We start from the raw sequence: 62,447 nt of genomic DNA, 5'->3' as shown, positions 1-62,447 counted from the left end.
CTTCTTGGCTTTTCTGTCTTCCTTGAAGGTCAAGCTAAAATCCCACCTTCTAGCGGAAATCTTTATCTTTAATTTTATTGTCTTCCCTCTTTTGATTATTAACAGTTTATCCTGTACATAGCTTTAGTGTACATCACTGCTTGCATGTTGTCTCCCCTATATAGACTGTAAGTTTCTTGGGAGTAAGAACTGTCCTTTGACTTTTTTTTTTTTTTTGGTATTCCTTTTATTTAGTATAGGAGACATGTTGGACCCTAACTCTGAGCCCTAGGTTAGCCTATGAAAATTACTAACACAAGCATTTTGTAAAATCATTGATTTAAGAACTTTTAGACTTGTTAAGAACATAGAAGGAATGCTTCCCAAGCAACTGTCCCTTAAACCCAGACAACCAGATAGATGTTTTGACTATTTCTATTTTCAGTAGATTGTGTGGATAGGCTATCTAAAAAGATATTGTTTCTAATAACCTCTTTTTTTCTAGAGCAATTTTAGTATTCCTAACAGCCAGATTTATGATATATAAGCATTCTTCCCCCTGACTCTAGTTGCCAATTAGTTACCATGCTACTTGGTGTGCCTGCTTTGTCGAAATAAAGCTTTAACTGAAAGAGAATCCTGTGTAAATGTTCTCATTCTGACTGAACCAAAAGCTCTCCTGAAGCACTAGGACTTAATAAATATGTATTGACTGATGTCTCAATATCTCTAATCTCTAAGTAGTTCTCTAAGACTCCAAGTTTCAAATAGATACATTATGCAATAGTAGAGAAGTTTCTCTAACTCAAGAGTTCTCTAAACCTGATAAAAATTACTTGTTCAGATACTAGAGTAGTTATCTATTTCCATTTTATGCATGAGGAAACTGAGGGCAAATAGGATTAACTGAATGAACTCAGGAAGTCTTCCTGACTCTATTCACTGCCCCACCCACCTTAAGAAAAAGAAATTGTGTTGAGAATGTATAAGCTTTGAATGAAAGGCCTGGGGACATCTTGAAGGATTCCAACTCCTTTGACTAACTCCAACCAAGTAATTTAGGAATCTAGTATTTTACTTTTCTCAGGATATAACTATTATTAGCCCATGGTTCATAAAAGTTAGAGAAGAAAACATTATTTATTTATTTTAGGGGATTTTTGGATAGGAATCTGTAGAAAGAATCATTCCTGCCAGAGAACAAATCTCAGCTCACATTTCCGACTGAGGTTTTCTTGGTCATTCCTTCTTATACCTTACTCCCCACCAAGGCCTTGTACAAGGATTGCCTGCATGAGATACTCCATCTCTCACCTCAAAAATTTTCACCAGCCTGCTTTACTGGCAAATTTTCTCTATGCTTAGAATTCTCTCCTTCCTCCTTCCTTTATGTGCCAACTAAAATCCCTTCTTCTACAAACTTTTTCTCTTGATTATCTCCAATTTACCTTGTACATATCTAATTTGGGCATACTCTATGGGAATGCCTTGGGAGTAGGAATTAATATTGCTGGATTTTTTTTTTAATTATTTTGGTTTGGTTTGCCTTTATAAACTCCTCAATATACTTAATAGTTTATATACTTTAGAATGGTGCCTTGAACTTAGTAGGCACTTAAATTCCTATTGATTCTTCATCATCATCTCTTCCATGATTGCTATTTCCCCAGTGTAATTCATCCTCTCCTTAGAATTTTCCATAGATATTCTGATATTCTAAAATATAAGCTCTTTTATCCTTATCAAATATTCTGATGATTAAGAGGGAAGTTTTGCAGGACTAAGTAGAGCAATTATAAACTGAGGCAGAACAAGACAAGGACATGCACATATGGTAATCATAGCTCAACTCACTGAATTCCACCCAAAACTTCTTTATTCTCTTTCCTGGTTCTCTGAAGAATTCCCCATTGTTGTTTTCTTTTTTCCCTCAGTCAAGCCAATTTTGTTGATCCTTAAATAAAGTCTTCTCTCAAAGAAAGGAAATATTTCCAAAGATCACTTGTTTTGATTATGGATTTTTGTACTCTCTGCATCCAGTTCTAGCAAATGCCAAACAAAAATCCCTATTCTTCTTTCTCTTCTGAGTGACAATTTTGACACTCTCTGGACTCATGAAAGTTTGTAATACTAATAATAATGATAATAATTGCTAATATTTATATGGCACTTTTAAGGTTTGCAAAAAGATTTACAAATATTATTTTATCTATGTCATCAGGAACACCACACTTTCCCCCCTCCCCTCAGTTGTCTCCCAACACATTTTTGGCCACATTTCATTCTTTTTTCTTCCAATCCCAAAATATTTCTTGCAATATCTGAAGTAGGAAGAAAAGTAGAAGGAAGCCAAGTACTCCCCAAGCCCAACTCTGGTGATATCATAAGCAAAGGGAGAAATTTTACAATTTTTTCACCTATCAAAGATTAGACAGAGACAAAGAAAGTAAGGGGAGGGAAAATTTTTTAAATACTTTAAAACGTTTAAAATACTGATTTCTACTAAAAACACTTGAGAGTTTAGATATAAATGGATTTTTCCTTAAACTGATAAAAAGCATTTATCTAAAACCATGATCCCCAAACATAGAAATGCCTATCAATTGGGCAATGGCTGACCAAATTGTGTTTTGTGATTGTGATGGAATAATACTTAACTGTAGCTATAAGAAATCATGAACTCAATCTTAGAAAACTGTGGATAGACTTGCATGAAATAACAAATAAAAAATGAACAGAACCATAAGAGCATTGAACAGTCATAATAGTATTGTTTTATGAATAAATTTAAATATCATTTTAACTGTTATAAATAAGTTATGCCACAGTTCTCTTTTATCGTCCTGATTCAATTTCCCTAATTATCCTGACTCAGTTTCCCTAATTATTCTGCCTCAGTTTATAATTGCTCTGCTTAGTCCTGCAAAACCACCCCTCCCTCTTAATCATCAGAATATTTGATAAGGATAAAAGAGCTTATATTTTAGAATATCAGAATGCCTCTCTCTCCCCATCTCAAGCTATCAGAATATCAGATACCATCTTATCAAGATGGCTCTCCCCATCTCTGGGGTTCCTCCCCCATTATATCATCCCATCTCCCGTGGATCACCCCACCCTGTCAGAGTCCCGTTCCACCTCTCAGCAACTTGACTCCACCCCTGCCTCAGTCTATCCCGAGTCTAAGCCACATGTATATAGGTCATTGAGAACTTACATTGTTTCCTGGATTCTTGGAAACGATAGTGTCATTCAGCCCTGGGACCAAACCATGGATCCATTTGGTCCCAATAAATCTCTCCCTTTTGAATAAATTATTAAATACTCTCTAATCTCTATCTTACCTCAGTTTCTCCGGCATTACATACCCAATTAACTACAAAGGACATTTGAAAGATGCTATCTGCAACCAGAGAAAAAACTGATAAATAGAAATATATATGGAATGTTTTTACATACACATATACATACATTAGTGTCTAATAGTAGCTATCCATGGGGAGAGGGGGAAGGAAATCCCTGAAAGGGGGAAAAAAAAAAGAAAAAAATTTACCTGATAATTTTATTACATTTAAAAGGAATAACAAGATGTACATAATAGATTTGCGGTTTCATATGCAATCATCATTTTTTATTATACTGTTATGGAAATGTTTGTCTTATTCCCTAAATTAAAAACAAAATATAATTTTAAATAATATTTTAATATGGGAAATATGCCAATTAATGCTAAGGACGGCAACAATAAAAAAAAAGTTTACATTCTAAATAGAGAAGATAACACATTAATGAAATCTGGCAAGGGGTTGAAGAGATTAAAAATTAAAGATACTTGGCCCTAGGCACTGTGACATCCTGGAAGAGAGGCCGAGTGCATTCTTGCAAGGAATGCAGGTATAGACAAGTCTGGCCAGAATTTGGAGATAAATTTGTTACATATAGAAGGTAAAGGTCAGTATCTTAAAATCATATGAGCAAAATGGCAAAACAATCCTAGTCTAAATAGTCCTAAGAGTCTTGCAGTTCATAGCCAAGCTCTTCTCTCTGGAAATTGCACTTTTATGTTGTTGGTAGAAAATGAAGGGAAATGTTAATCAGACAAAATTTTCACTCTTCTTTTAAGTACTTGAAGGGCTATTAGTCAAATATAGAAATAATATTTTTCCTTTGCATGGTAGCTGTTGTTGAGGTGTTGTAAATTACATATTTTCAAAGATGTCTTATGATACATTGAATTCTTTGATATGTCCATTCCTGGTGTAGGGATTCCTCTTCCAGTGAAATACTTAAGTATATCTTGGGTTAGCCAATTTTTGATTTTAAATCGAAGTTTTTTTTTATGTTGGAAAGTATCATGTGGCAAGCAATCTTACTGGAGTTCATATGGAAACAAGGCAATCAATCAATCAATCAACAAACATGTATTAAGAGCCAACTGATTGAGCTCCCCATCAGTAGAAAGAAGCCAGTCATTGAAGAATGCCAGAACAAAAAGGAATTAGCAGTTTTGTTGTGTTGTTTTTCACATTTTTTTTCTAAACAGTGTAAATCAATGTGCCACTGCTATTCTGCTTTTAACAAGTTTTGACATATCCACTTTTCCTTCAGTGTTTGGCGGAGTAAAATTGTTTACTTCCCCATGCTCAAAAATAAAATCCATGCTAGATTTGTCTCTCCTGTATATCATTTCTTTTCATTTCATAGCTTGAGAATGTTATTATAGGTACTTCCACTTTCCTTCCTCTTTCAAGTCTGGTCTGTTATCTCCCAAATTATTTCTTAATTGCAAAATGTAAGGGCCTTTTCTCAATGCATACTTCTGACCTCTGTAAGTCTTTTGAGTCAGTTATCCTCTGATGAAACTGGCTTCTCTCTAGATTTTTATGACACCATAGTTTCTTCTTCCCAACTTTGTAATTGAATCTTCATAGATCATACCCATCGAGCATGCCTCAAAGTTCTGTCCTGGATACTCTTTTCAACACTATTTTGTTTGGTGATCTAGATTTCTTAAGCACAGTTCTAGCCATATTTGCTCTCCTTCACTACCATTTTATAAATTCCAGTAGTTCCTTACTGCCTTTAGGATCAAATAAGATCCTGTCTGCCTTTAAATCTCTTCATGACTTGGTCTTTTTTCTATTTTTCCTGTCTTAAACTTCATGATAGTGATCTTAACTTTTCCTCAAGACACTCCCATGTCTTAATTCTGTTGTCCCTTTTTATTGGCTGTCTCCTGTGCTTGGAATGTTCCTTCTTCCTAAAGTCTCAGAAAAGTCCCCTTTGTTTTTTCCATTTTATTTAATGTTAATGGGCAAGATTACTTCAAATTTATCTTATATAAAGACACAGAAAAATTTAATAAATGCTTGACTAGAAAAATGTTTAGGCCTGGCTGGAACACAGAAATATAATATGTAAGATGTCTAGAAAAGAATACTGGGGCCAAGTGGCAAAATGCGTTAAATGTCAAAAGTGGATCCTACTGGGAATAAGGAGGTTAATGAATGGAGAATGGGGGAGGGGAAAGGGGGAAATCTTATCAGGTAAATGTGTACTATATAAGACTGCATGATTGGAGAGGACAGGTCTGCAAAAAATATTGGAGAGTCAGAAATGAAAAAATTTGTGGTGATTGGACATGAGTGAAGAGTTGAGGATATTGTACTTTTTCCTATGAAATTTTAGAACACAAAACAGAAGTCTGTAGCATCTCTGGAGTATTTATGGGTTGGGACAACCACAAACATGCACAAGCTGAGAATGTAGAAATTTCAAATCTATATCATGACAAACACTACCCTATTGCTAACAGATTTTACATGAAATAATTTTTGACTTTGCTGTCATTTTAAAAGGCATAAAATTTAATTAGAAATCCGTTCTTGAAAATATTACTGTCTGTGAAATTACATATCAAATCAATTTCTCCTTTCATTATGAAAAAAAAAAAAAAAAAAAAAGATGTGCTCTTGGGGGAAAAAGTCTGGCTTGTAAGAGGCACTGGAAAGTATACTGGATTTGAAGCCACAGGGCAGGAGCTCAAATCTTGGTCTTCCCTCTTATTATATATGATATTTAAGTCACTTGACTTCTGTTTTCTCATCTATAAAATGATGAAATTGGAGATGACTTAAGTTTCCTTTTTGTTCAAACCGAATTGTACTAAAAGACAAGTCACATTATATAGAAAACCTTTGAAAAATTAGGTATTTTGTTATACATATAACACCTTTTATGTTCTTGAGTAGATGCTACAATTCTTTGTGATTTGGCCTATGCTCCTTGGCATTCTGTGGGTACTGCTGGCCTTTAAAAATAAATTTATCAATATTTTGTTAAAAGTGGAAAAAAAAAAATCACTCAAGTATTCTTCAATAATTAAGACTTGCATTGCCCTTTGCTGCCTCTCAACTAGAGATTTAAGCACTGTATCATAGCTTACTACTGTTTTGTTGAACAAGTTTCACCTCATCAAGATTATTGATTCTTAAAGTGACTATATGTCATATAACTCTATTATAATGAAACACTTTTTTTTTTTTTGGGGGGGGTCCCCATTCTTTCACCCAGCATAACATACATATCAGGATCTTAAAAACTTAAGTTTCCTCTCCTAGTACATTTAAACTTTTAAAAATAGCCAAGAATATGAAAATTTTGTAAAGTCTTTGTGTAATGGATATTCACCAAGTCTTACATTTAAATAGTAGGAGAAATCTCTTTTTGACAAGTCATAATTGATATTAAAAATATGCTATTATGCTTATAATTTCTTTCAATAAAGTACCCATCATTTAATCATTCAAGTGTTAGGATCAAAATTACATTCAGAATTTATTTTGAAATATGAAAATGTCATGTAAACTTTTGTTTATTGCACATTATAAGAATAATCATAAGAATAAAAGTCTAACTATTAAATGGTGTAAAACATCTTTTAAACACAATGATAAAAGAAAATGGGCTCAATACAGAGAGCTTTAGAAAAATAAATTTTTATTAAAAGCTGTAGAGTCTGAGCAGGAAGACAGTACAAAGAATGTAAACAATGTAAACACTACGTTCAGCTCAGGCTGATTGTACACTGGAAGAAGACAACACAACTCTAAATGCTAGCGATGCTCTAGGTGCTTTAACTAGCAAGACACAGTAGAAGGTTATATTGTACACAGAAATTTTCTACTTTTAATTAAGAAAAAGTAATTTATCGAAGTCTATCCCAGCGCCAAATGCTAGCATCATCACAAACAGCTATAAGAATACTGCTATCCCTGCTAAAACTGGTTTGTCTAATGGCAGCAACACATTTTGGATGAGTAAGTGTTGTACATCTGTAGAGAAAAAAAAAAAAACAAAAATCATGATTATATGTGAAAACAGCACAGAAAATACTGGTAGTAGCAAATATCATTGATTTTCTCTATGACAAAACTGTGAAATGAACAAAGGTGTAAAATCAAATAAAAAGTACTTTTAAGTTAGACAATTTTACTCTAAAGTAATATAATTACTTTCACGGGTGAAAATTAACATTCCATGAAACTTAAAGCAAATTATTTTTTTCTTGAAATTACCAGTTAAAAAATAAGTTTTTAAAGAATCCATGTTATAAAAATTTATTTACTTAATATGTCAATATTGTTTTAATTTAATAATGTCTGTCTAAAGATCAACAAAAAGGTTTGTTAAAGATAATGTACCATTTACTGTTTTCTAAATAACTGGGGAGATGGGAACAGGAAACATGAAGGAAATTTATGAGTACTCACTTGGCTTTATGAGGATCTTCTACTTCTAAATCCCAAACATAAAGTTTTCCAACTTGATTGCCCAAAGCAAGCATCTAAAGGTATAATTAGAAATATATAAATAAAAGTTTCTAGATATAAAGCATGACTAAAAATCATCCAGAAAACCAACCAACTTATTATTTTTCTAGCAAAAAAGAAAAATATATCAGCACCATTCTATGACTATTCTAAATAATCTGAAATTCATTGCTTGGCATGTGATATAGCTTATATAAGAGAAGAATAGCAGCAAAAACTATACAAAGTGATTCTTTCACACTCTTAATGAAAAACATTTCAGGTAATTTGTTGCCAACAATTCTTAGCAAATTTCTGTTTAAATAACTAATGTTTTTCACCACCTCCTCCATTATTATTTCTCCTCAACTATAAGACTTTGAGGCATACAGCAGAAAACTGTTGAAGAATAACTCTTTAATTTTTAGATATAATAGCTTATTAATAGGGATTATTTGGGACAAAACTTAATATCCAACTGCCACTTTTATTCATAATAAGCACTGCAGATGGTACGTAAACCCATTGTCAACACCAAATATCTTCTGTAGGTAAAGAAAGGAAATCAATCCATATACTCACAAGGACATTATAGATAAATAGATCAGAGGCACAATAAAAGATAAGCTGTACTACAATTTTCTAAATATAAACCATTTAAAAAGTACAAAAATAAAGTGTTACCTTCTGCCAGAAATCCATTGAAAATCTCATGTACCAAATATCACACTGACTATAATCAAATCGCCCAAGTATAGTCACATTTGATTCACTAGGTTTAATTTTATCTATCTCATCTTCCATTTTGCCAGGTTTCCAGCACACAATGGCATTTTCACAAGACTGAAAATACAGAAATATAAAAGGAAAAAAATGAAAAGCAGGTTTTTCTCAATTATTGCCTTAAAGTTATAGAGCAGTAAAATTTTATTAAGTGGAAGGAAACTTACAGCTAGTTTAACCTCCCATTCAGGGCAAGAATTCCCTCTATAGTGAAAAGAGACTAAAGTAGGAGATACAGAAATTCACTGATTTTGAAGTTCCTTATTATCTTAAATATACTTCTTTATAAGCCTTTAAAAATGTCAAGTGGGATGTTTTTTAAAATGGGACAAACCAAACATAGTTTTGATATAAACTGAATGGATTCAGAAAGACTTTCACAGTTGCCAGGGAAAGCACTAAGACTTTCTGATTCTATTTTAATATTAATTAACAAATACAATTATACAACATACCTTTTCCATGATCCTTTGCAAAAACCCAACATGTTTTTAAGACTTTATCACTTAAAAGTTGAGATTTTAAAATGGAAAGATCATCATAAAAACAAGGTTCCCACAAAGGGACTGAAAACAGCTAAAATTCAATACTCTAATTTTTCTAAAATAATTTTGCAAACTTATAAAAACTCAAGGCACCTGCAACAAATAGGTAAAAAGAAAAAAAGAAGCTCAGGAAAACACTTTCTATTACCACTGACAATTATCGAGATTAGTTAAAATATAAAATTATTCTTTGCAAAACAATCATTTGTCCCGGTTGAATAAATCTCCCCCCCTCCCCTTTTTTAAGCAAAGAAAAGAATAAAGAGCATAGATAATTTGGAAACTGCTGTATAATTTGTCAAGATTTATAATGGAACTAATTATATTCAAGTGGTGTACTCCCTAAACAGGAGCTCCAACACACACAAAGAAATACAGCTTAACAACAGCTACTATACCTTGGAAAGTATCAGATCTCCTAACCATCGCACACAATCGACATAATTCCTATGTATGTCTCTGGTTGAAAAGTCAGGGAAATGAACTTTCTGAGAAATAAATGGCCTGCAGGAAGAATGGATATGTCAAAACTCAAAAAAAGGAGAACAGCAGTGGCACATTCATTTTCACTGTTCAGAAATGTAAAAGTGTGAAAAATAAAACAGAAGAGGGCTATTAATTTCTCTTTGTTCTGACATTCTCCAATGGCTGAGTTCTTCCTTTCTACTGATGAAGATCTAAGCCTCATTAGTTACTTTCATGATCAGTTTTTATATTTTCTTCTTTCAACTTAATATGCTAGAAACAAAGTTTGAAAGAAGTTACCTTAAAAGATGGCAAATTCTTTTTTTCTATTTAAGCCTAAATAGTTTTAAAATACACTACGGAACAGCCAATAGAATTATAAATGTTATAGCTAGAAATTTAGTTTCATAAATTTAATAAACTGAGTACAATTAGTTACATTTAGTTTATAGCAGCAAAAAATGCTATAAATGAATCTCAATCAGAGATTAAAAATCCAAAGGTGTAATTATTCCAAATAACTATTTCATTTTAGGAAACCATAAATAAAGCACCAATTCTCTAAAGTTATTTTTTTGTTATTCTCATTTTAAATGATATTAACACAAGCAAGTCAAAGGTAAACTTTAACCCTAGCATGAAGAGTAACTTTATAAGCATGCCTTATATTTTTAAACTAAAAAAGTCAAAGTCTTTGCAGGGTTTTTTGTTTTTTTGGGGGGTTATTTAAACAATAGAAATGACTTTTTACTGCCAACTAGTGTGTTAACTTGTAGAAATAATTTACACTCGAAGAGTTTTATTTTTTTATCTATAAAATGAGAGTATTTCTAATGTCATATCTTCCTCTGATATTCTGACTCAAACTTTAATACTATGTCAAGATTTAAAGGCCTCATTCTTTGGTTATTAATTACGTAAAGTTACAATAATTCTTTAGACTTCTCTGAATTGAGACCAGCACTAGCTGATTCAATAATCAAAGAGAATTTAAATTCATGTTCTTTAGCATCTCTAGTTCTTAATTAAGACATTAATGTAAAAATTTAATGTATTTATAAAAGATAATCTCTACAATGGAAGAGTCAAATATAGTCTTTTTTTTAAAGGTTCCTAAAATAACTTTATAAATTAGATTAAGAAAAAGTCAACCCCTTATCTGCCTATAGAATCTCTTCTGTTTGGCATTTGACCCAATTTCTAATAAAATGGGAGATTATTCAACATAAGGCAGTAATATATTAGAAATTGAGACCTAAATATTGAAAAAAAACTGTTTTTTTTTAAAAAAGTGTTTTATACAGCACATATACTAAACTAAGCATGCAGACATAATGAAAATATTTTTTTTTAAGTAGTACTGAAAAAACTTATTTAGAACAACTATGTCCAACATGATATCCAAAGTCTTTAGGTACTAAAATTAAGTTTAAATAATACTTTTCCCTCAGACCATTGTTGAACAGAACTTGAGATTTTATTGACCACATAACTCATGATAAGTTCTGAATTGCCATGTACTGTCTCCTATTTCTTCACAGTAAATAAAATATGGTAATAGGAAGGTTTTTGTCCTTTATTAAAAACAGCTAAGGACAGAAAGTTGAATATGATGTCTAATTAAAGTAAACAAAATTAAAAACATAAATAAATAAAACAAATTTGGGCAAAATAAACTGAAAATGAACCAAAAAACATGAAAGACTGATATCAGACTAAACATTAATCCATTAATTATTTTAGAAAATCACTTTCCAAATTTCACTTTTTTAAATAGTTAAAAATGATTTTATAAAAATTATAGCTATCATCCATACTTGTAATTGTTTTGTATGGCAAGAGTTTTGTTTGTTCTTAAATGAAGTCACAAATGTTACCTGTTAGTTTTATTTGGGTTATAATCATAAGAATCCTTAATTGCATTCATCATTCTTTTTGAATTGATTCTCCAGAGTTTAAGAGAATGATCCATTCCACAGGACATTATTTTTTCACCAAGAAGATCATAATCCTATACCGTAAACAGGTTAAATCAAGATAATAAAGTTTAAGTATCAATTTTATGCCATTTGTGCAAATTTATCTTATGATATGCAAAATGGTACCCACTACAAAACAAATTGTATCTAATTTTAGGAGGGCCTTTTTAAAATTTAATCACAAATTACTGATATACCATTAAGTGTATAAGCCTTTACATGAAGCCTAAATAGGCCTTTTCGAATTTCTGTCTGCTGGGGCCAAATAAAACAAGTCCAATCTGTATTCTAAGTATCAGTTCTTCAGATATCTATATATATTTCTAATGTCACCAACCCAACATTTTCTTATCTCCAGACTAATTATTTAAAATTCAACTATTAGGGGCAGTTAGGTGATAACAGTGGATAGAACCACCAGCCCTGAAGTCAGTGGGACCTGAGTTCAAATCAGACCTCAAAAGACACTTAACACTTCCTAGCTATGTGACCCTGGACAAGTTACTTAATCCCAATTGCCTCAGCAAAAAAATCAACTATTACTTTGAATGATCTTTATATAGCACAAACTTGAAGCTTTTCACCTTCCTGGCTATCCTCCCATGTAGACTCTCTTATGTTTCCTTCACCTCAGATGCAGTCTTACCAAATTTAATACGCATTTCTCCTCAATTTCTGATAGCTATTTCTCTCTCAATACAGTTTATACCATTCACTTTAGTGGTGATGAAACCACACTTGGTAATTTACAGTCCTCTAAAACCCATTTTATCTTTTTTAAGGCAACCTACTGTTTAGTCACAATTTCTACATCTTATACTTAATAAACCATTTCCCCTCCATCCAAATGTAAACTTTTACACTCATCACTTTCAACTTTATTTGTTATATTCAGGACACTTTCATCTGTAAAATATTTTGGAAATAATAACAAAGACATCTTAGGAAGCAGACATTTATTAAGTACTTAACTATATGCCAGGCACTATGATAAGACCATTACGAACATCTCATTTGAATCTCACAACCACCCAGGGAAGCAGGTGCTATTATTATCACCCCCATTATACAGCTGAGGATGACAGAGATTAAGTAACAGGATCACACTGCTACTGAGCTAAACCTAGTAGTCTATCAATCGCACACTTGCAACACTGCCTTCAGCAGTGGGCAATTGCATTTGATGTCTTAATTATTTTCTCCTAGCTCTGTGTCACCTACAAATATAAGCATGCCATCTCTAATCAGTTTATAAATAAAAGTTCAACAGAATGAAGTCAGACACTGACCTCTGGGGCACAAGATATCCTTCTGAGTTTACTCAAACCATAAATTTGCCAAATCTAGTCACTCAGCTATTTCCAAATCTACCTATGTGCACAATCATCTAGCTCACATATTTCTATTTTTTTATGATAGAAGAACAACATAAAGGACTTTATCACGCTTTGTTCAAGTCTAGGTAAATTTTATCTATAGCTGACCCCTGAACAAGTTAGGAAGGAAATAATGTTAGTGTTGCATGAGCTGTTCTTAGTGAAAAGTAGGTTTCTTCTAGATAATTCAAATTTTCTTTGCTTAATTTTCAATAAGCTAAATTCTAATGAAAAGTTCTCATGTGACAGACATCTTTTACAAAAATAAAGAAAAAAATGAATTTTCATCCATTTCTATGTGTTATAAGAGACTTTTACTAATAACATATTAACTGCAATTAAATAGATGACAGCTTAACTATGAACAGCAAAAAAGAAGGTACAAACAAAAATTTCAAAATAAAATTTAAAAAACCTTTAAACTCTGAACCTTTCATTTTCTTCCCCTATTAAATATTTTTAAAGTTTTATGACCAAATTAATTGATAGGACTCAACAATTTTGCTTTTCTTTCTCTCTGGTGGATGGAGATGCTAAAAGGCCATCAGATGGCCACAAAGCTACAATGAGTAATGGCTCTGTGAATAATTTGTTTCTAGCACACCACTACGACCTCACACTTTTATTATGCTAAGCTTACTGTTGAGATAATTAGGGAAAATTATCACATGCTTAGGATTCAAAGTTTGTTTTCTGAAATTCAGACAAGGTATCTGAAATCAATGTAACTTATCATTCCACTAATAATTATACATTAGTACAGAAATATCACTGCTTGCAAAAGGTACATTAATAGGTATCAGCACCAAAGGCCAAAAGAACAATCAAATCATTGCTAAATGCGAGCCTTTAAGATAACTATAAAACCCCACAATGGGTCTTCCAAATAACATGTTTAATGAGAACTTTAATTCAGAATAATTTCCTAATAAAAAAGAATTTCTAATAAAATACATTAAAAAAAGAACTTACTGGTTTAAAAAATAAAGCCAGTTTTCTTTCTATTTTACAGCAACAGACTAGAGAAAATGTACTTATAAAACATTAATTTCAGAAATAAGTCTTTGGGTTAATCCTGTCTCAACTCCAATTCAAAACCAATTCAAATTAGAAGTTCAAGATTTGAGAATTTTACATCAATTTCCTTCCATCCTAACTGCCAATTCTCAAAATATCAATTGATGTGATTAAGTTTCAATGTACAGAATGTCTAAGTTGATAAACCATAAAAATAAAAAAAAGAATAAGTTAAGATTTTTCTTTAAGTGTTATATTCTTTAAAACTTGCAAATCGTACCTCTCAAATTAAAACTAAAATCCAACAGGATCATGTATAATAGTATTTTTTTTATGTAAATTACTTTTTTTAAAAAATAGAAATGCACCAAGTTCAATGACTTGATATCCTCATTGCAGAGGTAAAAGAAGCATGGCAAAAACATGTAACTTAAAAGTACAATAAAAAAAAAAAATTCTAAAGATATTTTATTACCTACCCAAATTATCTATGATCAGCCTGAAGTTGTCACCATTATCTCCACGATAGTCTACAATTTCAGCATATCACAATAGAATAGCTAATGCCAAAACCAATTTTTACTAATCCTGATCCTTCAGAAAATCTGTTTAAAGCATCTTGAGAAATAAATTCTTAATTGGACAATGCTCATAAAAATCTCACATTACTTAACAAACAAGGCACTTTTAATACTAAAAAAAAAAAACCAAAGCAGAATGTTCCTTTTGAGAACAATAATTTTATAACCTAAAGAATCAATCCTAGGAGATGAGCTACAGGCTACTGGAATCAAGGAAACTAAAACTTTAGGTCACAAGGCTGGCTACTTTGTTTCCAAGTTTTTTACTTAGGAAAACCAATATTAACAAGCATTCTTCCTTAGCTGGTAGCTCTAAAGTTATGATTCTTATGATTAGGGTGATAACTTAAGTTTTTCCATCTTGAGTATATTCCACATGCAAATTTATTACTATATGCATTTACATTCTACAGCATTTGTGGCTGAGGGTTCTTGACTTATAAATCCAAATTAAGGATATTTATTGTGTGTATGATGTGTCCTGCACTCTCCAAAATTGGTTACTTCCCACATAAATAAATATTGGATGAGATAACACTACAAGTTTTTTCCCACAAAGAAACTAAAATTAAGTTAAAAATCACTACATGAAACAAGTTTTTTTTTTTAATTGAAAACAGTTTAGAATACTTTACAGCAAATAGTGCTCTAAAGAGATTGAAAGCTACTATATCCCTAGTCTCACAGAGACATTTAATTTACACAGAAGAGTAGAAACAGTATCTCTTTGCAACATTAACTATAAGAACAAACATGGTATTTTCTAAATGTATTTAAAATCCAATTTTTGAGATTCCAGACTGTGATTTTATTGATTCAGAGAATTCCCTGCAAAGAAACTTCTTTATCAATCCACACTGATATTTGCTGTGCAACTGACAGTATCAGAGAGCGGCCTGGGGTACTAAGAAGTTAAGTAACTTGCCAGGGTGACATAGTATGTGGCAGAAGCAAGGAATTAATCAAGGTCTTGTGGATTCAGGGGTCATTCTCCAGCTATAAGGTCCATCCTATAACCTCACAGAACATACAAATGAGTAAGATTTATTAGGTAACTTTTTTTTTTTTTTGCTTTCTTACACTATTTTTTCAAGATTTATCTTAATGTAAATGAAAAAATACAATTATTTGCTTCATTCAATCAACAAGATTAAAGTGTTTATTACTGATAATTGAAATGATGGCCTGAAAGGTTGTATCATAAAAACCACATATGCTTTCTTGTAGGGAAAAAAAAATCTATCAGTGATAATTATCCACAAATAAATCTCAAATTTACAAATAAATCACTGTCCTGTAGTTTTCTACTTACAGCACTTAAAACTTCATCTCTGTGCCCTTCTACACCTCCAAATATAGCAACCAGTGTGTCTGTCTGGATGTTCCACAGTCTCAAAGCATGATCTAGTATAAATGCAAATAGTTAAGATTAACCATAATCATTTATAGCTCTGGCCTTTCAAATCTATTCTTTCTATTGACAGGTAAGAAAATCTTAAGGTAATTATCAAAATGATTTAGATTTGCACTATGCTTTTTTTGTACAGTTAAAAACTCACTTGAAGAATAGAAAGCAAGACTGTAAGCTTAAAAAACTTTTCAATTTATAGAATAATACTCCTTTTCAAGTATTTTTCATCACAAATCCTGATGAATCTGAATAAATATTTTAAGATCAATTTACAATGCTTATTTATTGAACACAAAGTTTATTTTTAAAATTACTTATCAGCTTAATTGTTTTGAGGTACAAAGTGAAGAATGAAGACAAAAATCATATTGTTGATTATGACATTTTCAAGAACATTTTTTTTCCCCCAAAATGGAGACATGCCTTTGGTTTACTGGAAGAAATCCTGTTTAGATATTTTATTAGGAAATACTAAAAAATGTATTACACTGCTTATGATTAGACATTCTTCTTTACACTGTTATGCTTATATAAGAAATGGGAATAATCAAGTTTATAAAAACATCTATAGTAAGCTGAAATTATGAATGACAGGGTCTATCATATACAGCTCTGTAGTATAATGCTCTTCATATTTTGAAATCATGAAACTTTTAAATTCTTCAAATGTTTCATTTAACATGATACAAGAAAAAGGACAATAATGCTCTAAATCAAGAATTCAAAAAAGCTAATCAGGGAATGTTAAGTATATCTCCAATAGCAACAATGTTCAACAACATATATCAATAGTAAACATATCGAATTTTTAAAAATAGGACCTCACAGCTTTTAAAATATTCCATTCAATTTTAACTCACTTTGAAAATATTTTAAAGTAAATGTTTTCTTTACTTTTAGATGTACAAATGAGGAAAAAGCTGGGTTGAAACGCTGTGCTAAATAAAACAAATTAATTAAAACATGACCTGCGTTACACACAGAAGTGCATTTGAGCCCAGGCACTCTTGCCTGTTCCACTCACCACTGCCAAGAGGGGAGGTGATGAAAAAAGTATTTCTATTCCTCTTACTTCTCAGAGGTGGTGACATGTGGCACAGTTAGGAACTGGAGGGTCATAGAAGCCTAAGGCATGAAACACGCATGCATGCTTCATATACATATGTACTTTACATAAAGCATTTCTGAAAATAGTTATTTGTAAATTGAATTACTTAAAAATTCATTAGGGCATTGCTTCACAAACCCTTTTTAATCTGTAGCACAATTGGAGAATGGGCCTATGAAAAAACTACTCTAGAACATGGACATAAAAAAGGAGAGAAAAGTGAGATGAAAATACACACACACACACAGACCCCATGAGCATGAGTGACTTGGGTTGTCTTAGGAAAACAAAGATTATTTATCACCAACTTGTAAGAACCCAAGGAAAGTTTGAGTGGATTTAGATTTAGAGAAGAGATATGCATCCATGGGAAGGAAAGCATGCACAGATATGAGCTCCTTGAAAAGCACAGTACTAAAACCATGCATAATGCAATGTCTAATAACACTATGGAAAACTTTTTGTAAAAGAAGATCATACTACTTTAGGTCATGTGATAAATATATATTTTGATAAATATGAATTAGATAATATTGATGACTTCATAGTATATAGATCACACCAATATATGAATTTCAAGTGTTAAAAGTACCTTTGATATACTTATTTATAAACATGCTTTTAAAATGTCTTGTATATGACATGCTACTGATGACAAGCTTCAAATTATTAAAACTTCTAAATAACAATTCAATTGTAGAAAAATTTGATGATTTGATAAAATTTTCACAATATCAGGTTTTTTCTGTTATCAACTATTTTGTATTGAAACCCCTAGCACTGTTAGCTTCATTTACTTAAATAAAAGGCCATAAATTAATATCTTATTTTCAGCACAACTTCACCTAGGCTTGTATTTTTATTTCCTATTACTATAAATTTCTAAGACTTTTTGATATAACTTTCTAGTCAATTCTTGTTCAACACCTAACTAAAAGAAAGGAACATGGCTTCATTCACATATAAGTAGGTTTAAAGAAAGAGTTGTTTGTCTTACCTTTGCTTACTGAGAGGAGAAGATTTGGATCTCTTGGATGAAATTTTAGTTCATTAATAGCATTTCCATGGCCAACATAGTGCTAAAATAAAATTTAAAGATAAAGTTCATTTCTGAAAGATAGCTATTTTTTTTTCATTTCATGGACATGGAAATCATTTTCATTTTAAATGACTCGTGCATTAAAATGACTTTCCACTTAAATAGGCCTTACATAATCCTTTTTAAATCTATGTCCAAACTTCTAAAACTAAGAGGAACACAAACAGAATAAAAAAATCTGAAAGGAGGAAATTACATAAAGAAAAAATTCTGTACTTTCCTTTTCCTTTAGTATATTTTTACAGATGTCAAAAATATGACACAAAAAATGGAAATCCCACATTTTCCCATTAACTAGACAAACATGTATGATGCAAAACATACTTTTAAGAATATAGAAATTCACTTCAAGGATGTCTGCTAAATGCAGTTTTAAATTACTTTAGTCCAATGAACTCTTAGGAAGGTATAATCATTTAACCAATGCCAAAAAAGTCAAAATTTCACTAGCTAAGATTGATGCATGACAAAGCTCCAAAGATACATATTCAAGAAAAGTAAATCTATAGTTTTAACCTACAACTTACCTTTATGCACTGCATTGTTATGGGATTAATTATCCTAATTATGCCTCTAGATCCAGCCACAGCTAAGAGAGGATGGCTTGTATTGCTATCATAAGTCCATGCACAAGTATAAAAGTTTTCATCAGCCTAAGAAAAAGTACCATTAAGGAACACAAAGTTTTAAAAAGAAAATTTCTAAACACAATCATTTCATTAACTATGAAAGATGCATTATATTTAATATTTTATAATGATTCAAATATAGTGAAACTGCCAGTTTTATCTGTGTCCCTGACAAGTAAACTCTTACTCTTATTTCATATGCTCATCCTCCTATACTCACCCAGGTAGAGTAGATTCTAAAATATCAATGGAGCAATAAATTCTAAATCAATCAACAAAGAAGCATAATATTTCATTTTAGTTCATTGCAAATGGTGCTGATACTGACTTGTCTAACTATTTGTAGTCAACTTTGTAATAATAACAGCTAACATTCATAGTGCTTTAAGATTTGAAAAGTTTACATGCAGTAAAATATCTAATTCTTCTTGTTTTAATCATTAAAAATACATACATTTTCCTTTTCTCTATGTTTCTGCTTCAAATAAAGTATGAATCTGATCACCTAAAATTCTTATTCAAAACAAAAAGAATCTGAATTTATAGACATGGCTAAGAATCATTTATAAAATGCTAACATCAAAAGGGAAATTTCAATAATTGAAGTAACAAAATAAAAGATTTCCAACCTCACTGAGCTGCTGCGTGCATGGTCTCAGAATACATTAATTATCTATCTTTTTTTTTTCCCCTAACTAAGTCAAATTAGGATGTAATAGTTCAAGTAGAAAAAGTAATGAATTTGAAGTCAAGAGGACTTGGGTTCAAATCTTCGTTTGGTCATTTATATCCTGGTATCCTGAAGAACAAGTTATTTTAACATCTCTAGATCTGTTTCCTTACTTGTAAAACAGAAGAGCACATATCCCCTATAGTTTCTTCTAGATCTAAATCTAAGCTATAAACTTAAAACAATCTGAGTTTGAAAACATTCACTTGGATAATTCATGACTCAAACCCAGGAACACAACCAGAGTTTTTTGAAGTATTCGGTATTTATGAGATCATCCTCCTTAAAAAGCTAAAGATCTGTCTTCATTCAAAGTAAGACTTTTCTTAAGATCACAAACTTATTAAATAAGAAATATGTTAACAAAGATTGATCTTTGGCATAGTCTATAGTTGAGACACTCAGTTGCAGCCTGAGATCCCTTTCAACTCTAAATCTTGGCTTTTATGTTCCCATCCATGATCTCATGGATCAATAGGGTCATCTTTATATACTAAAGTCAACACTTAGCATATTTTATTTGAAGGACTTGGATATGTTTAGTCTGGAGAAAAAAGGCTCATGAAGTATGTGTAATAACCATCTTTTTAAAAAAGTTTTTTTAAATTTTTATTTATTTTTAAAGTTTTTTATTTACAAAACATATGCATAGGTAATTTTTCAATATTGACCCTTATAAAACCTTCTGTTACAAATTTTCTCCTCAAAAAAACAAAAACAAAAACAAAAAATAAAGAAAAACCAATTTTCCCCTCCTTCCCCCCATTTTCTCCCCTAGATGGCAGGTAGTCCAATACATGTTAAATATGTTAAAATATATGTTATATCCTATATATATATATATATATATATATATACACACACACATATACATATTTATACAGGATAACTATTTTTTAAGGTAGCTGGAGGGAAGACTTATTCTATGTGGCTCTAGAATTAAGAAATAGAAGTTGCAAAGAGGAAAAGTTAGGCTTGAAAATAGGAAAAACTTTGTTAACAAGAGTTGTCCAAAAATAGAATGTATTAACTTAAAAGTTGGCAGATTTTTCCCCTCCTTTGAGATATTCAAGCACAGGCTGGATAACATCATCAGCTGTGATAGTGGTGATTCCTTTAACAAAAGGATTGGACTAGTTTGAATTTGCTTGCTTCAAAAACAAATTCTGTAATTTTTGTACTGATTTTAGAAAAAATGAATGTTATGTAATTAAATGCGATGATGAGAATACATTTCTAAGCAATACCAGATCTCAAATGGTACTACATACGAATAATCATCCAAACTAGTACTGGTTAAAATATAGAAGTCAATCAGCATAAAAGATCAGATACATAACACACAGTAGCAAATAACACAGTACCATGGTAGAAAAATTCAAAGATCTGTTATTATCAAAGGGTTAATTTGATAAATATTGATGAGATCAGAAATTCTATTCAAGTATAAATATTAATGATATCAAACCCTTAAATCTGAGAAACAAATGCAAACTTTTCAAAATAACACAAACCACAGATTGAACCCAAATAGTCATCAAGTTCAACACATAGTTTCACTCTAAGGAAACTGGATTTAAGAATTTTCATACACTAAAAAGGGTGCACAAAAAGTAGAACAATGGACAGCTGAAGTAGAAGTAATGGATGACTCTGAACAGACCTTTACCCAAGGAGAAGCCCCAGTACCAACATGGGGAGCACCCCAAACACTCCTATTGGTTTATCCCATGGCTTTTTCTGTTCTACCACTTTATGCTATGGCTGCTCTTCTTCCCACCACCCTGAGAGAATATGCTGATAACTTTAAGGACTTAGTTTCTAGGATGGTTTTTGAGAGTAGTGGAACAACTTAGAAGAAAGCTAATAGGTACAAGAGAAGAGTTTTCAATAGCTATGCAACTACCTTTTGTTTTGCTACAAATCAATGACCTTCTGATAGCCTAAGAAATATTATAATCAAAGAATGGTTTAACCATTGCTAAATTAATGCAAACATCCTTCAGTTCATGTTGCCAATAACTTTTCTCAAATTTTTAATGGCTTTATGGCAGAGATAGAATTTTAATTATATGTAATTTTAAATTTGTAATAAAAAAATAATCCTTATTCCAAAAAATTCCAAAGTAATATGACAAATAATGAAACTACTATAATTGTATTATCATTATTTTAAAAAATTAACCCAGTATTTAGATGTAATAAAATAAGAATTTGTGATGACAACAAATTATTTTCCCTTCTAAGACTATATTCCCTTCATTTTTTATCTTGTATGTACTGATTTATGCTGTTTCCCCCATTCGAATATAAACTCCTTGAAGACAGAAACTGTTTTTACTTTTTAAAAAATATTCCTAACACCTAGCACAGTGCTTATTAGTAAATGCTTAATAAATGCTTGCTTGTTGAGTGCTCAAGATTAGTACATTGTGGAATATTCTGGAAGAAATCTATAATGACTTAAAGAAGTTTAACTTAATCACTAATGCAGGAAAACCCAAATAGACTTGGACAAGTCTGCTGTCCAGATTACTATATGCAACTGCTTGGATCACCTACAAAGCTCATCCATCAGTATGCAGCTTCTTGATAAACAGTACAAATGAACTGAGTTGGACCCAGAAATACTTATATTAGAAATGAAAACATTTTAGTATTATTATGAAAATAGTTTTCACCTTGGGGAATTCCTGAACAACTCTTAAGGACTCCAAGGAGTGCCCAAATTACATGTTGAGAACCTCTGCTTTTGAGCTTTAGACAAATAGCTAGGCACACAAAGGTAAAAAATGTTTAAGCACAGCACATCAGTTAATGTTCTACAACTTTAAGAATTGTTAAAAGATCCATCATCAGTTTTCAACAAATCATGCATTATCTATTTTAAGGCAGAACTGTATCTAAAGCATTTTTTTACACCAACATTAACAAATGAACTTGCAGATTGAGGCCCCATATTTCAAGGAACTAAACAAAAGGCCAAATAAAACTTAAGTAACAAGGCTAAAGAAAAATTTAGTACTTTTAATTCTTCATTACTTTTATTTCCTACCTCCAGCTTTTCCTGTTTCCATTTCTCTCATGCACACAAAGTGTAAAAATAATGTTCCTAAATCATAGTCTGACCATGTCACTGCCATCCTTATTTTCTCACTTTTAATATCAGTGCCTTTAATATAAACTTGAGAACAAAAAACAGCATTTTTCACTTTTGTGAGACCAGCAATTAGCACACAACAGATATTTAATATTTATAGAACTGATTGTGATCACCAATCAATAATTCAACTGATTCTTCTAGATTCAATTCAATTCTTCTGGAGACTTTTTTCCAATTAATTCTACTTCTTATTTCTCTGGGATTATTATCTTTTATTCAGCTTTCTGATCTAGACAAACTGTTCAACTACAAGTCAACTACTGATCACTGCTCAATTCTAAGACTATGATTCATGTTCTTATGCAGCAACCTTTTACATGAACACATCTCTAAAGGTCATTATTCTTTGAATACCTTTAGTCATTATTTCAAGAGGTAGCCTGCTCCTTCAATAAGAGGTCCAATTTTTAAAAGTAGGTATTAAGTGACTAGACTGAGTAACATATTCTTATAAAAGTTTTCAAGAATGTAGACAAAGATGACAGAAAAACTGAATATGACAGCTAAATCCAAATATTTGTATTTATTTATGTGAGAGCTACTTGAAATGGACAAAGGTATAGGATTTAGGAGTCAGAGAATAATAAGGAACTCATTCTAAGGAGAGGGAATAGTATATAATATGATCAGAGATTTGATGGCAATTGGGAAAAGTAATATGTACACATAATATAAAATATACAGAACATAAACACATAGAAATAAATACAAATATTTTGAGTATCATGACACATAACCAGTAAGACAACAAATTCAGTCACTTTTCACAGGCCCCTTTAACTTTTTGACCGAAAGGAAAAAAAAGAACAAATTATGAACCAAATGTAGTCCCATTATAACTGACTCTACATTAAATAAGAAAGCAGTTCAATAAAATGAAATCTTTATGACTGAACACTAGTTAAATTTAATCCAAAAAATGCTAACTCTAATCATTTTAACTGTTAGCCAACATATTTACCTGATGCGGACACTAAGTTGACTACAGCACTTGTACTTGGATCTACCTTATAATTTCTACTCCTATCTCCTGCAAAGATCACAATGTTCCCTCCCAAGACTACAGACTGAACAACTACATGAAATGGAGGGGATGGGCTAGAAACAGTGCAGTCTTCTGCCTGCAGCCTGGCCTAGATCAGAGACTCCCAAATTTCAGAAATTGCTTGAAAAACCCTCCCTCCCTCTGCAAAGAAACTTGAGATAATGAGATTCAACCTATCCATAAGAAATAAAGGAGAGTCAAGGGACATGGGAATAATGACTCTAGGTCTGAAAGAATGGAGATTGAAGACAGAGACCTTAGCACTAAGAAGTATTCAAAACAGATTCTATATTCCTCAATATGGGAAGACTAGGGAGTAGGCTGGGTGTGACCAACAGCAAACTTAGCAAAAAGCTAAGTTAGAAATTAGGTAACCAGTGAATATATAAAAAAGCTGAAACACTTAAGACTTTAGGAGAAAAAACCCTCAATTAAAGTTCAGAACACAAGTAGATAAATCAACTGAGAGAATAAAAAAATCACAAGAATGAATACTAAATCCTTAAAGAGATTAAAAAACTCTCAAAAAATTCACACAAAAGCTAAATGACAATGTTTGATGAAATACATAATCCTGTGGACTGCTAAGAGAGAACAGTAAGAAACTTCAGAAAGGCTCAAAAGAAAAGAGCAATTCATAGAAGAAATAAATAGTAACATATAGATCAAAAATCAAAACTCTCAAAGCAGAATTCCTACCTCTGACATTTACTAGCTGTACCAAGGCAAAATTACAACCTCTTTAATGCTATTTCCTCTTTTGTAAAAGATAGGTAACAATACTAGTAATACCTTAATATCTATCTCCCAGTGTTGTTAGAAAGAGCAAATGATATGTATGCAAAATGCTCTACAAACAGCCAATCAAAAAGGTGCTTCAAATCACTATTGAGCAGAGAAATGCAAATTAAGACAATTTTGACATACCATTACACACCTGTCAGATTGGTTAAGATGACAGGAAAAGATAATGACGAATGTGGGAGGGGATGTGGGGAAACTGGGACACTGATGCATTGTTGGTGGAATTATGAAACTAATTCAACCATTCTGGAAAGCAATTTGGAACTATGCTCAGAAAGTTATCAAACTGTGCATACCCTTTGATCTGGCAGTGTTTCTACTGGGATTATATCCCAAAGAGATCTTAAAGGAGGGAAAGGGACTCACACGTGCAAAAATGTTTGTTGTGGCAGCCCTTTTTGTAGTGGCAAGAAACTGAAAACTCAGTGAATGCCCATCAATTGGAGAATAGCTGAATAAATTATGGTATATGAATGTTATGGAATACTATTGTTTTGTAAAAAACAACCAGCAGGATGATTTCAGAGAGGCTGATACAAGATAACTATATGTATAGATATATTGGATCTAACATGTATTTCAACATATTTAACATGTATTGAACTACCTGCCAACTAGGGGAGAAAGTAGGAGGAAAGAGGGGAAAATTTGGAACAAAAGGTTTTACAAGGGTCAATGTTGAAAAAATTACCCATGCATATGCCCTGTAATAAAAAGCTTTAATAAAATAAAATGCTCTACAAACTTTAAAACACCAATGTCAGTTATGTTATGAATTATCTAATATGGGAAACAAAGTTATAGAAGAAATTAATGAACACCAATGCAAATTTTAGGGGAATAATTAATTTAAAGCAGTTTTTTTTTCCCTTCAGAGGTGATGTCCTTATCTCAAATCAATTCACAAATCCCCATAAAAATGATGTACTAGAGAAGGATACATCAGCATCCACATAAGACTGCAATAACCGAATTTCTCCTTGTGAGTGACATTCATATAGGGTAACCTGATAAAAACAAAATGAACAGTATATTTAATTTTGACAATCACAGAAGTTTGTTCTTCAGGTTTTGAATGGGTTTAAGAAAGCATACTGAAATACTATAAAGCTGTTGCTTCAAATCAGAATCTCTATAAAGTCTTAAGTCAGCTATGATAAAGTCTTACTTCACAATAAATATAATAAATGTTATAAGAATTTCACCTTCTTTCAAATAGCTTTTACAAAGTCCTTATGTAATTAGAAACTTGGATAACTCTTACTATGAGTCAAATAAAAATAATCAGTAATCTTTCTGAACATTATGGATCTCACATATGCTATCCCTAGGACAGCATGGATTAATGGATAGATTAATGACTTGAGAGTTAAAGAATTCAGATTTAAATCCCCATTCAAAAATACTTTGTGTGACTCTGGGCAAGTCACTTTACCTGTTTTGTGACTCATTTATACAACAAGGATATTAATAGTACCTAACTTACAGAATTCTTAAAAGTTCTCTATCAGAAAAGATAATTATGGAAAGTACTTTGCAAATCTGAAAGCATCATATTATTAAAGTTTTAAAATACGTAATAACTTGAAGATCCTATGTATAATTTATTACTATTTATTAAAACTCGCCATACCTTCATTAAATATATAAAAATATTCCTTATTGAGATAACTATTTGATTATGTCAAAGATATAATTCTTTCAATTTTATTTTCAAACATATAACAGAAACTTTGATCATTTGAAACCAATGCCTTTCATCTAGACATTAAGTTTTACAATAACTGGGACTAGGACCTTTTTTTTTTTTTTTAAATATCTTCCTAACACAGAGCAGAGACCATTTGATAAATTATTGATGAATTAAATTCCTCTAAAGGTTAAAATTCGAAAAGGGAAAAAAAAATTTTTAATGCCTTAGCAAAACACATCATTATAAGTTGAATTTTGGTATTAGGGCAAGAGGTAGGATGATGAATTGTACAGGCCTAGAAAGACCAGATTAAATTCTCAATTCTGACACATATCAGCTACATTATAGGCCAGCAAAGTCAACTAAAATCTCAATAAAGCAGGCAACTTTCTAAGAATATAAATTGTAGGGGCAGCTAGGTGGTGCAGTAGATAGAGCACCAGCCCTAAAGTCAGGAAGATTTGAGTTCAAATCTGGTCTCAGACACTTAACACTTCCTAGCTGGGTGACCCTGGGCAAGTCACTAAAAACGCCAATTGCCTCAGGACAGAAAAAAAGAATATATAAATTGTAGTATCGTTGCTAAATAAAGGGAGTTTTCTCATAAGGAGTCTCCTATACCAATATTTTTTTTTAAAAGGTCCATTGGGGAAAAAAAAATTATTCTGTATCAAGTGAGTGGTATGTAATTTTTGTTCATCCTAGATTTTATAAAATATTTTAAGTATCCTTAAGGTAATTAAAGATTGTTTCCCACAAGCCAAAGGGAACAAAGTAGTATCACTCTTTACTTGAAACTTTCTTTGCATTCTTTTCAAGGTTAGAAAATCAAAGACAAAAACTGAAACTTACGATGTATGCATCTTATTTGCAAAGTAGAATTTTAAAATGGCATTTCACCAGGTTATGATCTTCAGTAATGAATCCTGGGAGAGTATGTATAAACTCTGAAACTATGTCAAGTAGGAAGAGGGTGGAACAGATATAACAAAATCTCAGTATCCAAGCTTATCTCTTTAAAGGACAAGCAAGGTCTTTTGGGTACTATAACAAATCTTATATAAAAACCAAAAAGTATACCTTATACCAAATTTCACTTATAGAAAACCATAAAGAATGAAGCTGGAGTTGTACACAAGAGCTTTTATTCTTAGCTACTTTGAAGTTTTCATCAAAAAAAATTGAAAGGAAGAGACTTTGTAATTTCTTTACTGAAATGACAGTTCCATCTCTAAGAACTTAGGTGCCGTTAAAAGTGAGATCAAAATTCAAATTTCCACTTGAAAAATCAATAACAATTCTCAAATTTTGGGAGCAAAAAAAGCCCATAACTTAAAACAGTTCACGTTCAAGTTTCAACAATCTATGTCACTTGAAACAGATGATTTTTTTTTTTAGTTATAAAGGTGCTGAGGCTGCAAATAAAATGGTGAGGATGATCAGGTTTATCTTTTCTGATATTTCAAATCCTTAGTTAATTTCCTTTTTTTACTACCTGATGGGTGCCCCAGCAAAGTCTCAATGCAAAGCACTACCACAACTCTCAATCCACTTAATTTTTTCTGAATTAATTGATTACCTAAATTGTCAGCAGACAAGGGCTTTAGGCTTAAGGATCTACATTTTAATAGGTTATCTGCCCTACAGTATAGTCCCAAGAAAATAATGTTTATCAAAGTGAGATGATTGGAAGATGATGGTGATTAAAGTCAAAGATTTTCTGGAAGACACTGAATGAGCTTCTGCCCACATACTCTTCATTCACACTTACAACCATGCTTAGGGGTCCAAACTCTGGCTTATCATAAGATCAAACCTAATTGTAACAATATGGTTCTTTTTCAAACAATTCTTGTGTTTCTGGATTATTATGGTTTGCTGAAGGAAAAAACAAGCCCAACTACTTATTGCAAATAAACCTAGATTTAAAAAACAAAGAACAAACATGTTTAAAATTATTGACTCTTTTTCATAAGCTGGTATCTAAATAACAACCTTAAATTTATTGATGGTAAAGTTGTCTACTAACATCTTTCAAAAATAAACCCATACATACTGAATTTACTTAAAAACAAGAGATAGCCAAATCCATTCACTCGAAAGGTTTAAAGTGTATTTACATTTTATATGGAACCAATAGATATTTTTGACTAAGCAATTTTAATTTGAAAACTTCTTGTATAATTAATTTACATTAAGGAATTTTTTGAGCGTTCAATCACAGCTTATTTTTTTTTAAATCTCAGACTATTTATAGGAAATTCATTATTTCAAAACAAAACTCCAGTAAAATAGAACAAACTCCTTCAGGACAAGGACGATTACAATAGTTTTTGCATCCTCAATGCCTAGCACAAGATAGGCATTTCATAAATGTTTATTTAATATCTAAGTTGAAAAGAGAATACCTTTAATACTATACTTACTCTGTTACTCCCTACAGTCGCAAAAACTAAGGGATCTCCTTCCTTACTGTGCCAATTAAATTGTACTCCAAATAATGGTTGGTTATGATCTTCCTGTAAAAGAAAGAAATATTGTTAGAAAGACTAATATGGTTTAGAAACCTAAAACTTTAAAAAAACATATTACATATTGAGTCCAACAAATTAAAATTAACAAGCATTTTAACTGTAAGCTTTCTAAATAGAGTACACAGATTAATAAAATAAAAATATTCAAAAACTCAAATCATTTATTTGCTACTAACTATGTATCTATCCAAAATACTTGAATATATCTTATTTATATACTTGGACCCAAGTTGAAAGGCTATCTAAAAGAAATATTTGCTACTGTACTATTTTCACTAAAACTTTATCATCCTGTATTTTTCAGTTTATAGTGTAGTATTTGGAACATGCAATTGTGAAGTGATCATTTCCCTTGAAGAACAAAATAAAAAAGTTCCATATAGATTTCTATTTTTAAAATGCCATAGCAAAAATTCAAAACCTTAAGTTCAGAACTTGAGAAACATATGAGACTCAAAAACATTTACTTGGGGGGGGAAGCACTGCTTTCACAAAAGCAAGTTAGAAGATTTACAGGAACTTAAAAGAAAAAGAGGATTAGCATTTGATTCACAAAAGCTTTGACAAAAATTAGGAGTTCACTGATATTATAAAAGTTACTTTTCTCATGTTTATTTTCAGGACAGTTAAACAGTAAACTTTTGTACCATTTCCTAAAGAATAACTGAAATTTCACTTCTTGTCACTTGGAAGGCAATCAAATATTTAATTAATAACTTGAAAAGAATATAAAGAGCAAAGAATACTTTTTAGAAGAATCATGCTTATATTAACATATAGAGCAAAGTATAATGATCATTTCACAAAATAACCTATAGTTACTACATTTTGAAATGATACTTCCAAAGAAAAATAGTTTTGAACAAAAATCAGTTACCATAAATACCTATATTCTTACTCTAAGTATATTAATTACTTAGAAATTAAAACTAACCTAGAGTTTAGTATTACATATTTATAAGATTTAAACTACTAAAGAAGGAAAATACACTGAATTTAAGTTAACTTTAAAAAGTTAAATGAAGATTCGAATACCACATTGATAAAAATTTGATAATTCTAAGTATAACAAAAATACTATCTACTCCTACAAAAAAGAAACTTTTAAAAATAATTGACATTAAAGTCAACCTTACCCTTAAAAATACACACACACACACAGACACACACACCATAAGTAGATGGAAAAAAAACCCTATACAAATTAAGCCATCTGGTTCAATTTATGCCGACTCAAAGCAAATGGACCATGGCCAGTCTCTTCAATTAGCTGGTGCCAGGAAGTAGGATTTTAAAAAAAAAAGAAAACATCTTATTAAAAGAGGGAAACTAGACCAGTGTGAGATAAAATTAAATAGCAAGCAGCCTAAGTTACAAAATATACATTTTATTTTCAAAGTAATCTTTCTTTGATTGGATTTGTAGGACACTTTGAATACAAAATATCAATCACTGCAAAATAATTTTCAAAATTATAATTCAAGTTCATAGGGCTATGCTTTTCTCTCACATACCTTGAGACTATTTACACATTTAAAAGAGTATTTGCACTTCTTTGACTTCCACTTTCCCTTCCCCCAACTCTTCCTTCCAGGAGCATTTGGAGTATTTGTTGGAGTATCAGGTCGTTCAGTATTAGGGCCACTTTCTATACTGATAGCATCATCCTGCAAAGGTAAATTAGGAAACGTAAATAAAAATTACAGAACTATATTTAGGAACAAATACTTTTGTTGTGGAAAACGATCATCCTTAAGAAACAATTCATTAGCAAGGTCTGCAAAAGGGTTAAAGACAGCTCAAATCAAGTTTAAATATTACCCTATCAAACACAGTGAGAGGGGGCAGTGTAAGACAGGAAACAAAGATAAATACTGGGAAGTTAAGAGACTTGACCTTGTTCTACTTCCAATCCAGTTTTTTTAAGTTGTCTAATTTTCTGTCTCTTTCTGTATATAGAAAATGATCTAGATTAGTATTCTCCAATCCAAACTATATATTAAACAAGTAAAATAGCTAAAAATTCTATCTGATGCTTCTCTACAGCCACTGTTTAATATTAGGAGGTTAAGGACTAGGAATCGAACACAAGGACATCAGGAGTAGAAAACAAAGGAAGACTTAAAACAGTTTTAAAAATTCATAGCCTTTAAGTCCTAAAAATAGTAAAAAAGTTTTGGTTAAAAAGCTGCTACAGTTCAACTGCACATGAAAAACACTCAGTAACATGTGCTGAACTAATATATCAAAATAATATCAATATATAACCCAAAAAAGTCGATAAGAAAACATGTTATCCTACAAAAATGTTATTACTTGAATGTTTTTCAGTTTAAAGTTCACCCCCATAATGGTGCCACAAATAGCACCAATTTAATTTAATTTTCAGACCCTTCTTTGTACTCCTTGCTAATAGCGATCCTTATGGAGAACAGATCTCACCACTGGAAATGAAAAAAATTCTAAGATCTTAAAAAGAAAACAAAACTTCACTATTTGTGACTGAAGTATTACTGGTGTAATTTTCACAAACCAATAACCAGTAATGGGTGAATTTAATATTAGACATAAGAATTCAAAAATTTGCACAAGTTTAGATTAATATGGTAAACAACTCTTGCAGTTTCTTAACTTGTCCTCCAAGTGCTATTTTAAAGGCAATACAAAGTTTGTAGAAATCCTTTGTGATGGGAGTTCATGTACATTTATTTTGAGGGAAGAAAAAAAAGATACAAGAAAAACTGATGGTAATCCAAAAACATTCAAAACGAAGTGAAATCTGTAAGCCATTAAAGAATGGGCCTTAAAAAAAAAAAAAAAAAAGAATGGGCCTTGAGAAGTAGCCTACATCCTAGAATATAATTAAGTCTCCCTGGAGAGATACCTACTTTTTTCCAAATTATAAAAGTTTCCTAACTGCCTTTGATAACATTAGTTCAGTACTTCAAAAATCTTATTATCTTGAAGTTCTGCAAAATGTATAAGAATTTGTTCTTTGCAATACAACTTAAGCTAATTTTGTTTCATATTTTCTCAGTGGGATCAAACTATAACTTTTCTTTAAACTAAAACCATGCAAAAAATTTTCGCCCCACTTATTTCCTAAAATACTGGTTCCCAAAACTGCCTTTTGACATAACAATATGTCTCCAAAAGAATTAATATTACAAATTATTCAAAATAAAATTAATTGCAATTTAATTATATGCCACATAGCACTTAAAAATGCTACAACTAATATGATACAAATAGAGTGTTTCAATTATGGACGTGCTAATCATCCAAGGAGAAAAAAAAAAAATAAGATAAAGACTGTTTATTCTTTAAAAGGGCATGCAAATCGATAATTTCAAATTAGGAACATAAGAAATGATACTCTTCTCTGAGTACATCTCTTTTCTTTCACTTTCATACATCTAAAACCTAGCAGACTAGCCCTTAAATTGTAAGGCATGTGCCAAGGTAAAGGAGGAGCCTGCAATAAATAGCAAGGCTGTACCTCATTGATGACTATGTAATAAATAAGCAAACATATCTTTTCTAAACTACATAAATACTACTTACTTCTCAAACATACATGTTTTTCAACTTTTTGAAATGTATGTTGATGATGTTATAAAACAACTAGTTGTTTTCTAATAGAACTACTATGTTGGAAAGTGTGTGTGACTTTTTTTTACATGAAGGACAAATCCCCAACATTCAAAGATTGAAAACTATGAAGAAGAAGAATTTGTAATTCTTTACATTTTGGTTAAAATATCTTGTTATCAGTAGCTTGCAATTTTTTAAAAATTTGAATTTCTCAAAATTTATTCTTCTTCTATTGATAATTTAAATTCATAGCAACGAACTTACAAACTGATGAATCTCAAAAAGTATCTAATTTTAAGATGCTGCTCAGTCACTATCTTCTGCATGAAATGTTTCCTGATCTCCCCAAATGCTAATTTCTCCCTTCCAAACTACCTTATATTTACCCACTGTCTTTTAACTTTATATTTACACTGTATATATATTTTATACCTGCTTGTCTCCCTATTTAAATCATACTTATAAGTACAAATTATTTCTTTTTTTTGATACTTGTTTTTCTAAGTATCTAGCAGAGTGAGGGCCTATCCCATAGTAGGTTCTTAATATACTTGTTGACTGATTAAAGATCATGAAATCCAAGGAGTTGTGCCTCACTCAAGGTCAGAGGAAATAACAAAGATTGAATGGACTTGGGTGATCTTTCCACTATACCACAGTAAGCTACCATTTTTTTATTTCTCTACATGGCAGTAATCAAATTAATTATTTTGATTTGTTTCTGGTTCTGACTTCCTAGTAGAAAGAGGTATAGATTTGAAATAAGTAGGAAACATTTTATATTTTTATGTTTATTATTTTTCTAATATAGATGTACATATGTATGTGTGTGTGTGTGTGTACACATATACTCCACACACTAGGGACTATGTCAGGTGTTAGGATAAAAAGACAATTATATGCTTTAAAGAACTTATCTTCCATCAAATAGAAACAATAGTAACATAGGTAAGTAAATAAAAATATACATAAAACTATTTTAGGATGAGGGGAGGGAGAGTGAATCAAGAAAGGCTTCTTGGAATAAGTAGTATTTGGGCTGAAGGTTAAAGGGAGTCATGGGATCCAAGAGGAAAACCTGAACTGAAAGAACACAGACAAGGTATGAAGCATAAGTCTATGCAAAAGCACAGGGACAAGACATGACTGCTGATACAGGAAAATTTCAACCAGACCAGGAGAGTTAGAATATAGAGCACTTGAGGAGTGCGGAGAGGAGGAATATGTATCAAACTGGATACAAAGGTTAGATGCAGATTCAAAAAAAATTTAAATGTTAAACAAAATGATCTGTGTTTGATCCTAGACGCAACAAGGAGCTGTTGAAGATTTTAAAACAAGAAAAATAATATGATTACATCTGTACTTCATATTATCTGTGAATTAACTTTATACTACTAACCAACCATTTACAAGTACTTAGCATAGGGGCAAAGTGGTAGGGAAATGCAAAAGTAGCAGTATAAGAAATGGCCCCCACTAAATTTTTTTTTAACAATATAGCACATACACAACTGTACAGATATTCTCATTTCACAGATGAAGAAAACTGGAGGTGAAGAAAACAAGGAACAGGATGATTAAGTCATTTGTCTCTAAAACTCATCACTTGTTTTCTTGGGTCTCAATTTTTAATGCCTCTATTTCCCCCCAACTCAAACAGGAAGTAAAAATATTTTTTATTTTTTGGAGGCAATAAAAGATTTGCCCAAACTAGTAAGAGTCTGGGGTTACATTTGAAATTGGGTCCTCCTGACTCCACTCTACCCTGAATTCTACCATGCTGCCCTGAATTAACATTATTTTTCAAAAACTAGAGAACTGCTTCTCCTCTACTACTTCTTGTGAGCTACAAGGTTTTAAGATGACAAAATTAAATCCCTTATAGCTAATTCAACATACTGTTCACACATTGTTCATGAATCTATTGTTACATATTCATCCCTTTACTTAGTTAATGATAAACATTTACAGTACTGGAATATTTTATATGTAACCTCAAACAAGCATTGCCATTTCATTTAATAGATATGGGTTGCTATTTTTCCATGAAGGCAACTTCAATACTACATTTTTAATCAACTCAAAATTGATTATTCCTTCACCCTTCTATTTTTCTTTCTTCTAATCTATCTCCCTTATATATATAGTTTTTATTTCCATGTACACATCTGTTAGGTTTGATTCTAATACTGATAAAGTAACCTCTTTTAAATCAATTTAGCTTTGAGTATGATAACATTTTCCTCTTTAAAAAGATCAGTATAAGGCCAAAAAAAGTCAGTAACCTCTCACTAATTATTCACAAGTACAACTAGAGATATTTATCTGTTAATCACATGCTTTGCTGTCACAGCACAGTTGGAAAGAGCTATTTCAGGAGCTCAGAAGTTAAGAACCAAGTCCAAGCTCTGCTAGGAACATTTTTCTGTGATCTTGGGGCAGTCATTTAATCTCCCCCAAGCCTGTTTTTTCATCTGTAAAATAAAGGAATCCTCTTACTATTCTCTATGATCCTCATCGGTCTGAGTAACAAGCACATTACAGTACCAGCAATAGAATCCCTACAACCACAAAAATCAGCTGCTTTGAAATACAAACACTAAAATGATTAGAGACACATTTCACTGAGAATACAAGAATGAGGGAGGGCCTCTTTTGTGATTTTCTGGCCAAAGAGTAACATCTAAGTGGGGAAACTCCATTTACCAACGCAGATTGACACCATCTTTGCAATTTAGTTTCAGAGTTGCCTACAGAACCCAGAAATAACTTATCCAGAGTTGCACAGCCTGTGACAGAGTAAAGAAATGAACCAAGGTTTTCTTGGCTTTGATTGGCTCTCTATCCACTAATATCCTGCTGATACAAAAATGCTGGAGGCCAAATCATTTACCTCCTTAAGTTTTAGCTCGATAATCAAAATATGAGACTTTGTGGCTTCTTAAAGACCCCAACCACCTGTTTCTTGGAATGATCCTCTAAAAGTTCCAGACTTCTAATACATATTACTCTTATTTCAAAGTACTCGGTTCAGAGTGAGGTTGAATCTGAACCGGAAGACCTGGATTTAATATCAGGTCTGCCACTTACATGTATAACCTTAAGCAAAACATTCCCTCCCTCATGGCCTCAGTCTCCTCATTTGTAAGAGTTAGGACCTAAATTAGATGACCTCTAATATCTCTTCAAGCAACAAGTATTTACTAAACACTTAATATGTCTACCTTGTCTGAGCTGCTGGGATACAAAGGTAAAAATTAAAATCTCTGCTCTCAAGGTGCTTACAATCTAGCTAGAGAAGCTGTGTCTATCCACACATTACGTGTGCACATACATACATATACCTGTGTGTACATCTATGTACAGATGGATTGGGGAGTTAATTTTGGAGAGGAAGAGACAAGCAGCTGAAACGGGAGTGGGGGAGGGGGGACACAGCTGGTAAATCAGAAAATCCTTCAGGCAGAAGGCTGAACTTGACCTCGGCCTTAGAGGAAAGGGACGAATTCTAGAGAGAGAGGTATATTTAAGGTATGGAAGACAGCCAGTACAAAGCCAGGGACAGGGGATGGGGGGAAGCAGGGAGAAGAAATTAATGTGTATTAAAACTGGGAAAGAAGGTCCAGCCAGCACCCAACACGAACTTTCTCTCAGTTTAAAGTTTTCCAGAGAGTTCAGCTCTTCTACGACTCACTCTCTCCACCCAGATACCTTATTAAAAACTAAGCCCCTTTATTTTCCTGGGCTCCAGTTCCTTCAACTGTAAAACGCCAGTATTGGAGGCGGGTAAGTGAAAGGCGACGCTCGGCCGGGACGCACTACCTGTCAAAGCCCGCCCCAGCTTCGGTTCTCCGCTCCGGACACAAATAGGGACCTCTGTGGTACCCAAGAGCCACATGCCCACAGTTTAACACCCCGCTGCCACCTGGCGAATTTCGCAAGCTTCCTCCGCCGTGGGATGGGGGGAAGGAGGAAGCTGGAGAGCTCAGGTCCCCCTCCAGCCCTCCCCCTCCCCCATTACATACTTTACAAAGAGCCCGGAGGAGGGGAGGATGGACACGTCGTCACTCTCTTGCCCAGCGCTCCCGCCGCTCCCTCCCGCGGTGCTCCCGGAGTCCCCCCTAACCCGCTTCCCGCGGGATGACACCCGTCCCGCCCGACAGCGGGGCCACGCCGGAGCCGGATGAAAGGTCCCCCAGTGGGCTCGCTCTGCCACCCTCCCCAGCCCCGCACCCGCAGGAAGCGGCAACCACTTACATTCTCGTCCCCGGACAGATCCGGGTTGCTGTTCTCGTCGCTACTCAGCTTCTGCTTCTTGGCCGCAGGCATGTCGCTTCCCGCCGGCGCTGTAGCGACTTCCCTCTCGGACATGTTCCTGCGCCTCCCCCCGGTCTCCTGTCGCCGCGGCCGCGGCCTCCGCCACACCGCCGTCAAGCAAGCCCGGCCCGCGCCGGCCGCAAAGCCGCCGCTGCCGCCTCCGCCACTACCGCCTCCTCCGGCCCCCCCACCGTCGCAAACCGCGCCCAGCCGCCGAGGCGGGCGGGCGTGCGGCCCCGCCACACTGCTGAAAAAGGGGCGCGCGCTCGCGCGCGCCCGCCCGCGCGGCCTCCGCTCTCCCTCCCCTCGCGGCTCCCCCCCGTCCCTCCGCGCCTCACCCCACTACCCCCACCAGCTCGCCACCGCCTGCCCGCCTCTGTTCACGCGAAAGGGCGTCGTGGGTCCGCGGACTTTCGGGAGCTCTTTCCCGCGTGTCCTTCAAAACCTTGTTCCTCCTCCGTTCCTAACAACCACCTTGAAAACGAGTGGCGGGAATGGAAGGGACTCTCCCTCAACCCTTCCGCCTCCCGAAGCCGTTTAAGCCGCAATTGGCCGAAACCCTCGATCCCCTGACGGGTTTCAGAGGGCCTGAGAACCGCCGGAACGGATCAGACCATTAAACCAGCTACGGCGGGGAAAGAGGCAGATAGCTGCCTCTCTTCCTGGAAAACGAGGCGAGGGCTTGCAGGTGTGCCTGAAGCGCTTAATTCTTCGCAGCTTTTCTTTCAAAAGACAGATGCAATCTAACATCCGACGGAGGAATGGAAGCGAAGTACCGGTGGTACCAATCTCTCCGGATCCTCCACTGAAAAAAATGGAAGTTACCCACGAGAGAGCACGCATGCGCGAGGTGTCGTAGGCTACTGCTCGCAGTTGGTTTGGGCCCCGCCCCTATGCTAGGAGCCCCACCTCCTCCTAAACTGCCCTGGTTTAATTAGAGCTATAGTGGTCCTTACTTTGCTCAAATTGTATCTGAGAAGCGAGGGAGCTAAGTGCTGCAGCTTTGGGAAATGTGCAGGCTGTTATTTTCTTCCTTTCTTTTTGTCTGCTATTATTTGCTTCTTTCATATTTGCCATTGAAAAAACTTCATAGGACAGTGCATTGGGATCGGAGTCAATGAGACCCGAATTCAAATCCAGCCTCAGACATTTCCTAGCTGTAAAATCCGCGACAAGTGCGCTTCACTACTGATGGCCTCCGTTTCCTCACTTGTAAGTGTGGGTTATAATAGCACCTACCTCCCAGAGTAGTTGTGAGGATCAAAAATGATAATAATTGTAAAACAGGGCTGCTAAAATACTTATTAATTATGCTTAGCCTGGTGGTCACCTAAATGGTTCAGGAAATCCCGCTCACTTTCCTAAATTCATCCCCAGCCTCAAACATTTAATCGTTCTGGACAGGTCACTTAGCCCTGTTTGCCTCAGTATCCGCATTCAAAAAAAGAACTGGAAAAGGAAATTGTAAACCAATCCAATATCTTTGCAAGGAAAACCCCTAAAAGAGTTAGGAAGAGCTGGACACAATTGAGCAAGAACTAAATAGTGACTGGCATAGTAAGCTCTTAAAATTAGGCCAGTTTCCTTCCTGATCTGACCCCAACGCGTTCTTCCAGCCTTATTGCATTTTTTTCCCCTCACTTGAGAAATGCTACTAGGTTTGGCCAAATTGGCCTTCTTCCCATTCTTTATACCTTTTTGCTACTTGTTTTTGTTTGGGAAGTTTTTTGATGGAGGGGAAGACAGACCTTTGGACTGACAGTTCTCCGTGGTTAGGATGTATTCCCTCCTCATCTCATCTCTCAGAACCCCTAGTTTCATTAAAGGCTCATTTCAAGTGCCACTTCCTGTGTGAAAATATTTCTAATCCTTTGCCACCCCTTGTCTTCAGTTCTATTGTATCTTGTATTAGTTTAGAAGTTATACACACATACATTACCTCCTTCAGCTAGATTGTAAGCTTTTGAAGGATGGTAACTACTTTACTTTATTCTTTTCATCCTTAGGATATTACACAATGCCTGTTCCTATTCAGCATATGGGATGTTTTTTTTTTTTTTAATTGAAATGCTTATTGCATTTTCCTTTACTAATGAAAGTCCTTCCAACCTAGAACTTTGTTACTTTTTTCTGCTCCTTCTTCAAAATTCTCCTTGACTCCATTCTCTCCAGTTAGGGCCTCTCATACAGATAAAACAGAGGCCATGGAATGAGCCCCCTATACTCTTCATCCCTAAATCCCTTGATGTCATCCTTCACTTTCTCCTATTTTAATTTTGTCTCTAATAATGAGGTAACTCTTACTCAAAGCCAGTCCCTTTTTTTATGCCCAGGATTTCATGTCCTCCCATCTCCTCTAATATTCTCAAATTCTTTCTCTCTTCCTCATTCATTTTCTCTCCCTACCTCACTCCTTCATCCATCTTTCCCTCCTTCCCTTTGTCCCTCTCTGTCTCTTATTTCTCTCTCTTTCTCCATCTTGAAGTTCCTTCCCTGAAACTCATGCACATATCCAAATCACTTTCATCCAGATATCCAGATGCTACCATTCATTCCTTCAAACTATCATCCTCTAATTCTCATCTCAGCCAAACTTCTAGAATAAAAGCTGTCTATATCCACTACCTTAACTTCTTCTCATCTCAATTCGATCATACTACTATGCAATCTATGCATGCTCCTATGAAAAGTGGTATTACATATTAATTACTATGCAATTGTTTGAAACGGTTCCCTCCAAATTTGCCAAAGTTGTCAAACTTCATGGATTTTTCTTAGTTCTAAGCCTTCTTGACTTTTCTGCAGCACTTAACATTTTTGAAAACTCTCTCCTCTTTTATACCCATCCTCTCTAGATTTCTATGACATTTTTTTTTCTTGCTTCTCCTATCTGTCTGGTTGCTCCTTTTCAGCCTCCTTTGCTGGCTTCTCAGCCATATCCTTCTTTTTCCTTAAGACACACACACACACACACACACACACACACACACACACACACATATACACACACAAATACACCCCTGTGCTCTTACAGTCTGTCTTGGGTCCTCTCTTTATATACACTGTCATTTGATGACCTCATCTTTGCTCCTTTTCAGCCTCCTTTGCTGGCTTCTCAGCCATATCCTTCTTTTTCCTTAAGACATACACATATACACGCATACACACACACACACACACACACACCCCTGTGTTCTTACAGTCTGTCTTGGGTCCTCTCTTTATATACATTGTCATTTGATGACCTCATCGATTTTCATGGATTTAATTATCATCTCTATGCAAATGATTCTGAGATGTTTATATTTAATTTCAGTCTCTCACTTGAACTATAGTCCCAAATCCCCAATCCCTATCTGCTTACTGGACATTACAGACTAGATGTCTGAGATATCTCCAACTCAATACAGGCAAAAGAGATTCCATCTTCCCCACCATTCCAAATCCATCTTCCTTTCCTATTTCTTTGCCTCTTTTGAGCTCTTTAACATTTTACTTAAATATTAAAAAAAAAAAATTTGAACATACTATATCTGTCCCATGTTTTTGGGGCCTGGACAGCTGCCTTGATTAAGGACAATTGATTGGGTTTGTCAAGTGAAGAGTCCTCTGGAGGAAAATAATGGTCCCAGTTTTGATCAGAGAAAGTAAAGGAAGGCCTCAAGGCAGAGTTCATAGGAATATAATAAACTCCAGAGGGCAAGTCAGGAAGCTGAAAAGAATTTGTATCAACATTTTCTCTTTTTTTTTAATATATAGGTTAAATATGTGCAATTCTTTTAAACACATTTACATATTTGTCTTCTTTTATCAGAAAAATCAGACCAAAAGGGGGGAAAACCATGAGAAAGAAAAATCACAAAAAAGCTAGAAATACTAGACTGTGATTCACAGTCTCCATAATTTTCTCTGTAGATGCACATGGCATTTTTTATCCCAAGTCTATTGGAATTACCTTGAATCACCTCATTGTTGAGATAAGTCAAGTCAATCACAGTTGATCATCACATAATCTTGTTGTTACTGTGTACAAATATTCTCTTGGTTCTCCTGGATTCACTTAGCATCAGTTCATGTAAGTCTTTCCATAAAGGAAAGGTTTTTCTTAAGTCAGCCTGATGAGAGTGAACTCTGTATGACCTGAGAGAGCCCTGTAAAATTTTGTAAAATCACAAAAAACATATCCCCTTTGATCTATACCTCCAAATGGTCTAGCATCCTTGCAGAGCAAGATAAACTTTCTTGTTGGTCATTCACAACCCCAGGAAGGTTTCACATTTAGTTGAGAATTATCAAATTTCTCTTAGACTCATACATAAAATGGTTCTTTGCAGAACCTTGAGAATGATATGTCCACCAAGAGAATCTCTCTTGGTGTTTTTCTTAACAATAAAGCCTTTTTTTACCATAACCTCTGGGTTTAGTGAATTCTTTCACTCAGAACTCCTGTCTCAGAGAGAAGGAACCGCACCCATTCCTGCCTAACCTCCTTTTCACATACCCTCATCAAGTCTATTCATCACTTCTTAATAGAACAATAGTTTTCCATTACATTCATGTACTATAACTTCTTCTGCCATTCCCTAAATGATGGATATCCACTCAATTTCCAGTTCCTTGGCACTACAAAAAAAAAGGTTGTTACAAATATTTTTGCATATGTGAGTCCTTTCCCCTTTTTTTATGATCTCTTTGAGATACAGACCTAGTAGTGAGATCCAAGGATATGCAAAGTTTTATATTCCTTTGGGCAAAATTTGCTCTTCAAAATGTTTGGATCATTTCATAATTCCATCAACAATGCATTAGTTATAATAACATTTTTAAAGTAGAGAAGTCAGTAGAAATGTATAAGGGGTCATGGGACCATTGGTTTTGATTTGGAAGAAATTATCTAGTCAAACCACCCCTACCCCTCCTCCTTGTAGATGAAAAATCTAGACCTTGGAAAGGTGATCTTATTTGCCAAATGCTACTCAGTCCTTAGGCAAAGATTCAAACTCATGTCTTCAGATCTCAAATTTAAAAGCCTTTCTACTTTCCCAGGCTATTGTGCTATGCTTGAAAAGAAAGATGGGCTGATCCCATGACATCAAAAGATCATTGGTGGACAACCCTTGTACTGTACTATTATCCTGGTGATGTCAGGAGAAAAAGAGGAAGCCATCCACATAGCAATGTATAGTGGATACCCATGACTATAGACAACATTTGCAAAGGATGGTAGGAAGAGATGGATTTAGATCTGCACAGTTGGAAGAAAAATCCAGAATCTTTGGGGAACAGGAATGAACTTCACATTGTCAAAAATAGAATCAGCAACACAGAGTAAAAAGAACTTTCATAAATCAGCCAGATGGCTAATTCGATAGTACATTGTTCTATGATATGCAAAGGATGAATCAGTCTGTCAATAAGCATTTATTAAGTGCCTATTTTGTGCCCTGGTAGAGCTCACAATTTAATGTAGGAGACATCAAGTAAGCAGCTATCTACAAAAAGTCTATATAGAAGATAAATTGAAAGTAATCAACTGAAGGGAGGTATTAGAATTAAGATACTAAGAAAGGCTTTCTGCAGAAGTTGGGATTTGAAGGAGACCAGGAGGCAGAAAAAGAAGAGAGAACATTCCAGTTAAAGGGAACAATGAAAGAAAATGCCTAAGCTGAGAAATTGAGTGTCTTCTTTGTGTTTCAGCATGAAGTCCACTGTAATTTAATTGAATATCATACAATGAGTAGTAAGATGTAAGAGGACTGAAAAGGTAGGAGGGTATTAGCTTGGGAAGGTCTTTGAAGGCTAAACAGAGGATTTTGCATTTTATCCTGAAAGTAACAGGGAGACAACAGAGTTTATTGAGTATGACGGATGACAGAATTTGGATAAATACTTTAGGAAATCACTTTGGCAGATGAATAGATGGATTCACCAAAAGATTATTGGAATAGTCTGTGAGACAGCAAGAGCCTATTCCACTGTCGTAACAGCAACAAAAGAAAGAAGGAAGTGTATTTGAAAAATATTGCAAAAATGAAATGGAGAGGCCTTGGCCACATTCTGGTTAAAAAAGATTGTGACCCTGAAGAACTGAGAGGATAATGGTGCATTTGATAGAAGTAGTGAAATTTTGAGTAATGGAAGTTTTAGGGGAAAAAGAATGAGTAAAATTTTCATTTATCTATGACATATCTGATTTGATTCGTCTGAAGAATGTTAGAGATCCAAAGATCAGCAGAGATTAGGACAAGATAGATTTGAAAATCACTAGTATAAAATTGATCATTAAATCTTTGGGAACTTATGTGACCAGCTCAAGTGAAATACTATACAGGGAAAAGGGAAGAAAACCCAGGGCAGAGCTCTGTGGGAAATTCATAATTAGCAGACATGATCTGGATAAGCATCCAGCAAAGGAAACTGAGAAGGAATACATAGGTAGTAGGACTAGAGGAGTAGTGTCCTGAAAATCTAGATAGAAACCATTATCAAGAAAGTAATCACCAGTGTCAAAATCTACAGAGAAGTCTAGACGAATGAAGATTAAGAAAAAGCCATTGGATTTGGCAATTATAAAATCTTTGATAACTTTGGAAAGAATAGTTTTTGATGGAATGATGAGTTTGGAAGCTGGATTAGAGTCAGTTAAGAGAGTGAGAAGAGAGGAAGTAGATGAAGGCACTTATCAAAGTTGGACTTCTAAAGGACTTTAAACACAAAAGGTAGGAGATAGGGTGATAGTAGGTACAAAAGATGGAGTGAGAATTTTTTGAGAATGAGGAAGACAGGCATATTTGTAGAAAGTAGGGAGGTATTCAGTAGACTAGGAAAAATTGAAGATATGTGAAAAAGTGGGGATGAACATGGGAGGTGGTACATTTGTGAGTGATGGCAAAATCTAAGGTATAACCATTTTTGTGTAGCTGAAGTGGGGTGAAGGAGTAGAGACACAGTAGGTTGAGGAACTCAATAGGATTTTTGAAGAATAATCAGTATTTGTTTTAAAGTCCCCTAGTATGAAGGTAGGAATTAAAAAGAGAAAAATTGTGATCCAGGTATTGAACTCATTGAACAAGGAAGGGAAATGACTTGGGATGTAGATTATATGGCTCTCAAAGGGACAGAAATGAATGAAGAAGGTGGGAAGAAAATCAGGAAGTAATAATGGGGAGCGAGGAGTATTCTAACTCCCCCACTTTCATCAGTATACTAAGTGGAATAAATGAAGGTGCAGTTAGTACTGGAAAGAATTTCCAGGGAGGCAATGCCATCAGTATGGATCCAGTCTCAGTAATTCCTAGAAGACAGAAGAAATGGGGGAAGAAAAGATTTAAGATGAAGACAAGTTTATTGCCTATTGTAAGGCATTCCAAAGGGAACAGTGGAAGGAGTAGTTACCATTTAATTTGAATTTTGGGATAGAAGGGTTGAGAACAATGATAAAGAATGAGGAATTGGGAGGGTAGAGAATAGGGTTTAAATGATGAATTACAGGGATTCAGACTCATTGAGATGTGTAGAGTATGACCAGGTGTGAATACTCATTACTAGTCATTGAGTTAATTATTGTCTTCTAGAAAAGGCTAGAAATTGGATTGGAATAGCAGCATTTCAAAGTTGAAATTGCATAACAGGTGATGTAAGTTCCATTCCCCACCAACTTTCTTCTTTCCCTTTACTCAGGGAACAGGCCTAACAGGTGATGGAAGGCTCCTAGTGAGGGAGGTTACTTTTCTTTGAGTGTGGTTGTTGGCAATCAGGTAGTTGAGGGCATCAGGAGGGTAGAAGTTGCCTTGAGCTGCTACAAATGGAAGTTGTCGTCTCCCCTCAGGGTTAATGCACATCAGGAGACAAAGTATGTAGTCATATGAATTAGTAGAAAATTGAATCCATAAAACCACTTAGGACTAATAGGACAAGTTGGGTAGGAATAGAGGATCAAGTCCTATATTATACAAAAGAATTATAAATCTATGGTCATGTACCATTTTCTATACGGCTAAGAAGAAGTCTTATTGTAAAGCAACCACATGAGAAATAGAAGAAAAATAAAACTGCATGTAGTTGGTGAAAGTTGAACTAATCACACAATTACATTGGCCAAGAAAAGCTGCTTTTTGGGGGAAGAAGAGGGAATTGAATACACAGGTGTAGCATCATTTCCACAAGTGTTAGCAGATACAGGTAGAGATGGGATTAGCCAGACAGTTTAGCAGGTAGTTTAGCTTGACAGCCCCAGGTCCAGCACTGTACAATTTTTCCTAATAGGGAATGGTGACTATTTATAGGGCACATAATAGGGAAATCTTGCAGAAGAAGGCTGCTTGTGACCGAAAAACTAGGATTCCATTTTTTTTCCTGCAAAAGAGTAAACATTTGAGTGAAGTACAAAAGTGATAGAGAAGCAGGTTTCCTTCAGCTATATGAGTTCTGGTGTCTTAGGGAATTTTGATTTCTTCACCCTCATCTGAGTGTTTTCTTTGCTCACTCTGGGATTTGTTCAGCTTGACTGAACTTCAAAAAGAACATTTTCATGTCACTGTTGCCCTTGGGGAAGTAGTTATATGGATCTGAGGCATTAGTAGCATTAAATAACTCATGTCCATAAATTGCTCTATTAGCCACATATGTGATATATTCTGACTGATGTACTCAACACTTAAAAGTCAGAAAACCCAGCTAAGATAATTTACGTTTATAGCCTCTTTCCCATGTAATCAGTCGTGTGAAATTCCTTTTTTGCTTGTCTATCTGTATGAGTTTGTATGTATTTTGGGCTCTTATATTTCTGGATTTGACCCCAAGGAAAAGGGTCTTGTTTGTGTGTATCTAAGAGGAAAGGGTCCTCTTAGTGGAGAACTTATAGGATTATGAGTCTAAAAAAATCACAGAGGCCATGCAATCCTATACCTTCATTTTGTGCATGAGGAAATTGAGGCCCTGAGAAGTGAAGTGATATTTCTAGGGTAATACATCTAGTAAGTATCAGGAGTGGCATTTGAAGTCAAATCTTTGGACTCTAGAATCAATCTTTGCTTTGTTAGCTTTGCCCAATTAATGAAGAGCAGAATTTGAACCGTCTTCCAACTTTAAACCCAAGATATTTTCTTGGTGTGTTTCTGGGTGACAAAAATTGATCATGGAAATGGCTTAAGATGGTTAAATATCAAGAGTGGGAAATAGTCTAAATGTTATTTCTGAGGCTGTGCTTAATGCAGATGCTACTCCCAGAGTAGTTTCTTTGTACCGTGGGATTTAAACTAGAGCAAACATTACTTGATTTCTTGAGACCCTTATTTGCTCATAAGTGGTAGGACAACAAATATGGAGTCCTACTTACAAGTGGTTTTCGAGTGATTGTAACAACAGAATATGCAGAATCACAGCAGGATACCAGAGCAATTGTATTTATTGTAAAGGGAGCTTTAAGCATGAAGGCTAAAAGAAATGCCTAGGAGGTTAAGGTTGCCTGGAGGCACAGCTCTAAGCATTGGAAAAGCTGGGACTGCTGGGTATCAAAAAGAGCAAGCAGACAATAATACTTTCTTGTGGCAATCAAGAATAAGACAGCTTTCTTTGAGCAAAAACTTGGGGCTGACTGAGAATCTAAGTGGCAGAAACAAACAGCCAATTATAGTGGTTCAAGTGGTTGTGTAGTATAGAAAGAAAAAAACAACTTGGTATTTACAAACTGAATGTAAGCCCCTCGAAGACAAGGGCTATAGAATTATTTTTTGCCTTTGTATCTCCAGCACCTAACACAATTCCTTGAATATAGAAGTTGTTTAATAAATGTTTGTATAGTTTTATTATCTTGGTCATTTCAGCCACATTTCAGCATGTACAGAAAGCAATCATATCAGTGGCATCCTCATCAGATTAGAAGGGTTAGAAAATATTCCTTACTATTGCTGTGCCAAGATACAGAGATGAGTTGAGAAATAGTCATTTTTAATTGGAGAATTTATTGAAGTCGACAGGCCCATGGGGTTTGCATCCAAAGCCGGTGGCCCCGAACAAAAGGATATAGGGCCTTTTATTAGGATCTAAAGAAACCAGCAAACAGGTTAACCTGCTTCCTTATCTGACATATTTGCAACTTTTTATTAAGGGGATATATCAAAGACAGGGGCAGAGAGACAGACATCTAGCATGAGATTTCTAGTACTAATTTATGCAGGAGAGAAGGAGACAAAGATGGAAAAGTGGTTTGGGATTGCTGGGTCATTTTAAATTCTCAAACCCAGTTTTCCTGGAGGATTGGGGCTATGGTTGTAACACTATGAAAAAGCTAGGTGGTGCACTTGGATAAGGGTGCTAGGCTGGAGTTAGGAAAACCTGAGTTCAAACCCAGCCTCAGATACTGAAGTGATCTTGTCCAAATCATTTAACTCCTTGTCTGCCTCAGTTTTTTTATCTGAAAAATGGGCATAATTATAGAATCTGCCTCCTAGAGTTGCTGGGTGCTTTACAAAACTTGTTCTTGCTATTGTTCTCCTCCTCCTTCCCTTCCCATGCAGCATGCAATACTGAGCCCTTTTTCCTAATTTTTTTTCCATGTATTTATTGAGATTTTATTTCCTGGGATTTGACATTGCAAGTATTAGAGGTTAATAAGTCCTAAGGGACTTGAAGTGGCCTGTATTGGAAGGGTACATTTAAATATGTAAGATATATATCATTCCGTTGTCGTTCTCCAAGGAAGACTCATTCCTTCATTTTCTTGTTTCCAAAAGGGGTTTTGAGCTACAATAATATTTTATATTGGCAATCTAAGGGCATGATGTTCTTTTAGGGGTCAGTATAAAAAGTATTTTCTCCTTATTTTTCTAAAGGAAGACAATTGGCTTCTGTTTGGCCAGGTTAGCTCCTTCCAATCAAGTACAGTGCTACCTCAGTGCTTGTCTGCTTCAAAACTTGAATTTCATGCATCTCAGTGGGGGGGAAATGTTCCAGCACTTGCCACTTGCTTAGTGCCCATCAATCACACTTAGCTCTTGTCTAGGTTGAGCGGTGGGGATGTGAGATTAGCCACTTATAGTGCACCCCTGCTTACCTAAAAGCAGCTGTGTGCAGAGCTGTCAGATTGGAGCCACAGTGCTGAGGTTGTTCATGATGGGGGACAGATTACCGGGCAGTTCCTGCAGGACAATATGGCTGCAGCATATAGTGTCCCAGTTCCTAAAACCAATACTGGAAGGGACATGGAGCTGCTCATTCTCTCATCAGAAGAAGCAACAGGAGCAGGAGCAGCGAGGTGACATGAGTAGTAGTGGCAACAGCCCAGGTATAGGTGGCCATGGTCCCAGGACTCCTGGCAGCCTCAGGTAGTGTCCAGAGCCCTGACCAGAAGAGGGCAAGGAGTCATAGCTATGCCTCCATGTCCAGTCCTCATCCCCTCCCCCCCATCTCCACCTTCTTATTCTAATAAAGCTTGGACTGCATGGAATAGAAGAAAGAGTATAAAGGTTTTGGTTCCTCTCAGAAAGTGATTGAAGTCAAACGGGGAAGAACTCCACTGAATTGGGCTGGGTTAGGCTGGACTGTCTTATTTCTCAGCAGCTGGAAAGCCCCACTTGCCCCTTTATGGAACTGGGTGGGGAGAGATGGTTAGGCTGCAGACTGAAGATGTATTCATAATGGGAAAAATTCATTGGATAGTCTTCATTTTTGCCATTTGTCATGCCTTCTGGAACCAATTAATGAATATTGAGGTGCTACTAGTGCAAAAGAAGCAAACATAAAAGCAAACATGTTTATTCAATCAGCAAAATTGAAGTTTGGGACATTATAAATATTAGGGTAGAGAACAAAATATGAGCTATTCAAGTTGTGAGCAAGAAAAAAAATCTTGCAACTGAGAATAATCTCACCAGAAAAGTGTCCTTTTAACCGTCTCTGGTGCTATAGGTGCTGGGAACCAAGTTACATATGTTGAAGGGCAGATTTCCCCAATATGTCTATGGCTCTGGAGACTCCTATTAGCTATTCAAAAATTTATGCCTTGCCCCTCTTACTCTTTGTCTTCCTCAAATGCTACTTTTTCCTCCCAAAGTCTCTCTTTTCCACATACTTTGGACACAGAGGCTCACGGGTCTATCAGCCAATTAGAAGGTACATCTCACTGTACTTAAGTAGCATCTCAGGGCTAGCTTTCAGGGAACTGCCAAACAAACCTGGAAAGGGGAAGTTATACAAAAATATGTTAGTATGAATATTTGGACTCTCACATGTTACGGGTTTGCTCCAAATATGAGATCAAGATAGAAAATAGCAACAATGTCATTTCTGTCTATAAAATAGGCACCTGGGAGGCCTGATGAACAGTCAAAAGTAGCAGAGGGCTTTCCCCAGCTTCAGGGCTTTGCCTTAGGTCAAGGTCCTCTCCCTTCCTTCTTCCCTCTAAGGTGACAACATGAAGGAACATTCCCTTTTCAGAGAAGCAGCTATGGAAACATGCCCCAATGTTGGCACCTCAGAGAGAAGTATATGAAACTGTGTTCTCTTTTTTTTTTTTTTTTTTTTTTTTTTTTTTTTAACAATCCCAAGCATAGCCAGTCCCCTCAGGCTTCCTTCTATCATCCAGCCTCTTTCCTGACCTGAGAATATTAATCATTGTTTTGTATTTCCCCTTTAGCCTCAAGATGCCTTGGCAGTTCTGTACTTTCCTAGCTGAAATTTGCTCCAAGTGCCTAAATCCCTAATATTGACTCTGCTGATTAAATAAGCCCTGTGACCAGTTAGATAAAATTATAATTTATTGCTAATTTATTAAATGGAACTGACAAGGGGAGCCCAGAAACTCACTCTCCTCTCTCTCTCTCTCTCTCTCTCTCTCTCTCTCTCTCTCTCTCTCTCTCTCTGTCTCTTTCTGTCTTTTCTCTCTCTCTCGATCTCTCCCTCTCTTTCTGTCTCTCTTTCTGTCTCTGTCTCTGTCTACCTCTCTTTCTGTCTCTGTCTCTCTCTGTCTCCACTGTCTCTGTCTCTTTGTTTCTCTGTCTCTGTCAATGACTTTGGGAGAAAGCTTGGGAAACTCCTTCAGAGAAGTTCTCCCCTGAGAGACCCACCACAGGGAATCAAGATAAAGTGGTTTCATTCTGTTATCTGGGTGGGACTAGTTGAGTCCACGATCACTCTTAGCACAAGCTGGAGATCTAGATTTCTATCCACTCTATTGAGTTGGAGATTAGTCCAGGGACACTCATTCAATTCAAAGATTCTCAATTCTATTCCAACTCAAATTGCTCCCACCCCCACCAAGAGCTACCCATATAACAAGCTAACTTCAGCCCAATTCCTAGAAGAAGACCTAAAAGCAGGAATTATGCCAAGAAACCCTCTCTATCCTTGGTGTAGCTATGACCCTCTGCCCACTGATAAGACATTCTCTTTTCGTGTTACTCCCTCTTTATCTCTCTCATCTCTTTCCCTAACAGGACCCTAGTTACCTCTCTGTTGGGATTTCTCTGCAAGATCTTTACTTTTCTGTTGGGATCCTGTCACTAAGGAAGTCAGCCTGCAAAAGCCGACTTCGCAGTTCTGACAATAAACTTCTTTTGCCAGTTTAACTTTTTGGGCTCATAAATTCATTTTATGACCTGTGCGGACCAGAAGGGGGTTCCCACAACTCCCTGCCCTATTCTGAACCTCATCAGAAACTATACAATTTCCATGCTACACAATACAGCTTTAAACACATGAATAAGAAAGGGCCTCTTCCATTCCTGTTGTCACTCTTCCAAGCAAATTTGATGGGAACTCTAGGAGTCTTCAAGCAACCCCTGATCTTATGTGTACTCTACACATGTCTCATTAGTATGTTTTTTTACATTTTGATCTTAAATTTGTGAGTTTTGAAAGATAAAGTATGCCCTCACTTTGGAGACATTGCTTTATAGCTACTTTTCTTAGTGTAGTTTCTCAATAAATTCCTTTTTATAAAAGCTAATTGATGTCAGCTGGTTGACTAATATAGAGGAACACACTGAATGGGAACTCATGAATCATGGTTTTAGAAAAGCTTATAAGAGTCACCTGATGATAGAACCTTTAGAGGAGAAGTGATGGGGGTATGAAACTCTGTTCCCTTTTGATCTGTAAAATTAACACTCTGAAATTCTCTCCCCTCTTTGACTCCTGGTCTCCCAGGCTCTGTGGAGTTTATGAGAGTGTGTTTCTCAGACTGGCTTTTTCTAAGGCAAATCATTCCATTGATGCAGACCCTTTTTCAGGAAATTCCTAATTCCAGAAGCCTTCAAAAGGTGATTTCCATTCAATTGGAGATCTAGGCCTAGGGACTTTGGCTTTCTTTTTCAACCTAAAGCGGGAGCCTCAAGATTCCCTATTAAAGGGCAATTTTAAACTCACTTTTTTTGCAGAATGTCCAAAGCCTGCTAGGATTTCTGCCTGCTGTGGAGAGACCCTTTTCTCAGCAAAAAACCTTTTATTTCCTTAATAGGACTTTGCCACTAGTAAGTCAGTCTCCTAGCAAAAGCAAAAGCTGACTTCTCATGCAACAATAAACTTCCATTTTTGCTACTTAAAACTCTTTGGGTTCATGAATTGTTCAATCAAAAGGGGATTTCCACAACTCTCCGACTGCCACTAGAACCCCAACAGAAGTAGCCAACTGTCATCTGAGATTCAATTGATCTGTAAGATCAGGAATTAGGGAAATAGCTAAGAGAGGATACTACCTGGGATATATAAGAAAGATTGAATAAAGTCATAAAGGATTGAAAGGATAATATAGGGTTGCAGGAATAGTTGATAGCTATTAGAATAGAGACTTCATACAGGAGAGTAAGAGGGTCATAAACCTTAATACTATATCTAGGCTATTTTTTTTTTTGGTCATAGCATTCAGAGAGTCCAATGATTCTTAAATTGTTTTAGCTGATGTGTTTAAAATGAAGTTAACTGAGAACCAGATCTTTCATTTTCTGCATTCCCAAATATGAAACAAAGATATTAAATAATACTAATGAAGCATTTTAAATCAGTGCTCTCACTAAAATATCATAATTTCATAACAAAAATATTTTTGTACCACTAATCATTTCATACTTTTTTTGTTTAGGTTTTATAATACATAATCATTAATGCAATTTATCATATATACTTTATAAATAAGTGAATGTGTATGTATATTTTTATTGATAAAGTGAAATATTAAAATGCTTAGATTCTCCCAAACCTATAGAGTTGAGCCTGTGAATAGAGGAAAGAAAAATCAGTAAAAGTAGTAAAAATTAGTAAAGCAGTTTAGCAAAAAGGAAGCATTGGGTGCAATGGATAGAATATGGCATTTGGAGTGAAGAACCAAGTTCCTATCCTGTCACAAACATCCTGAGAAGGTGATTTAAACCCCTCTATGCCTTAGTTTACTTATTTGTGAAATAGAGGAAGTAATTGTAGGAATCAAATGCATTAACATATATAAAGGAAATTGAGGCTAAGGGTAGATAAATGACTTACCTTAGCATAATTAATATGTCTCTGCAGAATTTTATTTTATTTTATTTTTTTAATTTATTATTTAATAGCCTTTTATTTACAGGTTATATGCATGGGTAACTTTACAGCATTAACAATTGCCAAACCTCTTGTTCCAATTTTTCACCTCTTACCCCCCACCCCCTCCCCCAGATGGCAGGATGACCAGTAGATGTTAAATATATTAAAATATAAATTAGATACACAATAAGTATACATAACCAAACCGTTATTTTGCTGTACAAAAAGAATCAGACTCTCTGCAGAATTTTAATTCACTTCTATCTAACCCCACATCCAGCATTTTATCCATTGTGCCACCTTTGAAAAAAAAGGTACTAGCTCCTTATTGGGCAAAATACCCTTTCTCTTTCCTTGTTTGGTTGTGGTCCAGGACAAGGTTCAGTGGGCCTTTGCATGAGGAAGAAGCCTTGTGGTCTTTCCCATCTGGAATGACTTCTGTTACTGAAAGAAACCACCAGCATCAAGGGTTTACTTTCACCTCCTTGGTCAGCATGAAACCATGATAATATGGTCCTGCTATTTCTTTTGTTTTGTTTTGTTTTTTTCCTGCTTGTAGATGAAGGAATATTGAAGATATCTATGATTGATGAGCTTTGAGAGGAGATATAGATACTGGAGCTTACTCCAATTTATGGGAAGAGCATAGTGTATACCCTCTGAGGACAATTTCCTCTGTGACCAGTCCCTGTCCACCTTTCTCCCTTGCCATTCCTCCTACCTTTACTCATTCATTAATAGACCTCATTTAGCTCCTACCTATGACCATGCATTTTTAAGATACTGAAACTTGAATTTTGATGATGTTATGCCACAGTCTCTTTGAACTGTTCTACCTCAGTTTTCCCTGCACTAGTTTCCCTTATTGTCCTGACTGAGTTTCCCTGAATTGTTCTGTCTCAGTTTCCTTAACTGTTCTGCCTCAGTCCCCTTAGTTGTAAAACCCCTCTCTGGTCCATTAAAACTGAGGACCATTTGTTCTAAGGTTATAAATTGTCAATGTAAGACTCAGGAAAAGGGGGAGATCAGACTTCCCTGACTCCTAACTCCTTCTGTCCTTTATGACACTAGCCCTCTAAAATATTCCAAAAGATAAGATTATCACAGATACCTCATTGACATCTTTACTTCTGTTTATTCAGACATCCTGACTCTGGCTTTTAGTAAGAATTTATGGCCTCCCCCTCCATCCTAACAGAACCAAATGGGTCTGTGAAGAAGTTTCCCTGCTTCATTCCCCTTCTTTGTTTGTAAAAGGTATATAAGGATTTGGGATTCTCCCATTTATCGCTGGATACTTTGAGACGAGAATCCTGTCCAGTTAATTATGCTCTCCAATTAATAAAATATTAAAAACCTTCTAATCTTTATTCTGCCTCAGTTTCTCTGGCATTACAATGAGAAATACATTTTAAGAAACACATTTAAAGGTGATCTTATTATTGTTTGTAAAGTTTCCAGTGTTCCATAACTATCCCAAGTAGAAGAGAAATAACTAGGCTACAGAAAAGACTGTAATGAGTACTGTAAAGTACTGGAATGAATCTTGGAAGTTGAATCTAGTCCTTCTACCCAGTTAATCTCCATCTAGAAGTGATCCATTTTGGACTCTAAAGTTCCTCTGTTCTTGCATTCAATTCAACTCAACAAACATTTAAGTATGTACACTGGACATGGCACTGAACACATGATACTTTGGGCTGTTATTTATCTTTTCAGAGAAAGAAAGAATTGGGGTGGTGAAGTGAATTTTTCAAATTCACACAGTGAATGCCTAGCAGAGAAGGGACTCAAGTCTGTCTCATGTCTCCCAGCATAGTGCCTCTTTCATTAGTCACACTGCTTATTCCCTTAAATTATTCACATCATATCTTCAGCTATTAGTTTTCCTCACAGATGAAAAGATTTCTAAAGAAAAATACTTTACAATCCTATAGAGCCTTCAATCTAAGACTTTCATGCTCTTTAAAAAAAAAAAAAACTTCAAATGAAAACTGAGAGTGCCACAAAAATGTTAACTATTTCAATTAGTATTTTCAAATGCCAATTCCTGTTCTCTCCTTGCACTGAAATCTTCTGGAGCAAATTTTTATTTTGAGTTCAGGACAAGGACAGTGTCTAATTAAGCATTAGCACTAAACTTATCTGTACATAACTATCAAGTATAGGCTATATCTAATTTAATTTCTATCACACCAAATAACACTATATTAATTAGGAAGCTAAATTCTATAATTATTTATGATAAGTACCATATAAATATAATTTTCTGCTCAAGAATGATAGAATTTGATTCCTAAGTCCAGGATGGAACATCAACAGAATCAGAGTTTCATCTAGAAGAGAAGTTTGGTTTTTGCTTTTTAAAAAACTTTTTTTGTATTGAAAATCAACTCTGATATACCCCACAAATTAGAGTCTTTGCCTAAGTTACTTTGAGAGGCAGTGCTTAACTAAAGATTAGTAAGATAGAGCTTTTATAAGCAAAAAAAAAACAACAACAAAAAAAAAACAAACAAAAACAAAACCAACCCCTCCAAACAAACAAACAAAAAACAAAAACAAAAAACTTTCTTTGGATTTTTTTGTTGATATTTGGTTTTCCTTCTTCCTATGTACCTATTAGTTTATCATTACAATGTATTTCCAGAGGATTAGCCTGTAGGACAAGATTCTTTTGATATTGTTTGAGTAAGAAAAGAAGACTGAAATTTAGTGTTGAAACAAATATGTAAAATGCATAAATTCTGCAAAATGTGGACTGTTCCCTTAAAACAGATTGCATTTGAATCAGTTGATCTTGATGGTATGCAATCCACAAACAGTCCCTGTAACTAAGGAAAGAGGACCGATATTTCTGCATGACTGACTACATGCTATGCTGAGTTTGGAAGTGTGCATATAAATGAAAACATAGTTAATGTGAAAGGGACCAAGGGAGAAGAGCCTATGGTCCAGATGAGGATGAAATTGCCATTAAAATGTAGGCAGCTAAGAAAGTGTTACCATTTAAATTATGGATCATCAATTTACAACTCATTTTTGCTTTGGTGTTTATTTCATTTCAAACCTTTGGGGGTTGGAGTTCATTCATGGAAAAAGGTGACTTCCTGTTCCTAAGAACAAAGACTTTAACAAGTAGCTAACCGATTTTGGAAGAAGTCTTAATATCAAGCAGAATGTTCAAAATATTATTTGGATGTGTTAAATGTAAATGAATGAGAAGTAGATTAGTTCTATCCCTTCAAAATGCACATTAGTTTGAGACAGTAAATACTAGATAAATGCTATTTAAGTATTAAGGAGAAAATAGGGTTGGTAAACTGCTTTGGACAATTTTTTACTCCCTACCCCTTTTTCTTTTAGATAATACTTAATGCATTAGGCATGCACTAAAGGAGGCCATGGAAGCTCATTTTTAGTGTCAATGGTGAAGTGGATTGGAGTTCACTTGATTCCCTTTCAGTGATTTTATAAACCTACAACTAGAAATTAGGTTCCTATTAACTATCATCAGGCCTGTCTGAACCAGAGAATTAGATAGCAAATACTGCTTTTTTTATTTAGAGAATATGACCACAGATTTTTAGATCTGGAAGGAACCTTAGAGATAAAATTAGTCTAACTTCCTCATTTGATAGACAAGGAAACTGAGACCTAGAGAAATGAACTGATTTCCATATCTTCCATGTGATTTACTTTTCAAACTAGGAAAAAAAGGAAATATTTTTCAAATTAGAAAATTTTATATTAAAAAAATAAAACCATGGTGGTATCAGAGAGTTTTAAAGCAGTACATTCCAAACAGAAAGAGATTAATAGATAAGTTCATAACACTAACAGCATTTTTGTTAACACCCATTTAAATTTCCTAGTGTTAGAATGGGAACAAGTGAATCCCCCTAGTATTAGTTAAGGGGTTTTGAAGCATTCAATTTATGGGAAAGTATTTCATACAAATAGAAACACATGGACATACCACTTCTCTGCTAGATTGAATATGGCACTTTTGATGGTGTACATATGAATATATCTTAAAACGTCTAACTGTGAATCTGGTGAAAACAGCATCAGAAAATGGGAGAAGACTCAGGACTATGTCCTGTAAGCAGTCTAGGTTTGACTTGCCACAAACTGTTTCCTAGCTGTGTGACTTAACTTCTTTGTGTCTTAGTTTCCTCATTTGTAAAATGGGAATAATAATGTGTTTTCTACAATCTCATAGGATTATTGATTGGTAAGTATTTTAAAAATTGCAAAGTGCTCTGTAAATGTGAGTTGCTATTATTAATGTCAGGATTCTTCTGGCTAAAAAATTCAGTAGGACAGACAGGCCTGATGACAGTTAATTTAGGAACCTAATTTCTAGGTGTAGGCTTATAAAATCACTGAAAGGGAATCAAGTGAACTCCAATCCACTTCACTAGTATTTATTTAGTATTTTTAAAGTTTGCAAAGCATTTCACCTGATTTGATTTGCATCTCAGCAACCCTGAGAGTTAAACACTATACATTTTATCCCCATTTTACACATGAGGAAACTGAGCCTGAAAATCTGAGGCCTAAAGAAATTGTGGCTCACCAGATGTCACACATAGAGTGGCAGAGGCAGAATAAAAACCCAGAGCCTCTGCCTTCATATGCAAAGATTCTTTCAGAAAAGGTGAAGGTGCCCCTCCAGTAGCCATATTCATTTCCAAGTTATATGAACTCTTTTAGAGGGTATGAAGAGATGTCCTTAAGTTATCGGTATCTTACTGAACAAATAATCAAGAACTGGACAGCCCTGGTCACATAAGAACAACTCTGGGCATAATCTTTGCCTGTCTCCTTTGCTGCAATGCTCTTCCTTCTCCTCTCTACCCACTGTCTTCCCTGACTTTCTTTAAATACCAGCTAAAATTTCATCTTTCATAGGTAATTTTTCCCATCCCCTTTTAATTCTAATACCTCCCACTCTTAATTATTTCCTATTTATCCTCTCTATAGTTTCTTGAACCAAGGACTATCCTTTGCCTCTTTCTATCTCCCCAGCATATAATACATAGTAGATGATTAATAAATCATATGTATTAACACATAGCAAGCACTTAAGTATGGATTGATTGGTTTAAAGAATGCATTTCCATTTTTTTGAAAAAGCCAAAAATTTCATTTAGTCCTCACAATAATCATCCAAGGTATGTATTATTATTATCTCTATTTTAAAGTTGAGGAAACTGAGGCTCAAACATACTCAAAGTCACAAAGTTATTAAATGTCTGAGGTCAACTTTGAACTCAGGTCTTTCTGAGGTAAGGACCATCACATTCTATCCACTGTGCCGCTAGCTGCCTATTATTAGATAGGTAATATTATTGAAGGTCAGATTCCACTTTTTAATATACCAATATCCAACAGTCATTATAATAAAAGTGGTTCTAGTTTTCCTAATGACCCACAGCAGTAAAGTTTTGCTGAATTTATTTGAAAAAAACAAAAAAAACTTGCTTGTTATTATGCGAGATATAGCACACAGACAATATGTGCAAAACAATTTTTATTTGCAAAATAATCCTCAGATATATGACTGAAAAAGGTGTGAGCCAGGTATGAAGTGAGAGTGAGGGAGACAACTAGTGGATGGCCTATCTGTTGCTTTGGTACCCACCTAATGGCAAGAAACCTAAAGGTAGGCCAAAAACATTTGAGTGGAGCCCTCATGTGGAGGATCCTTGTCAGGCCCTGAAAGAGACTGGGAGAAGTTGTAAATGTCTACTGATCTGTTCTGTTAGAAGGAACACCCACATGGATCATCCTACTTGGTCTCCCTCCCTCAAGTCTTCTCGTATTCCACCTTCAATGTAGCAAAATGATATTCCTAAAGCACAGGCTTGATCATGTCACTCCCCTGTGCAACAAACGCCAATGGTTTCCTATTACTTCTGGGAAGAAATACAAATTCCACCACTTTATATTTAAAGTGTCTCACAACCTGGCTTACAGAGTATTATTCACTTTCATCACCTCTTCAGTTTAGTCACACTGGTTTGCTTGCTGTTCCCAGAATTCAGCTTTCTAGTTTTGCCTTCGAGTCCTTTTCCAAACTGTCCTGGTAGTTGCCATTTCCTCTTTCCTAATCCCTACCTCTTAGAATTAATTCCTGCCTTCCTTCAGAACTCAATTCAGATGTTACCTCTTCCATGAGACCTTTCCTGATCTCCACAGCTACTAAGGTTTCTTTTTCAAAAGTCACCTTGTATTCATTTTATATATTTATATATATACGCCATTTTCTCTAATTTCTTCTAAGATACTTAAGAGCCAGAGGCAGATTCATTTTCATTTTGTATACATATAAATAAATACAACAGATCATACCAGTCTTTGTATAGTATCTGGTACTTAAATGTTTGATTTTGCAAGCAAGTCAATGCTTGCTTGCTTGCTTGATGAGGTCATTAATGCATCAAAATATTAAATAAATAATTCACTAAGTTAAATACTTTTCTTTAGTCCTAAATCATACACTTGTAATAACAACAAAATTAAAAAAAAAAACACTGAAATCTAATTGTATAGGCAACCCCCCACCCCACCCCCCAGCCTGCTAATGGATATCTGATGATGTATGTTCCAAGGGGTGGCAAGAAACCTGAAGAGCCCTTTATCTTCAGGCTCATTATGCCAAGCACTCTCCTTTATCCAACCTGAATATCAGTTATCTCCAGTGGGAAAGCCCAGAGCCACAGACTTCCTCATATAAACAAAAGGTTACTGTTCTATAATTGCATCTGGGGGATACTGGAACTGTTTGAGGAAATTTTAAATTGGTTTTGGTGTTTATTCTTTATCAGGAATTTAGACGCCCTTTGAAGTTTCTGTTGAGGGCTTTGGCTAGTCATTGACAAGTAGGCAGTTTAAGTCTTTGATAGAGATGTCCCTTCACTAGATTACAAACCTCCCCAGTTCATCTTGTTTAATCCTATTGTATTCTTGATCCTCAATAAAGGTATTCACTGTCAAAACCTCAGCAATACCATCTATAGTTGTTCTTTTGCAAGACATGATTTTCTATTTGTATTTCAGCTTAAACCTCCTGCATTATTTGCTTTCTTTTATCTCATTAGCAGAATCAGAAATACAGGCTGGCAAATTAGTTTTATATTTTTGTTGTACATCTTGCCTTGTAGGACAGCTAGGTGGCGCAAAGTGCTGGGTCTAGAATCTGGAAGATAAATCTTCCTGAGTTCAAATATAGCCTCTGACACTTATTAACAAATGGCAACCCCCCAGTATCTTTGCCAAGAAAACCCCATAAGGGGTCACAAAGAGTCAGACATGGCTGAACAACAACACAGAATTTCAGAGCTAGAAGGTACCTTAGCATTCATCCAATCCAGGGACAGGAAATTTTTTTTTTTTGGATATTTATAACATCATTTGTGGGCCACACGAAATTATCAATTTCTAGAATTTAAGCAGTGGGAGGTTATCGTACCTAGCTTTCAACTCATCATCACCTGCAGTTGACTTAGCAAATGATTTTATAAGCTTTATATGACCTACAGGCTGGATGTTCTCCACCCCTGATTCTAATCCAACTGATAACCTCCAAAAGAATCTCAACAACAGCACATCTGATAGGTACCCACCCTGTTTCTGTTTAAAACCTTCAAATGGAAGTGAACTCACACTACCTCCTTCCTTGACATCAATTTAAATCTGCTTCTTCACAACATACATTAATTGCTTCTATTCTCTGAAATTAAGGGGAACGGACTTGATCTTTCTTCCATAGTTTCCTCAAACTGCGGCCCGCAGGCCAGATTCAGCAGCTGATGATGTTTATCCCCCTCACCCAGGGTTATGAAGTTTCTTTATTTAAAGGCCCACAAAACAAAGTTTTTGTTTTTACTATAGTCCGGCCCTCCAACAGTCTGAAGGACAGTGAACTGGCCCCCTATTTAAAAAGTTTGAGGATCCATCCTGCATTACATGATCTGACTTAATTTGATTTCCTGCCAAGCTTTTGGAGATTAATAGTTAAACAGTGCCCTGGATTGCTCATCGCTCTTCCTCCCAATCTCCATGTATTTTCACTATTTTATGAAGCAGTAATATTTATAATATTTGTCGCTGTATTTTCAAAAAACAAGCCCTCTAAATTAATATTGTCATTGATCACCATGTATCCTAGCGTGGCAAGAAGATCAAGTGTTGGCACATTGAAACTATTTAGGGGCTTTTGAACCTCTTCTTTTTGGCAACTGTTTTCTATCAATTCAGTTGGGTCCAATTTACTTCAATTTAATTTGACAAACATTATTTAATATCTAGTACTACATTCCAGCCACTAGTCTAGATGCTAAGGATATTGAAATAGCAAAAACAAAAACAAATAAAAATTAAACCAAAAACCCCAACTCAACAAAAACTCAAATAGTTTGGTATTAAGGAGTTTTATAGTCTGAAATGTACATGGTTATCCATATAAATATAGCATATATGAAAAAGAGATACAAAGCAAATTTGTCAAGGCAGAGAAGAATATTAATAATTAAAAGGACAGGGGAAGGAAAGTATTTTATAGGATTGGGAATTTGAACTAAGGCTTGAAGGGATTTAGATTCTAAGAGATACAGGTGAAGGGAAGTGGGGGAGCCTATGCAAATGTAGGGAGGAAGAGATAGAATGACCTGTATGGGAAATCTCAGTAAGTAGGGCAGTTTGACTGGCATGTTGAGTGCATAAAGAGTAATGTGAAATCCAGTAAGGGAGATCAGTTGATAGATACAGTTAAACTTTGATTGAACAATGATGATCAAAGCCAATGTCATTTTCCATTTTCTGCTCCAATGGATGTGTAAATAGGTCAGGGAAGGACTGTTGTCCTTGGACACATTGTTGCATTCTTTTCTTCTACTCTCCATTCTTTTCTCTAAGATATAATATAACTCTAAATTATAGACCATCAGGTCAGGGAAGTGACTTGGCCATAATCACAGTGATACATTTAGGACTAGAATAGAGTTCTTGTGTTGGATCAGGAAGCACCAAGACAGTTCATTGCCTAGTACTGAGTTGGAGTCAGTAAAAGCTAAGTTCAATTCTAGCCTCAGACACATGCTAAATGTGTGACCTGGCAAGTCATTTAACCTCTGCTTTAATTCACTGGAGGAGGAAATGGCAACCTGCTCCAGTATCTTTGCTGAGAAAACCCCAGAGACAGTCTGAACATGGACATGAAGAACCTGGCAGTTAGGTGGCAAAGTGGATAGAGTGCCAGGCTTGAAGTCAGAGGGCTCCATCTTTCTGGGTTCAAATCCAGCCTCAGCTAAGTGATCTTGGCCAAGTCATTGTACCTTCTTATCAAACCATTCCAGCATCTTCATCTAGAAAACACTGAATGGGATCACAAAGAGTTGGAAAAAAAAACAAAAACCCCCAACTCAACAAAAACTCAAATAGTTTGGTATTAAGGAGTTTATGTCTAAAATGTACATGGTTATCCATATAAATATAGCATATATGAAAAAGAGATACAAAGCAAATTTGTCAAGGCAGAGAATACTAATAATTGAAAGGACAGGGGAAGGAAAGTATTTTAATCAATAGCAAAGTCCTGAGCTGCTTTCTCTGTCTGCCCCTCCTGTTTAAGCATTATTTGGAAGGATGAAGGTAGGAAAGCCAGAGCTTTTTAAAGCTTTCCCCCCAACACCTCACACAGGATTTAGTTTTATAATTATTTGATGTGCTTTTATTCTAACATTGCATAATTTAACTATCTGGTTGTGTCTATCTCCCTAATAAACAACTAACAATACACACTTCGAGGGCAGGAACTATCTTGTGTAAATATCCCATTTCTTCTGTCATCTAGAACAGTGTGCTACAGGATATAGATACCTCACTGATGAACATTTAGGAGAATTAAAAGACACCAAAATTATAAATTTCAACTGGGTTAGAAAGTTGACAAGTCACCACCTCTATTTCTAAAAGTAATTTAAGCAGAACATCTGCTGAATGGTTGTCCCCAACATGTAATTATCTGATAAATAACTCAGAGCAAGATGATGAAACCAACTAAAGTAGGAAGTGGGAAGGGAGTGCTATAATTATTGAATGGAGATATATTAACAATATAATTAATTCTCCCATTTAAGAACTAGGTGGGAAATAAGTTGCAGTGGAATAGTGAATGGAAGCCAAAGCTAATGCATTTTTTTCATATAAAACATTAGTTGGCAATGTTAATGGCATCATCTTCACAAGCCATTTATTAA

The 62,447-nt window shown here is 34.8% G+C and overlaps 1 protein-coding gene across 1 annotated transcript; it reads right to left on the bottom strand.

Moving 5' to 3' along the window:
• Nucleotides 1-6,957: 6,957 nt before the first annotated feature.
• EED (embryonic ectoderm development) lies at nucleotides 6,958-36,917 on the bottom strand. Its single transcript, XM_012545302.3, has 12 exons — nucleotides 36,607-36,917; nucleotides 30,267-30,419; nucleotides 28,645-28,737; nucleotides 25,467-25,532; nucleotides 18,682-18,807; nucleotides 18,053-18,134; nucleotides 15,849-15,940; nucleotides 11,461-11,594; nucleotides 9,517-9,622; nucleotides 8,475-8,633; nucleotides 7,752-7,825; nucleotides 6,958-7,313 (listed from the first exon to the last, which is right to left on the bottom strand). The coding sequence occupies exons 1-12, from the start codon at nucleotides 36,718-36,720 to the stop codon at nucleotides 7,187-7,189; spliced, it is 1,326 nt and encodes a 441-aa protein (XP_012400756.2). The 5' UTR covers nucleotides 36,721-36,917; the 3' UTR covers nucleotides 6,958-7,186.
• Between the last annotated feature and the right edge of the window lie 25,530 nt (nucleotides 36,918-62,447).

This window comes from Sarcophilus harrisii, chromosome 3 (genome assembly GCF_902635505.1).
Source record: "Sarcophilus harrisii chromosome 3, mSarHar1.11, whole genome shotgun sequence".
In the NCBI taxonomy this organism is placed as follows: Eukaryota; Metazoa; Chordata; class Mammalia; order Dasyuromorphia; family Dasyuridae; genus Sarcophilus; species Sarcophilus harrisii.
Note: the sequence above shows the minus strand (reverse complement) of the source record. Positions and strands in the feature narration are given on the sequence as shown.

Coding starts and splice junctions, on each gene's coding strand:
- EED (XM_012545302.3), bottom strand. CDS start 36,720: ATGTCCGAGAGGGAAGTCGCTACAGCGCCGGCGGGAAGCGACATGCCT. Junction 15,941..18,052: donor TCTCCTCTCAGTAAGCAAAG/GTAAGACAAACA, acceptor CATTTATACTAG/ATCATGCTTTGAGACTGTGG. Junction 7,314..7,751: donor GAAGATCCTCATAAAGCCAA/GTGAGTACTCAT, acceptor TTTTCTCTACAG/ATGTACAACACTTACTCATC.